This window comes from Lolium rigidum, chromosome 6 (genome assembly GCF_022539505.1).
Source record: "Lolium rigidum isolate FL_2022 chromosome 6, APGP_CSIRO_Lrig_0.1, whole genome shotgun sequence".
Taxonomy (NCBI): domain Eukaryota; kingdom Viridiplantae; phylum Streptophyta; class Magnoliopsida; order Poales; family Poaceae; genus Lolium; species Lolium rigidum.
In genome coordinates this window covers 280,375,699-280,447,787 of record NC_061513.1, presented here as the reverse complement: position 1 = coordinate 280,447,787, position 72,089 = coordinate 280,375,699, and the positions used below count along the sequence as shown (strand labels likewise).

Sequence of the window (72,089 nt, the reverse complement as noted above, 5' to 3'; positions counted from 1 at the left end):
GTGGTCAGTCGGGAGACTTGCGTGCGTTTCAGGAGAGTGAGCTGTGACTGCGCTTAATTTGTGTTAAGTCCGAAGCGACGCATGCGTATCTCTCTCCTTGATTACCGAGACGTATTGATGATGGGTAATCAATCAATCAACCTATTAAGCTGCCCTCCACCGTGCGTGGCATTCGATTAGCCGATCCAATCTTCTTTTAATTTGGTGTGCATCTTTCCCGCGTACTACCCAGTGAGCACAATTCTTTTCCCTTCACCAAGGTTAGTAATGCATGATTTTATCTCTGCCCACCAGGACTTCACAACAATGACCTACTATCAATGGTTGATAGGTAGTATAGCTTTCTACGTACTATACTTGTAAAAATGTGGAGCAAAAATCGATCGGAGATGAGAGGCACCATCTGCAAGCGTGGATACGATGACAAGATTTCGCAACTAGTTGCGCCCGCATCCCATTATCGGATGTCGCAGTTTCAAGTTTTCAAAAAATGAGAAATAATATTTCATTCTATAATATGATGATATGTCATCTTTGGAGATAAAGACAAGACCAAAATGAATAGTATTCCGTCAATATCCACATATCATTTGTCTTTTCTTCTTCTTTTTGTGCAGGCCATACATTTTCATTTTTTTTATTAAACTTCGCATATGCATAATACACAATATAATATATGCCCCGGATTTTTTGCGGGTGCAACTAATTGCAAATAAGAGTCTCCTCCGCAAGGTTGCGTATGCATGAATATAATTTCACACGCACCGTAGTCGTATTTCACACACGCGTGTCTACCTAGCTATATTCACCTGAAACCTAAAAAATAAAGTCGGTTAAAGCTATAATTCTATAATCAAACTTTAAATATTAATATAGTATAATAATTAATAAGATTAAAATGGTTTCAATTAAAAAACTACCATGACGAAGGATCTAACCGATACAAAATATGGAATTTAGGTATAATTTGGCCAACTTAATTTGGAAGGATTGAAAATACACAAAGAGGGAGAGATAGAGTGGCGGTGAAGTGATCTCAAAGTGTGGCGGGGTATGAGGGGGTGGTGCCGGCGATGGCATGATGAAAGGGCGATGGTATTGCTTCGTGAGAGGGCGAAGAATCCGACCTCACAGCGATCCCTTCGATCATGTCGATGTCGTCAATGACGATAATTTCATCGTCGTGGAGAAACTATTTGTTTGCTTTCCAACCCTCTCTTCGGCGTCTATGTTTTCCAACCCTTTTTCTCCCAACCCTTTTTGCCATTTTTTTCTCACACCACTCTTTCTTCCTCTTATTCTCCGGAGCTTCCTCTCGCCCATACTATTGCACCGTTATTCTCACACCACTAGGAGCTATACTAACACTTTGAAGCTACCGACCATCCTCATGTACTTGGACTGGGGGTTTTCGTGTTCGTAGGATACACTAACACAAACAAAGTGAATGGTAACATGGAATCCCCAATTCGAAAAGGAAAGTTAGGTGGTAGAAGCTACAGGGCCCACAAAAAATTCGCATGTATTTGTTCATAAGTGTGGTGTGAAGAGAAAAACCAATATACAACTCCCAAAGAACCTCATTCGCAAACATGACTACTCTTGAGGAAGATATATGACTTATAGTGCAAAGATTTCAGAAGAAGATTTCAAACTTATAGTGTGAAACTACCACTTGCACCAACCTAACTTTTCTAAGTACTTGGACTCTTTTGAGTTTTTCGTGTTCTTAGCACATACACTAACACATACAAAGAGAAGAGTCACAATGAATTTCCACTTTCGAAGGAAAGCTAGGGGTAGATGTTGCGGAGCCAAGGGAATAGGATTTTGCTTTAAATTGGGATAGGAAGCTAGGGTCGAACACCACCCCGTCTTGCATGCAGTACTAATACGGCTACATAAGTATGAGGTGAACAGTAAAAACTAATATACAACTCCAAGGTAAAAACTACAACCTTGGAGGAAGATCTCGGACTTATAGGCACTTTTGATCTCTTTTGAGGGTGAAGGACCCAGCTCTTATAAGAACTTGTTTTCTTTTGGGATTTTTCATGTTCCTATGATCTACGTGTTGACACAAACAAAGAGAAGAGTCACATGTAATAACCACTTAGGAAGGAAACACAAAACACGTTTTTCACGTGAAACCAACAAATTAAGGGTCGAAAACCACCCCCTCTTGAATGGGAGTCGGAATATGGGTTTATAAGTGTGGTTTGAAGAGTGGGGGGACTCCATATGCTTAGAGTTCTGGTATATACTTTAGATCTAGGGGTATGCATAGGGTTTAGGTCTATTGTTTAGATTTAGGTTTATGTATAGAGTTTAGATCTAATGGTATGTGAATGGTTCAAGTCTAGGTTAGGTATAAGGTTCAATCTATGAATAAAAAAGAGCTTTGCCGAGTGTTTAAGATTCTACACTTGACAAAGGGCTTAAGGTGAGGCAAAAATCCCACCCGTGTCTCGCCTTCCCCAATGCCCTAGATCGAGCCCCCTAATTCTACCCCCGCGAGACTTTGATTTTCGCTAGGTAGTGTAATCTATCATATGACTTCCGATTGTGTGGAAAAACGCTCTCGGTGTCTAACCAATCCCACTATGTTCTTCATCAGGTGGTCTTCCCCATCTTCGAGGTATCGAGGTTCTCGGTCGAGCATGCATCTAGAGCTTACTATTTAGACTTTAGGAATCATCTCACTTTTCTGAGACTTGTACCTTTTTATGGATCTCATCTGTTCGCCCTCTACTTGTCGGAGGTCGTAGCTAATGCCGGCGATTCGGACCCCTTACGACCCTCCCTATACATAGCCATGTAGTGTAAGTTGATGCATGTTCTTTGTGAAAGAGAAACATGGGTATACACACACACACGTGAGAGGCCATATATTGTTTTCTTTTGAGATTAGGGATGCATGCTTGTATGTATAATAAAGTGACCAAATTTGGGAAGTAACTAAGCGATGGAAAAAATATTTTGTAGCTGAAATTTGGGACTAGGGCCCAATAAGAAGATTAGGGTCGTCCAAACCGATGGCTATCATCAAAATTAACAAAAGGGGTGCGGTAAACAAGGAGGTGCGGCACAAATTCCGTGGTGAATTTTCACTAGTTATGACGTTCCTTTAATTAACCACAGGCGTGTTTTGGGGTTAATCCCGTGATAGTTTCCAATTGACACTGACTCACATCTCTCTACCCAACACAACCAACACCGCCCGAGACCGCCGCCGCCTCCTGGCGAGCGGGGAGCGGGGATCGCCGGAGCATCCACGCCGCTCGCCCCTGCTATGGCCACCGCGAGCTAGCCCAGCAAGGGGGCCAAGCGGGCCGAGGGCAGGGAGGGGCGGAGTTGCATCCGTCGTCCCCGTGGACGGTGGGGATCCGCCACCGCAGGCGATGCGGTTTTTGCCCATGCGCCGCTCCCGACCTCGCCGGGCCGCCGCCTCCGTGGCCTGCATCTTCGACTTTCGGCCAGGGCACATCCGCTTGTCCGCGACTTGCATGAGATCGAGCTGCTCGGCACCAGGGTCCATCCCGGCGACCACGACACTCGAAAGGTTCATTTTTTCCCCCTTGGATGCAGACTCTGTTCGCTTTCGCTTTGGTCGTCAGTTTAGCAACTCTGTTTAGCAGCAGCGGCATAATTACAAAGTTGAATCCGCTTGCGAGATTAGGAGGATGAGCATGCAGAGACACACAACCCCATGTCTTCTTCTTCCTTGGTATTTTGCTCTTCTGCTGCGTGCTGGGGGTTCAGATTGCAATGATGCGCTGCAAACTGCAATAGTACTACAGTATTTATCTCCAGAAATCTCGTTGCTAAAGTGAAGTGAGTGATCGTGTTGGTCATTAATTTCTCTTCTACACAGGCAACGGTGAAGCTCCGGGACGGCCATTGTTGGCAGGAGGAGCACATCTGTCAGAAGCTCGCTGCAGCGCAAGACTGTCGGCAGGGAGGCGTCGAGTGAGGACAAGCAGGTGGATGCCTTCGCGAGGTGCTGCTGTTGGCCTTCATGGGGAGCCGCCGCCGCCGACCTCCCTGACCACCTCCGTGACATGCCGCTGCCGACCACCATTCTGCTCGCAGCGAGGTTGGCTTGCCTGATGGTGCGCCGCCTCCATGGAACCATTCTTCTGGTTTACTGTTCTTTTTGTTACTGGCAAACTGTGAACTGACATAAAATAATTTTGCATAGATATGGTCTGCTGCCAGTTGCTGGTCCGCCATGCTTGTGCTCCCTACTGTGGCTGCCCGAGCGGGCCAAGGGCAGGGAAGGCCTGAGCTGCAGCCATATTCCGGGTGGCTGGTCGGCGCGAGCAACGGGGGCAACGGCCGTGTTAGGCTGGAGGAGCGGGGCTGACAGAAGCTCGTTGTGGCGCAAGACTGGCAGCAGGGAGGTGTGGAGGATAGCTAGTGGTGGCCTTCGCGAGGTGCTGCTGCCGGCCTCCTTGGGGAGCCGCCGGCGGCGATCTCCTGTTGCCGGCCACCATTCCGTATCGTAACAGGACGCCACCCCAACTGGCTTCTCCCGGTGAGCTCTCTTTCCTCCTCCATGTAGCCTTGCTAAAATTTCTTTCTCTCGTGTTAAATTGAGCACCTCGGTAGTAAATAAAAGCTTGCGTGTATAAAACCCCACAAGGTTCATTTCAGGTGTGATCGGCAGATATATCTCATCAGCGCCGTATGTGTGTGTGTGTTTGGGTGTGTCTTGGTTAGAGGAGTGAACAAGCCTTGGGTAATCCTCAACTTCTCAAGGATGCTCCCTGTTTTCTGTGGAATTGTTATTGTCAATGAAATCCATGTGCAGCAGCGACTTGCCTTGGGTAATTTTGCAGAGAGATATGGTTTCGTGATACTAAAGTGTTACTTATTTTTTGCATTGCATTGGTAATTTTGCCATCTGACCATTGGCCTGAGATTAAAGGTGAATTTTCTTTGTTGGTGCCTGTTGTGTATGATTGATACTTTTCTATGTTTGTGAAAATAAAGGTGCCTGTCAAATCTTTAATAGGTTGTTTCTGCCACAAACGTTCAAGTTTTTTGTGTATTAAATTTGGTCGTTGGTACTTCATTGATGTTGCAAAATTGTATGCAGTGTAGCTATTTGGTCGCTGCTGCTTATGGATGTTTCATGTCTAGGTCTATGTCGGAATTTGCACTGGGTTATGGGTTTCCTGCTATCCTTTTGCGCTTGCTGAAACATTTGGAAAAAAATGGATTGTTAGTGCTCTAATTATTGGTATTCATTGTTGTGTAGAATTTTGTATTGGTCCACTGTATGGCAAGTGTGATTTGCGAATGCTGATATAAATGTAGCATTGTAGTGTTAAATAATCCAGTATTGTTGATTCACATGTTAGATAGTCTGTACAAAGATTGAAACTTTATTCATAAATTCAAAATTGGAGCTTATACATAATCTGAATTCCTGGTTTGTTTGTTCAGCTTCAGGTTTCCAAAGAATCTGGATGCTTGCTCTATTTCGGACATCCATTTCTCTGCTTCTGGTGTAGTCTGATTGATCGTTATTGATTCCATATGGTTTATTCACATGTTAGATATTCTATTAAAAGATCCCATTTTTGATTTCTAGAGAAGCTATGATTCCTTTACTAATAAACATAATATGGAATATGGAAGTAATGAAAGTCGCGATGAACTTTCTATTTGAGATTATCAAATTAGAGCATATGTTAGTATATTCTCAGAAAGTGCTCACTTCGGATGCTTAACGAAAAGATATGCTAATTTTTGTTTGCATCTAGTTGCAGTTGTTGCATCGGCGGGCTGATGTGGGAGGCGGAGAGGTTGAGCAGGAGGACCTGCATAGCTCGGCTAGCTGTGGAGACCACATGCAGCAACGATATCTTTGCCGGCGATGACAACTAATGATGCCGCCACACCGTGCACAATCCTGCTCGGGCCTTCCCGCCACCTGAACTGAGAGGACCCCTGCCCTGTTCTAGCTGCAGGACGATGCGAGGCTGCTTCTGGTGCTTCATGTTTGTTCCTTTGTCGACGTGTTTGTGCCAGTTTCAGGTATAAGTGTTCTCTTTTTTTGTGGTATTCAGATTCTGTGCTTGACAAAAATAATTAGGTTGAATGTATGTGGGCTGCTATAGCTGGGTTCAGCCGAATTGAGCCGGCCATGGTTGTATTTTTTAGGAAGGCACGAATGTATGTTTGGAACCATGTTGTGTGAATTGTTGCAATGTTCATGCATCAATCTTTTTACCTGGGATAGTAGCTTGTGTGCCACTATATTTGTGCCTTGTGAACTGTTGCAGCTCCTCAAGTGAAACACCAAGTATATTGTCCTGGTTTATTTGCTCTTATCTGTTATAAGCATTCCTCGGGGATATTTTTGCTAGTGCTGATATTCTTGCTAGTTATACTGAAACTTTATTTTCTTTGGTATGTCGATATCTACAAGTTAATTTTTCCTTTAGCAAAGAATATACTATTAGGCTCGCATAGTTTCTTTGAAAACTGCTACCGGACAGGTTGGTGTCTTATTATTATTTTATCTAAGAACGTTCTTCTATCTTGCTATTGTGTGAGAAAAAAAGCTTGTTCTTACCAAAAATTGCTTACACTCTTGATTTGTGCAAGAATTGCATATCTAAGTAATTTTGGAAATAGAACTCCTGATATGATAGGATGTGTTCAGGATGTAATGAGAATCGATATGTACATAGAATTTAAGGTAACCATTGATCGTCATGTGCAATATTTTTGTGATCATCGCTGGTTGTACATTGATCCATACGTGCAACTCGTCCCCTTAAACAACTCCCATTCTATTGGCTACTAGCGCTCCATTTAGCCATTAATAATTCAGCAGGTTTGATTTCGGTTTCTTGTGTGGTTTGATTCAAATTGGAAGAATGCATACACTCTAGTGTAGCTAAGTGTGAGTACTTTTCAAGCTGGCATTATTGTCCTGTTTTTTTTTTCTTTTGCTTCCTTCATTAAATGTGATTCGTCTTAAACTCCTTATCTAAGAACAATTCGTTGGTTCATTTTTCATTCTCATGAGTTGTACTGCACATGTTGAATATATGTTGAGCTGCTAATAGTAAGTATATAGCTGATGCTGAAACATACCTTTTGTTGGCCAATGCAGCGGCTGATCAAGAGTTCTCCCGTTGCGGCGATGTAGATGATGCCATTCATGACATTGTCTACTAGGCACCCAAAGGTACCTCCTTGTCTATGCTCGAGTCGATTGGTGCATTTGTTTTCAGATAGTGGAAATACTTTGTTCTTGATGAATGTCAAGCTTAAACCTGCATTGTTTTCAGGTAGTGCAAATATTTGTTCTTGATTATTTTGTTTAACTTGTGGGGTCAGTTAGGTTTGACTCGATGAATGTCAAGCTTAAACCTGACTTGTATTGAATGTGGTTTGAACTGGAGTGTTTTGGAGCTGATATGGGCTATTAGAATTCCTTTGTTTAATAAGAATTTAAGAATTGGACCAGTTCCTGACCACTTCCTTTTTCTACGTGTTTTTGTATCTCAAGTGGATAAGTGGAGGTGGAGGTGGCTAGAAGGTAGCCATGGCCAACCGGATGTAGCCAGTTTGACCAAGTAAGTAGTAGAGATGATGCATGGTGACCAAGTATTCAGACTTCGATTCTTGTTTCTCATGTGTAGTTACTTGATAGTTGTTTTGTTTGTTGCATCGGAGCTTTGTCTAGTTAGGTGTCAATTTACGTAGCGATTATCCTGTGGTCGTGGGTTGGTGAGCAGTTGCAAAGCAATCTTCATTCTGCTGTTGCCGTAGTGTTGTATCTGCATGCTTTTGTGGTGACCATTTCCAGGCTTACCTATTTGTACATGCATGATATGCAAATGTATCAGATGTCTGCCTAGTTCTTTTCATGTATCTGACCAGTAATGTTCTATTTGGATGTACAAGAATATATTAAGGTTGTTGTTTTCGGTTAGTTGGTATGTAGAGCATAGAAAAGAACCACACTTTGTCTTGCTTGGTTGTGAACTCCTCAAGTAGTTTGCTAGTGTTATTTTGTTGCCAACTTTAATACTTGATGCTGATCAGCTAGGCCTACCACACGGTCTTGCTTGAATGTTTATTTTTCTGTCAAACAGTAGCTTTTATGGCTTAAAAAGAAATCCTCCTGCCATTCATTTTGTGGCAGCAACTAAGCTAACCTTCACATTTTGATCTCTGCAGCTAATGTTCTTATCAGCCATTGTCTGCGGCTGGAGCAAGGACGTGCCGTGCACAGGGGAGTTCCACGATGAACCCTTACTACTGAACAAAGGTATAACCATCCAATCAACACTTTTTCTCTGTTGCATTGTCAATGATTGATTTTGCGCAGCTGGTTACTAACGATATTGAAGAAATCTGATCTGCAGCTCGTCATTGAGCGCTTGGACCCTTTGGAAGATCATACTGCTCATGTATTTCAACCCGGTCGACGCTCACCCAAGTGGGCGCAAATTGGTGAAAACCCCCTTTGGAAACCCAAACAACCTGATGTCGTATGTCCAGCAATAAGTTGCCTGGAGGTGGCATGTGTGTTCCCATGAGAGAAAGGTGAGGCTATTTCTGACAATCTTGCTTTTTATTATGTTTTGTGGTGTTGCATGCATAGAAAAGATTGTTGGATACGCTTTAAACGTTAAGAGTTTGAGATGCATAGAAAAAGCTGCTTGGACTCTGTATCAAGCCATGCTGTTTGATACCTAAAGAAAGTATAGATTTGACCATACTTGATTCTGGAGGATGCTAGATATCTTTTTGCTATGAGGAATCTGTCCACCAAATGACTCAGAATCTGCAACTTATATGTTGTGCTGGAAGATGATGTCTTATCTTGTTTTGCCTTTGCCATTTGACACAGTAACAATCGGATCTCATGATTCTCGAGCTAGTAAATATTATTGTGCTTGATAAAATATATTATGCTTCTCTTAGTAGGAATTAACTCCTATGAAAGGATGGAACAATCTAGCTCCTTACTCATTATGCTTATGTGTGTTCTGATGCCTTCTCTTAGCTGTATATCCTTTGCCTAGCTTAAAAATGGCATATACATGTACTCGGTATGTCTAGCTTGGAAATTGTTGTCTGACTATAATGTTTTCTAGCATTAGGAATTCCTTTTTAATAACATAAGGATTGTACTAGTTCCTGACCACTTCATTTTTCTGTGTGTTTTTGTATCAGGGGATTTCCAGTTGGTGGAGCTTGCTAGGAGGTAGCGATGGCTACCGGATCTATCCGATTGGCAGGGGTGGTCTTCGTCCTTGACTTTGTTGGGGTTTAGGTGAGTGCCAGGTTCCTCTATTGTCTCTTCTCATTTAGGACTCTGGTGGTGTGGTTGTATTGGAATGATCTTGGCGTTGCTTTGGTTTAGTATTATGTGATGTTCTTTAGTGGAAGCTATATTGTGTAGCTAGGAAATTTGACGGCCTGTGGTGTTTTTATGGCTGGTCTATGTCTGCAGAGCTTGCTTGTGCTAATTAATATTTTGTATTGGCACTGCTTTTGTTTAGTATCCTTAGCTGATCTCTGATGAAAAATACATTGTGTAGATATGAAATTATTTAGGATTGGCTGGCTCAATCGATGGTCTTAGTTATCTAGTTGTAACTACTGAACATGGTAAGAAGAGAGTGATCAGTGAACTATGTAGCAGTTAGGTACTTATTATCACTCGGCTTGTTATGTGCCAAATGCATGCATGCGTGCGTGCATGTTGTTATTTGGCTTGTTAAATTTGAGCAGTTTAGTGGCATGTCATGCATCAGGTTAGGCTGTTGGAGTTGTTGCATCAGAGCAGGGATGGATAAAAAAGAAGCTTTGGTCTTAGCACATATTTGAAAATTCTTGGTGTTGAGTACTACTAGCGAGGCACATATAGCCTGGCACATCAGGCTTTGAGTGAACCGTGCTGAGCTCTTGATTATTAATATGCTCCATGGATTATTTTTGTTCACTAGCACAACTAGATTGGTCTAAGTTAGCAGCGGCCTTCTTTCTGCTAACTTGTTGCTTGCTGTGAGATTTAGACTCATGCAGTCTTCCCGAATTTGAAATTTACACTACATGTTATGCATTGTGTTTGCCTAGTTTATTCTCCAAATTATTGTTGAAACCGTCCTCATGAATTTATTGTTGCTACTAAATCAGCTCTGGAGCTGACCATCAAGTTTCTGTTCAAGATATCCTGGAGGACTGCTAGATGGCAGCGAGGAACCTGCATCTGGATGTAAGCTGGGAGAGCAAGGAAGGATCCGCCTGTATACACGCCTTGCATCGTGCAACATCTTTCTTTATTTACTCTGGTTGTAATGCAACGTAGCGGAGATTTCAGATTCGAAAGAATCTCGTATTGCATCATGTCGGTGTTCTATGTAACCGTCATACGATGGGATTGCGGAAACTTGTGCTGACGTGCGTGCATCAGCTTTGCTTTGATGCTGACTGTTGGGCAGTTACCCCGTTGATGATTAGAGTTGTGGTTGAGTTTGTATGTCGCATGGGCTACTTATTGCCTTGAATTTTAGTGTGCTAGTTGCTGTGCAGGTTTGGATGTCCAAAAACATGGCATGGTCATGCCAAAATTTTGAGTATGCATTCCCTGCAATTTTAGTATTTCAAAATAAGAAGATTGATTTGGCACCAGTAGGTACTTGAGGTGATCAAGGACAGACGACTGGTGGATTGTTCTGGATTGTTTAGTCATCTTGGCTGTATCTTGAAACAACATCATGAAATGACAAAGCAGCTAAGTAATGGATCTGCAGGAGATAGTTTCGTAAGTGCAAAAAACAAAAGCTAGAATCTTCCCTGTTGTACGTTGTGATGAGTCATGAGTACGTGAGCCAGGAAGGTGTGTAGCTGCCTTCAAAATCCACGTCTTGCTCGTACAATCGATCGATTATGTTGGTGGTTCTGACCACTTAAACCGAACGATGAAGGGAGATGAAGGGAGGTCGTGGAGTCGGCAAACCGGCATGCTTTTGTTCAAACCGATGTTGCGCATGTATGCTTTTTTGTTGAAATCGATGGCCGCATCACTCCGTCCTTGTTTCGCTTCTGGTGTTTCGAGTAGAGAAAAAAAGGGGAAGCAAACTAACGAATTAACAATGTGCACCCGGCCGCGTGGTAGTTCTCTGGCTCGCTGCAACAGCTAGCAAAATAAATCACTGAAACGCCTGGGATTTTTCGTGTGAGATTAAATAAATCCATGATTGATCAATTAACAACCTCGATTCAGCTAGCTGCTCTCTGGTTCTTTGACTATCGGTTAATGAAGGCAGTACTAGCTAGGGAGAGAGAATGTGAGTGAATCCCCTGGTCCGTTTTCGATATTGCGCTGAGTCGCCGGAGGCTAGGCTGGAGTGAGTGTCCATCCTGAGCTATGTTCCAGGTTGTGCAGGACCCTGGCCTCGTAGAGTCAGTCACCGGCCATGTAGCTAGGTAGACAGGGCAGGCGTGTGTAGGTCGAGTCCATCCGGAGGCGTGTGTCGGCCATGGAGCCTCTCGGCTGCCCAAGCGATCTGGAGTGGCATTGCCTCTGATTTGGTCTGGTCCGGTCGCCATGGAGGTAGGCAGGGTAGGTGTCCTAGAGAGCCGACGGTGCTTGCCTCTTCATGGCCACCGAAGTGGCATGCGCTCTAGCTCGTCGCCTCGCCGACGCCAAATTTATGTCGCACAAGTCACGCGGTCGGGGAAGGAGCTCGCCGTAACGTCGCGCTCACGTCCGGCCGCCGACGGTGGTTGCGCCGCCCAAACAACCCGGAATATCTTAGCGAGTTTCTCAAGCGACCCGGAGTATAGCATTGCATCTCCTCTCCTCTCCTCTCCTCTCCTCTGCTCTGCGGACTCGCGGCTAGGGTGGCCATGGCCTTGTACTTATAGGCAGCGGCGGGAGATTTGAGATTTCGGGGAAGGCGTTGGCATCGGCGTGCACGCGGGAAGAAGGAGATAGCCGAGGCGTCGGCACGCGGTTGAGCTAGAGAGTCCACGCCAATGAAAGAAAAGAAATGAAAACCGAGCCAAAGCTGAGGAAAACATTAACCATGTGCAGCATCTCCATGTGCTAACTAGCTCTTATTCGGCTCTAGGAAAACAGAGACGGACAGAGAGAAATATAGCGATGCAAAAAGAAAGGTGAGCTTCTAACTAATTTCGCACTCGATCGAGTAAGGTAGCTAGCGAGGCCGCCGCCGCGTCCATCCGTGGTGCGCATGCACCGGTGAGGTAGCTAGCGAAATAAATCAATGAAACGCCTGGGATTTTCCGTGTGAGATTAAATAAATCCATGATTTTAAAGATCAATTAACAGCCTTGATTCAGCTAGCTGCTCTCTGGTTCTTTGACTATCGATCGATGAAGGCAGTACTAGCTAGGGAGAGAGAATGTGAGTGAATCCCCATATCCGTTTTCGATATTGCGGTGAGTCGCCGGAGGCTACGCTGGAGTGAGTGTCTATCCTGAGCTATGTTCCAGGTTGTGCAGGACCCTGGCCTCGTAGAGTCAGTCACCGGCCATGGAGCTAGGTAGACAGGGCAGGCGTGTGTAGGTCGAGTCCATCCGGAGGCGTGTGTCGGCCATGGAGCCTCTTGGCCGCCCAAGCGATCCGGAGTGGCATTTTCTCTGGTTTGGTCTGGTCTGGTCGCCATGGAGGTAGGCAGGGTAGGTGTCCTAGAGAGCCGATGGTGCTTGCCTCTCCATGGCCACCGAAGTGGCATGCGCTCTAGGTCGTCGCCTCGCCGGCGCCAAATATGTGTCGCAGAAGTCACGTGGTTGGGAAAGGAGCTCGTTGTAACGTCGCGCTCACGTCCGGCCGCCCAAGCGACCCGGAATGTTCTAGCGAGTTGCTCAAGCGACCCAGAGTATAGCATTGCCTCTCCTCTCCTCTTCTCTGCTCTGCGTCGCCAAAGTCCAAAGTCACAAGTCACATAGAAAACCTGGGCCACATCCTTGGCTAGGACGAATGGTTCGTCTCTATACCCAAGATTGTTGAGATCCACTGTTGTCATTCCATACAACTTGTCTACCTGAACCCCGCCTCCTGTTTTGTTGACCCATTTGCACCTAAACAAAGGGACCTTAAAAGAAGGTCCATACTCAAGTTCCCGAGATATCCTCTATGTAACCATAATATGTGTCATTTGGGCCTTCATTCATTATTGCATCAAAGCGGACACCACTGTTTTGGTTGGTGCTCTTTTTATCTTGGGCGATCGTGTAAAATGTATTCCCATTTATCTCGTACCCTTGGAAAGTCACTACGATCGAAGATGGTGTCCGGGCCGGCAAGTACAGCTGATCTTCAATATCTTCGTTATTCAGGAGATGTTTTTGCAACCAACCGCCGAAAGTCGACATGTGTTCACGTCTAATCCAATCGTTCGACCGCCCGGGTTCCGGGAGCGTAGAAAGTTCTTGTGGTCACCGATATACGGAGCCACCATGGTGGAACTTTGTAGAACTGTGTAGTGTGCTTGAGTCAAAGAAATCCCGTCCCTACATATCATTGATTTCCTTCCTAGCGTGCCTTTTCCACTTAGTCTCCCTTCATGCCGCGATTCGGGAACACCAATCGGCTTAAGGTCGGGAATAAAGTCAACACGAGAATTCAATGACCTCCTCTCGTTCCATAGCCCTTGGAGATGCTTCCTTCTCGGCCTAGCACGGTTATGAACATATTTCTTCAAGACTCCCATGAACCTCTCGAAGGGGAACATATTGTGTAGAAACACAGGACCGAGAATGGAAATCTCATCGACCAGGTGAACGAGGAGATGTGTCATAATATTGAAGAAGGATGGTGGGAACACCAGCTCAAAACTAACGAGACATTGGACCACATCATTCTGCAACCTCGGTAGAATTTCTGGGTTTATTACCTTTTGAGAAATTGCATTGAGGAATGCACATAGCTTCACAATGGGCGAGTCGAACATTTTCCGGTAGAAGCCCCCTCAATGCAATCGGAAGCAACTGTGTCATTATCACGTGACGGTCATGAGACTTCAGTGTTACTGGAATGTTTTCTTCTCCATATTTATTATTCCCTTTATATTGGAGGAGAAGCCGGACGGGACCTTGATACTCGCTAAGACATTCAAAAAATATCTCCTTCTCTCGCTTTTGTAAGAGCGTAGCTGGATAAATGACGTCCTTTAACTCTCTCATGCAGATTTTTGGGGTCTTTCCAACGTTGCTGGTCCTCCCGTGCTTCCGGTGTATCTTTTGTCTTCCCGTACACGCCCGTAAAGCCTAGCGAGGTTCACGCAAAGATTCTTCGTCACGTGCATCACATCGATTGAAGAGCGGACTTCTAAGACTTTCCAATATTCTAGCTCCCAAAAAATAGATTTCTTCTTCCACATGGGCGCGTGTCCGGCAGCGTCATTCGGAACGGACCGTCCGCCAGGACCCTTTCCAAATATTACATCTAGATCCTTGACCATACCAAATATATCAACACCATCACGATGGGGAGGCTTCCTCCGGTGATCAGCCTCACCGTCGTAATGCTTTCCTTTCTTTCTTACGGGATGGGTAATCCTAAGAAATCGACGATGCCCTGTGTACACGACCTTCCGACCTTTTTCCAAATAATCACCTTCGAGCTCATGTAAACAAGTGTGTGCATGCATTGTATCCCTTGTTTGATCGTCCCGAAATGTTACCAAGAGCAGGCCAGTCATTGATGGTTACGAAAAGCATCGCTCTTAGGTCAAATTCCTCCTCGCTTGTGCTCGTCCCACACACGTACACCTGCTAGGGACCACAGCTGTAGAAGTTCTTCGACTAATGGCTTCGGTACACATCAATGTCGTTCCCGGGTTGCTTCGGGCCTTGTATGAGCACCGGCATCATAATGAACTTCCGCTTCATGCACAACCAAGGAGGAAGGTTATATATACAAAGAGTCACGAGCCGGGTGCTATGGCTGCAGCTCTGCTCTCCAAAAGGATTCATGCCATCCGTACTTAGACCAAACCTTAAGTTCCTTGCATCCTGTGCAAAGTTTGGGAACTCTCTATCGATTTTTCTCCATTGGGATCCATCAGCAGGGTGCCCGAACATCACGTCTTTCTTACGGTCTTCTTTGTGCCATCGCAACAACCTAGCGTGCTCTTTATTCCCGAACAAGCGTTTCAGCCGTGGTATTATAGGAGCATACCACATAACCTTGGCAGGAACCCTCTTCTTGGGGCGCTCGCCCTCAACATCACCAGGGTCATCTCGTCCGATCTTATACCGCAATGCGGTGCACACCGGACATGCATCCAAATTCTCGTACTCACCGCGGTAGAGGATGCAGATCATTAATGCATGCATGTATCTTTTGCACATCTAATCCTAGAGGGCAGACAATCTTCTTCGCTTCGTACGTACTGGCGGGCAATTCGTTACCCCTTGGAAGCTTCCTCTTAATTATTGTCAGCAACTTTCCAGATCCTGAGTTCGTGACACCATTCTCTGCCTTCCACTGCAACAATTCCAGTGTGCTGCCTAGCTTTTTATGGCCATCTTCGCAAGTTGGGTATAACAATTTGTTGTGATCTTCTATCATCTTGTCGAAGGCCAACCTTTCCTTTTCAGTTTCACATTCTCTCCTTGCATCAGCAATGGCCCGGCCAAGATCATCATCGGCGAGGCTCATCCGGTGCCTCTTGATCTTCTACTTCATTGTCTTCATTGCCTTCGCAGTATCATCGTATTCAGGGAAATTGGGATAACCGTCATCATCCTCTTCCTCTTCTTCATTGTCTTCCATCATAACCCCTCTTTCTCCGTGCTTGGTCCAACAATAGTAGCTCGGGCATGAAACCGGATCGCGGAAGGTGGCTGTGAATGAGACTCGAGCGAGCGTAATTTACGGTATTCTTGCAGTCCACACATGGACAATACATGAAGCCACCATGTTTGTTTGCCTCCGCCACGGCCATAAAATTATCCGGGCCCGCGAGTGAACTCGTCAAACCGTCGGTCAATGTACATCCATTGCCGATTCATCTGCATGATATAATTAAGCTGGTCAAAACCATTACAGAACATCACGATGTATATATACACATGCATTTTATCAATTGCAGATGAAAAGGATAAAGTTGTTAACCTCGATGAAGAAGAAAAAAGCAAGTTAAGTGTGGCTTGATTTGTGTAAACTCAAGTGGCAAATCCTCTTAAGCATTTCATCGAACACCTCTTGTGCATGTGAAGAAGAGAGGAGAGCAATACACCCTCTTGTGAAGATAGTGAAAAAATGGCTAAGTGTGGCTCACACTTGGGCAGGGGCAAGGTTATATAGCCGGAGGGGGCCTTTGGACCCGGTTTGTCATACAAACCGGGACTAAAGGGTTCCCCGGGCCGACACGGCCTGCCGCGGCCTGCGGGTGGACCCTTTGGACCCGGTTTATATGACAAACCGGGTCCAAAGGCCGCTACGAGACAGGCGCCAGCGGGTGGGGTCGTCCTGGGCAGAAACGAACCGGGTCCAATGGGGGCATTGGACCCGGTTTGGTTCAGCAGTGGGTCATTTGCTTGGGACCAAAGGCCTCTTCTCCACTAGTGATCGAACGCCGCCAGAGCCAGGCGAAAACAACAACGAGCAGCTAATGCTCGGTGATGGGGCCAGAGGGTCTGGCTCCGCCGCAAAGAAAGGAGACGGGGCAAATGGCGGCCACAGTGGAGGCCATGACAAAGGTCGTGTTGATCATGGCCAGAACAATGGAAAGGGGAAGCAGAAAAAACAGCGTAAGTTCGAAAGTAAAGTGTTTCGACTGCAATGAGAAATGGCATTTTTCTTCTGACTGGCTGGAGCCGAAGCGTGGCGTGAGAGGCCTAATATTCTGTCGGCCATCTCCTTGGCCTGCGCCCTGGTGAAGGGTGGCGGCAACTTTCACGCATGGAAAAAAAATAGCGCTATTTCGGCGCTAATAGCACGCTACAACGTTTCTAGACAGTCTACACTACATTATTCCGGCGCTATAGCGCGCTAATAGCGTATTTTTCGGCCGACGGTATTTTGTTATAGTGCGCTATTTTTTTCCTTGCTTTCACGGATAAGAGTCGTGCCTCTTCTTGGAGTTCGTCATACACTTGGGTTGCTGGCCCTTGGCGCTATAGCGGCATGCATAGGCACGAAAATGAGGTAAAACTGACGCCCTCAAGTTTTGGCCTGATTTTGTCATTTGCGCTGGTGGAGCAATGGATCATCTAGTTATGAGAAATAAGTTGGATTTGCTTCTCTCCTTATATTATTCACCAAGTTTTGTAAATTTGCTCGTCAAGGCCGAGCAGCATGCGCCTTCTCCATCTTCCGAATGTTTCTTAGCAACTCCTCCTCTTTGTCGGCCATCTCCTTTGCCCGAGCCGTGGTGAAGGGTGGCGGCAGCGTGCACGGATCAGAGTCGGCGGCTCGCCTCTCCGTGGAATCCATCATGCGGGGCCGGTGCTGGTCGTCGGCAGGGCATGCCAGGGAGTGGGTGCAGATCTCGACGGCTTTCTCCGGGACGGTGGGCTTGTACCGGAGCAGCTTGGCGTACTCGGTGAGCAGGTGGAGCATGTAGTCGTAGACGTAGTCCATGCTCATCTCCTCTCTGGCGAACCGGCTGCCTTGCTCGCCGATGAGCTGCGCCTCGACGAGGTGCTCGGTTGCCCCGGCCGACGGCAAACTTGATGGACTCGCATATGCGGTTCCGGTCAATGGGCCGGTAGTGCTTGCCGGCGACGAGACCTCTCGACATGATGTCCTGGAAGGGCGTCACCACGAACAACACCGGGGAGTCGCACGCTAGGATGTACTTCTCGCTTACTGACCATGCATTCCCCTCGATATATATCTTGTACCTGAATGTATTAACAAAGCATCGGTCGATCATAAAAATTTGAAACAGTACTGTAGGCATGGGCAGGCGTTGTCCAGAACGAAATATATACCTGTATAAGCATTGCTTGGGAATGCTGGAATCTTTGAGACCGTTTTGTCTCTCTTTCCCCCAGTCCTAAAGCCAGGTGAAGGTAAAAAGTGTTAAGTTGTGGATTCAGTAACCGGTGACTTTCTTTGTCGCTATTGACAGATTTTAGAGCACTCTTGTTGACTACTGAAAGCAGTACGTACGTACCTGGTTGAAGAGTCGGGCGTTCCATTCCTTGCCGTTGGAGACATTGCATTTCATCATGTCGTGGCGTATGCGGTATCTGTCGGGGTTGCCCTTCCAGAACGCGAGCGGCTCCCTGTGCGGCCACGGCACGCGTTTGTTCTCGCGCTCAATCTCCGCCGAGCATGGGCGTCCACGGCCGGATGCCCACCTCCGGCCAACCCCAGAAGGACCAGTCCGGGAACACGATGTCCAGCGTCGACTTGTCCTTGCAGTAGCGGAACACCGGCGGCGCGTCGGACGGCGTCGCGAACTCGGCGGCGCGCACCTGGCCCGGGTCGTCGCAGGCGAACATGATGTCCAGGTCGGGGACGCGGCCGGGGTAGCGGCGCATGAGCTGCAGGATGCCCCACTGCGTGAAGACGTCCCGCATCTGGAAGGCGGTTTGGTACGTCTCCACGTACGCGCGGCCGCCTACCACAACCAGCCGGAAGTAGGCGTACTTGCGAGCGCGCTCCATGGCGTCGCGTGTGATCCCGGCACCCCGCCAGGGCTGCAGGTCGTCGTGGATGTACCGGAAGTAGTCCGGGCACGACGGCGTGGTGCTGGCAGCGGCAGGCCAACGCCATGGCGGCGGTGCTGCTGCTGCGGGGCATGTCGTTGATGTGCCGTTGCTGCAGGTGAACGGAGTCGTATATAGTTGGAGAGGCTGTGGAATTTTTAGGCTCGGGTCGGCCAAGTCCAAGGTCCGCGCGCGCTGGCCTTCCGTGTGAACGCGTACGTCCACGTACGCCCGCCCGCCACAATTAACCAGCCGGAGGTCCGAGCGCGCTCTCAAGTCGATCCGGTCCCCGCACCCTATTGGCCCGCGCGCAAGAAGAAGGACTGCACGCCCTCTTTTCTGAAGAAGGTGCGCGCGTTCGGTAGGTTCGACGCGCGCGTCCGGGTTATTCTGGTGCCGCTGGCCTTCCGTGTGAACACGTCCCTGCTGGCCCACCATCGGTCGGGTTTGACACCTGGCGGATCAATCGATACCATCGTCCGGACTCCGGAGACAGCATCCATCGCGCGCGCACGCACGCACCACTCCGCCAGTTGCCTAATTAATTCCATCCATCCACTCCCCCACTTTGCACATTTACATCACCAATCCTGTGGCGTTTCTCATTCTTGCTTCATACTACTACTACTAGTATCTACTACTTTCCCTGTCAAGGTCACCACGTCCTTGGAGGTAAAATTTTGACTAACAATTTAAACAATGGGATTTGCTCGTGCTCAGTCAAGTCGTACACCGTTTAATTGCATCGTGATTTATATGCATATGAGTTGCAACTGAGCTTTTTTGGATTTTCTTTTTCAGTAGCAAGTGGAGTTGCAACCAAGAAAAAAACTATCTAGCCCATTAGATTTGTTTCGTCATTCGTGCTACTCATCACTTGCAACTTAGATTCGCTGACATCACCCGGCTAAGAACGAAGTTAATTCCCAGTTGACCGACAAATTGACATACCCTTAATACAATTTTGGTGACATATAACTTTCTATGGTTCGACATGACTGAGCCGCCGGGAGGAGCGGGTTCAGAGGAAGGTGAGACTCGGAACCGTGGCGGCGCGCGCCAGTTCTCGTTGCTACGTATCCGTCGTAAAAAAATAAGTGTTCACATATGCTCCTTTGCATGGCTGCCCTCTGGAGTTTGGAGCACGCTCGCTCGGTGACGTATGTACGCCCGTTGTAGGTATGTACTCTAGGCCCGAATTAAAAAGGGCAGGAAATAAGACCAACTTGATTGTCTCACGGAGACACGGTCAGGCACGCCTCTTGGTTCTAGTTTGACACGAGCGAGAGCGGGCTGGGTCGGCTGCCTTTGTCTCGTGTGTTCCTCCAAAACCAAACCAATCAATCGCGCACGCACGGTTGCTTAATTTGATGCATCCATTCCATATACTACGTACATAGGAGAGACGCCGCTAGCTAGCTATGGATCACGTTGTTTTCCCTTTTCCTTCTATGTATCAGAGGTTCTTGCTTCCTACTACCTCCGTTACTTTCTAATAAGACGTCCTCGTTTTACGTGCTTTTGTTTGACTAAGTAATTACTTCAAATACGTAAAGATTGTTTGTATGAAACTAAATCATTAAAAAGTGCTTTTCAATACGAATCCAACGGTGCTAATTACATATAATATAATTAAGATTTTGTTGCTTAATTTATATAGTCAAAGTTCATCTTGAAATACGTGTGCGCCTTATTCTTTGAAAGGGAGGTAGTATCTAGCACATATCAACAATTTCTTCTTCCTACCTGAAGCTGGGATGCCAATCTACTTCATCAATTGTTTTGTCAAAACATACATGAACACATGCAAAGTGCAAACCATGCGTGAGACGAGCTAGGAAGCATGCATCGGCTACTAATTACCATCTTTCCTAAATCACATCATTAACCGTCACCGGCCATCAGACTCCTTAATTAATAACTGCATGTCCTCGAGTAGTACTAATCACGCGAAACATCACGAAATGTATGCACCACGATTGTGTGGCACAATTCATCACGAAAAAGGATACTCGCTACAAAATCCCGCCATGCCTTGTGCGCGCCCTCTTCCTGAGCATTCACAGCACATAATCAAGTGGCATATACATACAACCCAACTCACCTACAAGCGCAGAGTTAATTAGGACCACCAAACGGCGCGGCAAAGGGATACAACAGTTACCACTACTCTATTACACAGATCCTGAACCTGGAGCATCACAACAAGAATAATGTTGCTACCATGCATGTCGGACGACTACTCGACACCGCAACAACCGGAACATTACACAGGCCTTCACCCAAGTGCTGAACTACCGGACACCCAAGTGGCCAGAGGCATAGACGGTTAGCAAGGGAGTTTATGTCCAGTACTTGCTGCTGCTTAAATCTTCGCAACCATCTCAGACTCCAAAGCACAACCCTGATCCAAGAACCTGGAACACAATAGGATAGCAGATCAAATTTCGCAAGCATGGATGGAAGCGCTTTAGCAACGCAATGAAGACAATCTGGAACACAACAGCATATCAGATCAAATCATTTTCAAGCTGAAGTTACAGGAACCTGTAACTTTGGTCCATCTGCGCGATACGCCTCCTTCAAAGCATCAACACTATCTACCTGCCCTATTGTTGTAAACAACAACAATATCAATATGCTGCTGTAAACAACAACAAAAAAAGCTACCAACTTGTTCAAAATGGAAAACTATACAACTGGCATGAACATATCAAAAAAAAAAAGCATGAAACTTTGATTCTACCGTCCCGGATATAATACAAGTCAGGTTTAAGCTACTTTGTTGAACTAGTGGTCCAGATCAGCTCCAAAGAGCTCCAGGTTTTGCCCACATTGAATACAAGTCTGGTTTAAGCTTCACATTTATCAAATCGACCAGACAATAAGTTCAATAAAAACTCAAGTATAATCATAAACTAGAACTACAAATGGTCTAATTCTCAATTTCTTTCTTGTAAAAAAGGAAGTTCAGCTTCAAAAAGCTTCAGGTACAGCCCACATTGAATACAAGTCAGGGTTAAGCTTGGCATTCATCAAGTCAACCAAACCAAGCCCACATGTTCAATAAAAACTCAAGGATAATCGAAAGCTATAACATAATACCTTGCATGATTAATATACTCAAATGAAGCACATCATACCAACTCAATAGCCTTTGTAAACCAGATTGTGTAATTATACACATGGTCACATATCAGATTCTTGCGCCTGTACAACACTTGGAACTATTCCAAACAAAATTACAAGCATGTTGATTAGCTATTTAAACATTTTATATCAAGAAAACAACGCTACCCAAAACAAAATAAATATGATCAACTACACGACACAAATCATGATGAATCAAAAAGCTTGTGGCTGCTGTACTACTCCATCAACACTTGGGTGAACCAACACTTGCTTTGCAAAAGAAAAGAAAAGCATCTAACAAATATCACACATAATAGCACTTGAAACAGACCTAAGAGACGACACACATAATAACACTTGACCCAGCTGACGGATAGTCATTTTGATGCCTGAACCGTGGCAACGACACCTTATGGAAGCACCAGACATGGAGCCCTTCCTGAAATAAACAAAGGAGTATGTTCAAGAACAATATTGTGAAAATATATGGCCAGCTAGGTTAGTTGGAATGGACAAACAAGACACAAAATTTCTAGTAAACAATACAACACAGAATTTCTAGAAAGAAATCAGGTTAGGAAACTACCATTAAGTATTTTAGTTTAATCAAGCAATTAGCTGCAGATATGGACAACTCTCTTAACACAAAAAATTGCATGATTAATAAATTCAAATGAAGCAAACCATAGCAACTAAATAGCCTTTGTATGCCAGACCTTGTAATTAAAAGAACGGTCACAAATCAGATTCTTGCATCTGTACTACACATGGAACTACTCCGAAAAAAATATTAGCAGGTTGATCAGCTATTTAAACATCTTAAATCAAGAAAACAACACTACTCCAAACAAAATACAAGAAAACTGCATCAGGACATGATCAACTACACAAAACAAATCATTATGAATCAAATACTTGTGGCGGCTATACTACTCCATCAACACTTTGGTGAATAACACTTGCTTTGCAGGACAAAAGAAAAACATCTCACCAGCACACAAATAAGATACAAATACTATAAACAGAACCAGGTGAAGTGGTTCTATTACCTCCACATCACCAAATCATAAACAGCAAAATTTCCTCAACTTCGAAAAAATAATCCAGGAAACAAAACAAGCTCAGAAATAGGACAACAGCTACAGCTAGATAGCACTGCTAACAACACAGTTCACCAACCGCAGTAACCATACCAAACAACAAGGGCATGGCTAGCACAACACAACACGCTGGAGAGAATGAGATTACCTCGACGCCATACATCCCGGACATCTAATGCTCCAGGAAGTCCTGGTCATAGCCATGGAACAGCTGGGCGCCGTCAGCAACCTCTCTAGCAACATGAGCAGTTGCCACATCCGCCGCTGCGGAACTCATGTGACAGATGGTGTGATATACCCATTAGCGTCTGGCCACGAAAAAAATTAGACAAGTCAAAACGTGCTCATTACATAAAACATACAGAATTCGTGGCCAAAGAATTTTAGGCAAGCTCCAAAGTAAAAGATATGCATGTTCAATACCAGAATAAATAATCAAGATACTACAATGTTAAATCACACACACCAACACACTACCTTTCTCAATATCATATATGCTAAGACTAAATTGCGCTCATAACACCACTGATTTCAGCCAAGCAGATTTGCACACACATAAACAGTAAGATTCATTTCAAAGTTCGCTCTCCAGCATGCTAATTTTCTTTAACTAAACAGTGTCAAACCAACTACAACAGGCGGATTAACTCTAACCATGCATATCCATCAAGTTTGAACATACCAAAACCTACACGATCATTATACTAATCAGAACAGACGACTGTCCTTTTCAAAACATTCTCAAACTATACATGTAAAGAAGGTTCACAGAACTGATTTGCATCGATATGCAACCAAACGTGCCAACAATTTCTCAAACTAGGCATGTAAATAAGATTCCGATAGCACTGATTTGCATCGATGTGCAACAAAACGTGACAAGCAATTGAATTTCTTCACCCCAATTTTTTCCCCGCAGCTACAAATCTAAATTCGCATGATTATAATATACTAATTAGCATCAGACGATATATAGCAACTAAACTTCCATCCTCTATTGCTCAAATGTATACATGTACCGTATGTTTACACAATAGCATTGATTCTAATCTATAATATGCAACCAAAACGTCCTTCAGTTACAAATCTGTGCAGCAGATCGACTCACCTGCATCGTGCTAGCACTGCATCCCGGGGACTGCGGTGACCATCAGCAGCACATCCCACCTCGCTCCTCCAGCTGCCTGCACAAGAAAGAAGCGATTTTTTTTCTTCTTTTTCAGAATGGGCAGAAGAGGATTGGGGGCTAGCTAGGGGATTGTTGGTTGGGGTACGACTCATACATCCAGCAGCAACTGCGTCTGGACGGCTCCACAGCCTCCAGAAGCGCGAGGTCCCGACGGTGAAGGGCGCGCGCGTAGGGGGACGGAGTGGCGATGCGAGGGTGGGGGCCGGGGTAGAGGTCCCGCGCGTGGCCTGGCCAGCGGCGTCCTCGACGCCGGCCGGCCGGGGACCACTCAGGGTTTGATGTCGGCGCCTGACGGTGAGGAGGTCGTGTGGCCTGCATCCGGCGAGGCTGGAGCGGCGGAGCTGGGGCGAAGTTGCCGAGACAGAGGGCTGCGGCGGCATCCATCTAGTGATCGAGGAGGGGAGGGACCGGTGGGCGGGTGAGATGGAGAAGGGGCGCGCGGTGGCCGGCGAGACGGAGGAGGTGGTCAGTCGGGAGACTTGCGTGCGTTTCAGGAGAGTGAGCTGTGACTGCGCTTAATTTGTGTTAAGTCCGAAGCGACGCATGCGTATCTCTCTACTTGATTACCGAGACGTATTGATGATGGGTAATCAATCAATCAACCTATTAAGCTGCCCTCCACCGTGCGTGGCATTCGATTAGCCGATCCAATTCTTTTAATTTGGTGTGCATCTTTCCCAGTGAGCACAATTCTTTTCCTTTCAAGGTTAGTATAATGCATGATTTTATCTCTGCCCACCACGACTTCACAACAATGACCTACTATCAATGGTTGATAGGTAGTATAGCTTTCTACGTACTACTTGTAAAAATGGGGAGCAAAAATCGATCGGAGGTGAGAGGGACCATCTGCAACGTGCGTGGATACGATGACAAGATTTCGCAACTAGTTGCGCCCGCATCCCATTATCGGAAGTGGGGATTCATGACGCCGATTATCGGAAGTGGGGATTCATGTCGAAGGATCTAACCGATACAAAATATGGAATTTAGGTATAATTTGGCCAACTTAATTTGGAAGGATTGAAAATACACAAAGAGGGAGAGATAGAGTGGCGGTGAAGTGATCTCAAAGTGTGGCGGGTATGAGGGGGTGGTTCTGGCGATGGCATGATGAAAGGGCGATGGTATTGCTTCGTGAGAGGGCGGAGAATCCGACCTCACAGCGATCCCTTCGATCATGTCGCTGTCGTCAATGACGATAATTTCATCGTCGTGGAGAAACTATTTGTTTGCTTTCCCACCCTCTCTTCGCGTCTATGTTTTCCAACCCTTTTTCTCCCAACCCTTTTTGCCATTTTTTTCTCACACCACTCTTTCTTCCTCTTATTCTCCGGAGCTTCCTCTCACCCATACTATTGCACCGTTATTCTCACACCGCTAGGAGCTATACTAACACTTTGAAGCTACCGACCATCCTCATGTACTTGGACTGGGGGTTTTCGTGTTCGTAGGATACACTAACACAAACAAAGTGAATGGTAACATGGAATCCCCAATTCGAAAAGGAAAGTTAGGTGGTAGAAGCTACAAGGCCCACAAAAAATTCGCATGTATTTGTTCATAAGTGTGGTGTGAAGAGAAAAACCAATATACAACTCCCAAAGAACCTCATTCGCAAACATGACTACTCTTGAGGAAGATATATGACTTATAGTGCAAAGATTTCAGAGGAAGATTTCAAACTTATAGTGTGAAACTACCACTCGCACCAACCTAACTTTTCTAAGTACTTGGACTCTTTTGAGTTTTTCGTGTTCTTAGGATATACACTAACACATACAAAGAGAAGAGTCACAATGAATTTCCACTTTCGAAGGAAAGCTAGGGGTAGATGTTGCGGAGCCAAGGAAATAGGATTTTGCTTTAAATTGGGATAGGAAGCTAGGGTCGAACACCACCCCATCTTGCATGCAGTACGAATACGGCTACATAAGTATGAGGTGAAAAGTAAAAACTAATATACAACTCCGAAGCGCCTCATTCGTAAACATGACTACAACCTTGGAGGAAGATCTCGGACTTATAGGCACTTTTGATCTCTTTTGAGGGTGAAGGACCCAGCTCTTATAAGAACTTGTTTTCTTTTTGGGATTTTTCATGTTCCTATGATCTACGTGTTGACACAAACAAAGAGAAGAGTCACATGTAATAACCACTTAGGAAGGAAACACAAAACACGTTTTTCACGTGAAACCAACAAATTAAGGGTCGAAAACCACCCCCTCTTGAATGGGAGTCGGAATATGGGTTTATAAGTGTGGTTTGAAGAGTGGGGGGGGGGGGGACTCCATATGCTTAGAGTTCTGGTATATACTTTAGATCTAGGGGTATGCATAGGGTTTAGGTCTATTGTTTAGATTTAGGTTTATGTATAGAGTTTAGATCTAATGGTATGTGAATGGTTCAAGTCTAGGTTAGGTATAAGGTTCAATCTATGAATAAAAAAGAGCTTTGCCGAGTGTTTAAGATTCTACACTTGACAAAGGGCTTAAGGTGAGGCAAAAATCCCACCCGTGTCTCGCCTTCCCCAATGCCCTAGATCGAGCCCCCTAATTCTACCCCCGCGAGACTTTGATTTTCGCTAGGTAGTGTAATCTATCATATGACTTCCGATTGTGTGGAAAAACGCTCTCGGTGTCCAACCAATCCCACTATGTTCTTCATCAGGTGGTCTTCCCCATCTTCGAGGTATCGAGGTTCTCGGTCGAGCATGCATCTAGAGCTTACTATTTAGACTTTAGGAATCATCTCACTTTTCTGAGACTTGTACCTTTTTATGGATCTCATCTGTTCGCCCTCTACTTGTCGGAGGTCGTAGCTAATGCCGGCGATTCGGACCCCTTACGACCCTCCCTATACATAGCCATGTAGTGTAAGTTGATGCATGTTCTTTGTGAAAGAGAAACATGGGTATACACACACACACACGTGAGAGGCCATATATTGTTTTCTTTTGAGATTAGGGATGCATGCTTGTATGTATAATAAAGTGACCAAATTTGGGAAGTAACTAAGCGATGGAAAAAATATTTTGTAGCTGAAATTTGGGACTAGGGCCCAATAAGAAGATTAGGGTCGTCCAAACCGATGGCTATCATCAAAATTAACAAAAGGGGTGCGGTAAACAAGGAGGTGCGGCACAAATTCCGTGGGATCACATTACTAGTTATGACGTTTAATTTAATTAACCACGGGCATGTTTTGGGGTTAATCCCGTGAGAGTTTCCAATTGACACTCACATCTCTCTACCCAACACAACCAACACCGGTGTTCCGCCCGAGACCGCCGCCGCCTCCTTTTCGGGGGAGCGGGGAGCGGGGATCGCCGGAGCATCCACGCCGCCCGCCCCTGCTGTGGCCACCGCGAGCTAGCCCAGCACCCCCGAGGGCAGGGAGGGACGGAGTTGCATCCGTCGTCCCCGTGGACGGTGGGGATCCCCCACCGCAGGCGATGCGGTTTCTGCCCATGCGCCGCTCCCGACCTCGCCGGGCCGCCGCCTCCGTGGCCTGCATCTTCGACTTTCGGCCACGGCACATCCGCTTGTCCGCGACTTGCAGGAGATCGAGCTGCTCGGCACCAGGGTCCATCCCGGCGACCACGACACTTGAAAGGTTCATTTTTTCCCCCCTTGGATGCAGACTCTGTTCGCTTTCGCTTTGGTCATCAGTTTAGCAACTCTGTTTAGCAGCAGCGGCATAATTACAAAGGTGAATCCGCTCGCGAGATTAGGAGGATGAGCATGCAGAGACACACAACCCCATGTCTTCTTCTTCCTTGGTATTTTGCTCCTCTGCTGCGTGCTGGGGGTTCAGATTGCAATGATGCGCTGCAAACTGCAATAGTACTACAGTATTTATCTCCAGAAATCTCGTTGCTGAAGTGAAGTGAGTGATCGTGTTGGTCATTTCTCTTCTACACAGGCAACGGTGAAGCTCCACGACGGCCATTGTTGGCAGGAGGAGCACATCTGTCAGAAGCTCGCTGCGGCGCAAGACTGTCGGCAGGGAGGCGTCGAGCGAGGACAAGCAGGTGGATGCCTTCGCGAGGTGCTCCTGTTGGCCTTCATGGGGAGCCGCCGCCGACCTCCCTGACCACCTCCGTGAGATGCCGGCCGACCACCATTCTGCTCGCAGCAAGGTTGGCTTGCCTGATGGTGCGCCGCCTCCGTGGCTTACAAGCATGTGTTTCTTTTAAAAGAAATTCTCCATGCAACCGTTCTTCTGGTTTACTGTTCTTTTTGTTACTGGCAAACTGTAAACTGACATAAAAAAATTCTGCGGAGATATGGCCTGCTGCCTGTTGCTGGTCCGCCATGCTCGTGCTTCCTGCTGTGGCTGCCCGAGCGGGCCAAGGGCAGGGAAGGCCCGAGCTGCAGCCATATTCCCGGTGGCTGGTCGGCGCGAGCAACGGGGGCAACGGCCGTGTGTTAGGCTGGAGGAGCGGGGCTGACAGAAGCTCGTTGTGGCGCAAGACTGGCGGCAGGGAGGTGTGGAGGATAGCTAGGGGTGGCCTTCGCGAGGTGCTACTGCCGGCCTCCTTGGGGAGCCGCCGCCGGCGATCTCCTGTTGCTGGCCACCATTCCGTGTCGTAACAGGACGCCACCCCAACAAGCTTCTCCCGGTGAGCTCTCTTTCCTCCTCCATGTAGCCTTGCTAAATTTTCTTTCTCTCGTGTTAAATTGAGCACCTCGGTAGTAAATAAAAGCTTGCCTGTATAAACCCCACAAGGTTCATTTCAGGTGTGATCGACAGATATATCTCATCAGCACCGTATGTGTGTGTGTGTTTGGGTGTATCTTGGTTAGAGGAGTGAACAAGCCTTGGGTAATCCTCAACTTCTCAAGGATGCTCCCTGTTTTCTGTGGAATTGTTATTGTCAATTAAATCCATGTGCAGCAGCGACTTGCCTTGGGTAATTTTGCAGAGAGATATGGTATCGTGATACTAAAGTGTTACTTATTGTTTGCATGGCATTGGTAGTTTTGCCATCTGACCATTGGCCTGAGAGTAAAGGTGAATTTTCTTTGTTGGTGCCTGTTGTGTATGGTTGATACTTTTCTATGTTTGTGAAAATAAAGGTGTTCATTAGGCTCTGTCAAATCTTTAATAGGTTGTTTCTGCCACAAACGTTCAAGTTTTTTGTGTATTAAATTTGGTCGTTGGTACTTCATTGATGTTGCAAAAATGTATGCAGTGTAGCTATTTGGTTGCTGCTGCTTATGGATGCTTCATGTCTAGGTCTATGTCGGAATTTGCACTTGGTTATGGGTTTCCTGCTATCCTTTTGCGCTTGCTGAAACTTTGGAAAAAAATGGATTGTTAGTGCTCTAATTATTGGTACTCATTGCTGTGTAGAATTTTGTATTGGTCCACAGTATGGCAAGTGTGATTTACCAATGCTGATATAAATGTAGCATTGTAGTGTTAAATAATCTAATATTGTTGATTCACATGTTAGATATTCTGTACAAAGATTGAAACTTTATTCATAAATTCAAAATTGGAGCTTATCCATAATCTGAATTCCAGGTTTGTTTGTTCAGCTTCAGGTTTCCAAAGAATCTGGATGCTTGCTCTATTTTGGACATCCATTTATCTTCTTCTGCTGTAGTCTGATTGATCGTTATTGATTCCATATGGTTTATTCTCATGTTAGATATTCTATTAAAAGATCCCATTTCTGATTTCTAGAGAAGAAGCTATGATTCCTTTACTAATAAACATAATATGGAAGTAATGAAAGTCAGGATGAACTTTCTATTTGAGATTGTCAAATTAGAGCATATGTTAGTATATTCTCAAAAAGTGCTCAGTTCGGATGCTTAACGAAAAGATATGCTAATTTTTGTTTGCTTCTAGTTGCAGCTGTTGCATCGGCGGGCTGATGTGGGAGGCGGAGAGGTTGAGCAGGAGGAGCTGCATAGCTCGGCTAGCTGTGGCGACCACATGCAGCAACGATATCTTTGCCGGCGATGACAGCTAATGATGCCGCCACACCGTGCACAATCCTGCTCGGGCCTTCCCGCCACCTGAACTGAGAGGACACCCCTGCCCTGTTCTAGCTGCAGGATGATACGAGGCTGCTTCTGGTGCTTCATCTTTGTTCCTTTATCGACGTGTTTGTGCCAGTTTCAGGTATAAGTGTTCTCTTTCTTTTGTGGTATTCAAATTCTGTGCTTGATAAAAATAATTAGGTTGAATGTATGTGGGCTGCTATAGCTGGGTTCAGCCGAATTCAGCCGGCCATGGTTGTATTTTTTAGGAGAGGCATGAATGTATGTTTGGAAGCATGTTGTGTGAATTGTTGCAATGTTCATGCATCAATCTTTTTACCTGGGATAGTAGCTTGTGTGCCACTATATTTGTGCCTTGTGAACTGTTGCAGCTCCTCAAGTGAAACACCAAGTATATTGTCCTGGTTTATTTGCTCTTATCTGTTATAAGCATTCCTCGGGGATGTTTTTGCTAGTGCTGATATTCTTGTTAGTTATACTGGAACTTTATTTCCTTTGGTATGTCGATATCTACAAGTTAATTTTTCGTTTAGCAAAGAATATACTATTAAGCTGGCATAGTTTCTTTCAAAACTGCTACCGCACAGGTTGGTGTCTTATTATTTTTTTATCTAAGAACGTTCTTCTATCTTGCTATTGTGTGAGAAAAAAAGCTTGTTCTTACCAAAAATTGCTTACACTCTTGATTTGTGCAAGAATTGCATATCTAAGTAATTTTGGAAATAGAACTCCTGTTATGATAGGATGTGTTCAGGATGTAATGAGAATCAATATGTACATAGAATTTAAGGTAACCATTGATCGTCATGTGCAATATCTTTGTGATCGTCGCTGGTTGTACATCGATCCATACGTGCAACTCGTCCCCTTAAACAAGTCCCATTCTATTGGCTACTAGCGCTCCATTTAGCCATTAATAATTCAGCAGGTTTGATTTCGCTTTCCTATGTGGTTTGATTCAAATTGGAAGAATACATACACTCTAGTGTAGCTAAGTGTGAGTACTTTTCAAGCTGGCATTATTGTCCTGTTTTTTTTCTTTTGCTTCCTTCATTAAATGTGATTCGCCGTAAACTCCTTATCTAAGAACAATTCGTTGGTTCATTTTTCATTCTCATGAGTTGTACTGCACATGTTGAATATATGTTGAGCTGCTAATAGTAAGTATATAGCTGATGCTGAAACATACCTTTTGTTGGCCAATGCAGCGGCTGATCAAGAGTTCTCCCGCTGCGGTGTTGTAGATGATGCCATTCAGGACATTGTCTACTAGGCACCCAAAGGTACCTCCTTGTCTGTGCTCGTGTCGATTGGTGCATTTGTTTTCAGATAGTGCACATACTTTGTTCTTGATGAATGTCAAGCTTAAACCTGCATTTTTTTCAAGTAGTGCAAATATTTGGTCTTGATTATTTTGTTTAACTTGTGGGGTCAGTTAGGTTTGACTCGATGAATGTCAAGCTTAAACCTGACTTGTATTGAATGTGGTTTGAACTGGAGTGTTTTGGAGCTGATATGGGCTATTAGAATTCCTTTGTTTACTAAGAATTTAAGAATTGGACCAGTTCCTGACCACTTCCTTTTTCTACTTGTTTTTGTATCTCAGTGGATAAGTGGAGGTGGAGGTGGCTAGAAGGTAGCCATGGCCAACCGGATGTAGCCAGTTTGACCAAGTAAGTAGTAGAGATGATGCATGGTGACCAAGTATTCAGACTTCGATTCTTGTTTCTCATGTGTCGTTACTTGATAGTTGTTTTGTTTGTTGCATCAGAGCTTTGTCTAGTTAGGACTTAGGTGTCAATTTACGTAGCGATTATCCTGTGGTCGTGGGTTGGTGAGCAGTTGCAAAGCAATCTTTATTCTGCTGTTGCCGTAGTGTTGTATCTGCATGCTTTTGTGGTGACCATTTCCAGGCCTACCTATTTATACATGCATGATATGCAAATGTATCAGAGGTCTGCCTAGTTCTTTTCATGTATCTGACCAGTAATGTTTTATTTGGATGTACAAGAATATATTAAGGTTGTTGTGTTGTTTTTGGTTAGTTGGTATGTAGAGCATAGAAAAGAACCACACTTTGTCTTGCTTGGTTGTGAACTCCTCAAGTAGTTTGCTAGTGTTATTTTGTTGCCAACTTTAATACTTGATGCTGATCAGCTAGGCCTACCACACGGTCTTGCTTGAATGCTTATTTTCTGTCAAACAGTAGCTTTTATGGCTTAAAAAGAAATCCTCCTGCCATTCATTTTGTGGCAGCAACTAAGCTAACCTTCACATTTTGATCTCTGCAGCTAATGTTCTTATCAGCCATTGTCTGCGCCTCTGCGGCTGGAGCAAGGAGTGCTGTGCACAGGGGAGTTCCACGATGAACCCTTACTACTGAACAAAGGTATAACCAGCAAGTCAACACTTTTTCTCTGTTGCATTGTCAACGATTGATTTTGCGCAGCTGGTTACTAACGATATTGAAGAAATCTGATCTGCAGCTCGTCATTGAGCGCTTGGACCCTTTGGAAGATCATACTGCTCATGTATTTCAATCCGGTCGACGCTCACCCAAGTGGGCGCAAATTGGTGAAAACCCCCTTTGGAAACCCAAACAACCTGATGTCATATGTCCAGCAATAAGTTGCCTGGAGGTGGCATGTGTGTTCCCATGAGAGAAAGGTGAGGCTATTTCTGATAATCTTGCTTTTTATTATGTTTTGTGGTGTTGCATGCATAGAAAAGATTGTTGGGATACTCTTTAAACGTTAAGAGTTTGAGATGCATAGAAAAAGCTGCTTGGACTCTGTATCAAGCCATGCTGTTTGATACCTAAAGAAAGTTTAGATTTGACCATACTTGATTCTGGCGAATGCTAGATATATTTTTGCTATGAGGAATCTGTCCACCAAATGACTCAGAATCTGCAACTTATATGTTGTGCTGGAAGATGATGTCTTATCTCGTTTTGCCTTTGCCATTTGACACAGTAACAATCGAATCTCATGATTCTCGAGCTAGTAAATATTATTGTGCTTGATAAAATATATTATGCTTCTCTTAGTAGGAATCAACTCCTATGAAAGGATGGAACAATCTAGCTCCTTACTCATTATGCTTATGTGTGTTCTGATGCCTTCTCTTAGCTGTATATCCTTTGCCTAGCTTAAAAATGACATATACATGTACTCGGTATGTCTAGCTTGGAAATTGTTGTCTGACTATAATGTTTTGTAGCTTTAGGAATTCCTTTTTTAATAACATAAGGATTGTACTAGTTCCTGACCACTTCATTTTTCAGCGTGTTTTTGTATCAGGGGATTTCCAGTTGGTGGAGCTTGCTAGGAGGTAGCGATGGCTGCCGGATCTATCCGATTGGCAGCGGTGGTCTTCGTCCTCGACTTTGTTGGGGTTTGGGTGAGTGCCATGTTCCTCTATTGTCTCTTCTCATTTAGGACTCTGGTGGTGTGGTTGTATTGGAATGATCTTGGCGTTGCTTTGGTTTAGTATTATGTGATGTTCTACAGTGGAAGCTATATTGTGTATCTAGGAAATTTGACGGCCTGTGGTGTTTTTATGGCTGGTCTATGTCTGCAGAGCTTGCTTGTGCTGATTAATATTTTGTATTGGCACTGCTTTTGTTTAGTATCCTTAGCTGATCTCTGATGAAAAATACATTGTGTAGATATGAAATTATTTAGGATTGGCTGGCTCACTCGATGGTCTTAGTTATCTAGTTGTAGCTACTGAACATGGTAAGAAGAGAGTGATCAGTGAACTATCTAGCAGTTAGGTACTTATTATCACTCGGCTTATTATGTGCCAAATGCATGTGTGCATGCATGTTGTTATTTCGCTTGTTAAATTTGAGCAGTTTAGTGGCATGTCATGCATCAGGTTAGGCTGTTGGAGTTGTTGCATCAGAGCAGGGATGGATAAAAAAGAAGCTTTGGTCTTAGCACATATTTGAAAGTTCTTAGTGTTGAGTACTACTAGCGAGGCACATATAGCCTGGCACATCCGGCCTTGAGTGAACCGTGCTGAGCTCTTGATTATTAATATGCTCCATGGATTATTTTTGTTCACTAGCACAACTAGTATGACAGTATGTGCAGAAGTACTTTACTAATGTTCGTTGGACTCCTTACTATATTATTTGAATCATGTATGCCTTGCATATCACATCGGTCTCATGTTGTCTCTGGATTTCCTTCCAAATATTTCTAGAAGTGTGCCGCCTTTCTAATCAAGTTTGATTTTGCCTTGATTGAAACATATGTACGTCGTATTATGAGTGATATGGCATTTTGATTGAAAATTCGCAAGTCTTTGTTTGCTGTCATGTTATGGTGTAGCTTCCAAGTTAGAATATACCTGATTGTCAGTTATGAAGTTGTGTATGTTTTACCTTTTTAGATGTCTCTTATTCGTTAACCATGTGGTATAAATATCTCAGGTCTTAGTCTGGATAAGTAGATTGGTCAATGTTCTCCTCTAAGTTAGCAGCGGCCTTCTTTTTGCTAACTTGTTGCTTACTGTGAGGTTTAGACTCATGCACTCTTCCCGAATTTGAAATTTACAGTACATGATATGCATTGTGTTTGCCTAGTTTATTCTCCAAATTATTGTTGAAACGTCCTCATGAATTTATTGTTGCTACTAAATCAGCTCTGGAGCTGACCATCAAGGTTCTGTTCAAGGATATCCTGGAGGACGGCTAGATGCATCGAGGAACCTGCATCTGGATGCATCATCTGGATGTAAGCTGGGAGAGCAAGGAAGGATCCGTCTGTAACTCTGTATACACGCCTTGCGTCGTGCAACGGCTTTTTTTATTTACTCTGGTTGTAATGCAACGCAGCAGAGCTTTCAGATTTGAAAGAATCTCGTATTGCATCATGTCGGTGTTGTATGTAACCGTCATAGGATGGGATTGCGGAAACTTGTGCTGACGTGCGTGCATCAGCTTTGCTTTGATGCTGACTGTTGGGCAGTTACCCCGTTGATGATTAGAGTTGTGGTTGAGTTTGTATGTCGCATGGGCTACTTATTGCCTTGAATTTTAGTATGCTAGTTGCTGTGCAGGTTTGGATGTCCAAAAACATGGCATGGTCATGCCAAAATTTTGAGTATGCACTCCCTGGGATTTTCTTCACGTAGCTAGCTAGGTATTTCAAAATAAGAAGTTTGATTTGACACCAGTAGGTACTTGAGGTGATCAAGGACAGATGACTGGTGGATTGTTCTGGAATGTTTAGTCATCTTGGCTGTATCATGAAACAACATCATGAAACGACAAAGCAGCTAAGTAATCGATCTGCAGGAGATAGTTTCGTAAGTGCAAAAAACCAAAGCTACAATCTTCCCTGTTGTACGTTGTGATGAGTCATCAGTACGTGATCCAGGAAGGTTTGTAGCTGTCTTGCTCGTACAATCGATCGAGTATGTTGGTGGTTCTGACCACTTAAACCGAACGATGAAGGGAGGTCGTGGAGTCGGCAAACCGGCATGCTTTTGTTCAAACCGATGTTGCGCATGTATGCTTTTTGTTGAAATCGATGGCCGCATCACTCCGTCCTTGTTTCGCTTCTGGTGTTTCGAGTAGAGAAAAAATGAGAAGCAAACTAACTAATTAACGATGTGCACCCGGCCGCGTGGTATCCCAATCTTTTTAGATTGTTATAGTACTACTAGAGGATGGATCCATCCATCAAGCTAGCTCGTTACGCTAGATGTATGCTAGATTACTGATACTGAATGTACACTTGTTTCGTGGCAAAACTTTTATCCTTTCGTGGATCAACAAGTACTCAGTACACTAGTTTGGTGCAGAAGAAATTTTGTGCAAGTTTATTGTATTGTATTCTTAGAAACAAGAAGAGGAAACCGAGCCAAAGCTGAGGAAAACATTAAACATGTGAGCATCTCCATGTGCTAACTAGCTCTTTTTCGGCTCTAGGAAAACAAAGACGAACAGAGAGAAATATCGCGATGCAAAAAGAAAGGTGAGCTACTAACTAATTTCGCACTCGATCGAGTAAGGTAGCTAGCGAGGCTGCCGCCGCGTCCATCCGTGGTGCGCATCGCATGTCTGTCGATCTCCCAGGCAGTACCATGCACCAGTGAGGTAGCTTCTCCAGTTCTCTGGCTCGCTGCAACAGGTAGCAAAATAAATCATTGAAACGCCTGGGATTTTCCGTGTGAGATTAAATAAATCCATGATTGATCAATTAACAACCTCGATTCAACTAGCTGCTCTCTGGTTCTTTGACTATCGGTCGATGAAGGCAGTACTAGCTAGGGAGAGAGAATGTGAGTGAATCCCCAGGTCCGTTTTCGATATTGCACCGAGTCGCTGGAGGCTAGGCTGGAGTGAGTGTCCATCCTGAGCTATGTTCCAGGTTGTGCAGGACCCTGGCCTCGTAGAGTCGGTCACCGGCCACGGAGCTAGGTAGACAGGGCAGGCGTGTGTAGGTCGAGTCCATCTGGAGGAGTGTGTCGGCCATGGAGCCTCTCGGCCGCCCAAGCGATCCGGAGTGGCATTGCCTCTGATTTGGTCTGGTCCGGTCGCCATGGAGGTAGGCAGGGTAGGTGTCCTAGAGAGCCGACGATGCTTGCCTTTTCATGGCCACCGAAGTGGCATGCGCTCTAGCTCGTCGCCTCGCCGATGCCAAATTCGTGTCGCACAAGTCACGCGGTCGGGGAAGGAGCTCGCCGTAACGTCGCGCTCACGTCCGGCCGCCGATGGTGGTTGCGCCGCCCAAACGACCCGTAATGTCTTAGCGAGTTGCTCAAGCGACCCGGAATATAGCATTGCCTCTCCTCTCCTCTCACAAGTCACGCGATAGCCGACGCGTGGCTAGGGTGGCCATGGCCTTGTACTTATAGGCAGCGGCGGGAGATTTGACATTTCGGGGCAGGCGTCGGCGTCGGCGCGCACGCGGGAAGAAGGAGATAGCCGAGGCGTCGGCACGCGGTTGAGCTAGAGAGTCCGCGCCAATGAAAGAAAAGAAATGAAACCGAGCCAAAGCCGAGGAAAACATTAAACATGTGCAGCATCTCCATGTGCTAACTAGCTCTTTTTCGGCTCTAGAAAACAGAGACGGACAGAGAGAAATATCGCGATGCAAAAAGAAAGGTTAGCTTCTAACTAATTTCACACTCGATCGAGTAAGGTAGCTAGCGAGGCCGCCGCCGCGTCCATCCGTGGTGCGCATGCACCGGTGAGGTAGCTAGCGAAATAAATCAATGAAACGCCTGGGATTTTCCGTGTGAGATTAAATAAATCCATGATTTTAAAGATCAATTAACAGCCTCGATTCAACTAGCTGCTCTATGGTTCTTTGACTATCGGTCCATGAAGGCAGTACTAGCTAGGGAGAGAGAATGTGAGTGAATCCCCATGTCCGTTTTCGATGTTGCGCTGAGTCGCCGGAGGCTAGGCTGGAGTGAGTGTCCATCCTGAGCTATGTTCCAGGTTGTGCAGGACCCTGGCCTCGTAGAGTCAGTCACCTGCCATGGAGCTAGGTAGACAGGGCAGGCGTGTGTAGGTCGAGTCCATCCGGAGGCGTGTGTGGTGTGTCGGCCATGGAGCCTCTTGGCCGCCCAAGCGATCCAGAGTGGCATTTCCTCTGGTTTGGTCTGGTCTTATCGCCATGGAGGCAGGGTAGGTGTCCTAGAGAGCCGATGGTGCTTACCTCTCCATGGCCACCGAAGTGGCATGCGCTCTAGCTCATCGCTTCGCCGGCGTCAAATATGTGTCGCACAACTCACGCGGTCGGGAAAGGAGCTCGCTGTGACGTCGCGCTCACGTCCGGCCGCCCAAGCGACCCGGAATGTTCTAGCGAGTTGCTCAAGCGACCCAGAGTATAGCATTGCCTCTCCTCTCCTATCCTCTGCTCTGCAAGTCACGCGATAGCCGACGCGCGGCTAGGGTGGCCATGGCCTTGTACTTATAGACAGCGCCGGGAGGTTTGAGATTTCAGGGGAGGCGTCAGCGTCGGCGCGCGCGGGAAGAAGGAGATAGCCGAGGCGTCGGCACGCAGTTGAGCTAGAGAGTCCGCGCCAATGAATGAAATGAATAGAGATGGAGAGATAACCGAGGCGTTCCTTGCGCTAGCTTCGATCGATGGTGTGCATGCGCGTCCTGCGACCGGATCCAGCTCCCCTTTGTTTCTTTCTTTCTTGTGATTCAACGCAAGCAAGCGTCGGCATGATCAATAGATCCATATGTAAATGTGAAGCTGATCTCGCTGCATGCATGTGCACAAAATATTTTGAGCTTGTTTTTTTGATACATATTATCAAGTGTATTTTCATATACATGGAAAATGCATGCATAGTTTGGGATTTGAGATTTCCATCTTTTGTGGCAGATGGAGATGTAGAGTATAGAGTACAATTTGTAGCACAGCTGGATATGATATTGTGAGAAAAATGTATTGTGTGGTACTTGGTATTATATTGTAGTTGGTTGCAACTATCAAGGTGCATAACAATCTTTTACGAAGATCGTCATTTAGCGCTACTTAGCTGAAGCTCTGAACTTGAAGAGACATAGCAGGCTGACACTGTTGCCCACACTATCCTCACTTCAGCAAAAAGCATAATCTGAACAACTTGACACGTCTGTGAGAAAAAAAAAACGCTTTGACAATTTAATTCTTTCTCCGTTGCCATCTTTTGTTTGAACTTGAAGATCCTGTGAGAGCATCATGCATGTCTAGGTTGCTCACACGAAAAGAATGATCTCAAACAAGAAATGGAAAGTTGATGTTAGTTTTCGTAAAGAGTACTACTAGTTTACAAAAGATCCTTTTCATGTGACCAAACAACTGAAGTATCTGCTAGAACAAAATGGTCAGATGGATATATACTTCACTCTGCATACTCTGGTGTACTTCTTAGGCTATAGAAAACGGAATAAATTGTACAGCAGGTTCTTCCAATTAATTTCACTCGGATCAAATACAGACAAGCAGTTGCATTACTGATTGGTACTACAATATTTGTCCAGAAGAAAGAGTGAAGAACCTCGCGCGTACTGAACCAAACAAAATCAATCATCCATCCGTAGCTGAATTAATCCCTTGCATAGCTGCATTACTACTGAAGTTAACAATCAGAAGCCAGAACGGGATAACCCATCTAGCTTAACAAGCCTCCAGAAGTCAGTCTAATCATCCACAAGTTCAAACTGAGACTTCACTGCATCCTCCCCGGTGTCCTCGCTCGCGGTGTTGCGGACTTGTGGGCGGAGGCGGCGGCAGGTCGGAGCTGATCAATGCGGACGCTGAGGCAATTGAATTATATGCCGAAAGGTGGTCACGCCACAGAAGGGCGTCCTCCTTTTGGGACTGAATTTTAAACTGGTACAGCCTATCTTGGGAACTAATAAACTCTCTGCTTGATATATTTTTCTGACTACCCTTCTCGTCACAGAACTGTGCTTCTAGCTGAAGGAGGAGGGGTCAAGCGCGGCAAACCCTGCAAGATGCAGCTCGAGTGACATGCAATGCCCTTTGGCCGGGTATCCCAGCTCCTCCGTTTGGAGAGGCCTTATGCGTGTGAAGCAAGATATCTTTAGTAGAGGATATTTTAAAAAGCAAATGTGCGTTTTTTGGGAGGTTGTTTGGATGGGGATTTGCATTTAGCACAACAGTATCTTTCTCTTTACAATATTGTGCATCATAAAAATGTTTTGGTCTCCACTATATTTGCTAGAACGCCTCTTAACATTTCTCTTCAAAGGAGTCTAAATGATACCAAGTACGGTGAATGACTGCATTTGTGTCAGAGGCTAATTTTAGTCAATCTAACTACGGAGTCTGATAAGTTTGTTTGGAAACTTACAGACTCAGGGCGTTTTACAGTTAAGTCTATGTATCTCGATTTAATGAATGATCATACTAGATTTCTCCGTAAATACTTATGAAAATTGAAGATTCTATTGATTTTTTTTAGAAAATTGTGGTTTCTTAGCAATAAAGTGTTGTTAACTAAGGATAATTTGGCTAAAAGGAAGTGAAATTGTTGTCAAAATTGTTATTTTTGTGATTCTACTGAAACTGTTAACCATTTGTTCCTTACTTGCCCTTTTGCAAAACTCATATGGCGTATTGTCTATCTTCCTTTCAATTTACCGTCTCCATCTAATATTACTAATATGTTCAGTAATTAGTTAAATAGAATGCGAAGGATCAATAAAGATAGAATTCGTATTAGCGTTTATGCTCTTTGTTGGTCCATTTGAAGAACTAGGAATGATATTGTTTTTAACAAACAAAATGGCACTACTTTTCTGCAGTTTATCCGGCGTGCTGCCCATTGGGTCCAGCTTTAGGTCTTACTTCTCCCGAAGGATCAGCGGGAGGATATGGCTACTGGCTGCAACCGAATGCTGATGGTTGCTCTGGATTTCTTTTTCCAAGCTACTGAATGACGGCATATTAATATACTAGGAATGGATAGTCGATTTTTGTGCCTCATTTTCATGTTCGATCTTATCTGATCCTTGATTGTAAACTCTGAATATGTTTTTACCCGTACTTTGAAATAAATGAGAAGTCATATGCAATTGTTTGCAGAGGCTGGGGCTAGGTCTCCATTTCGGAAAAAAAATCCCAGCTCCTCTCGATGGGAAGATGATACTGAACCACGTGCGTGAAGACCCCACCTGAGTGGATGTTCTGAAGCGCGAGTCGGCTGTTAGCTGGGTGCCAGAAGACACTAGTATTGGCCTTCTCCAATTATAAGGAATTTGCTTTTAAAGACGTCGGCTCCGGCTTCTCATTTATCCATGTTTCTAATATCCCCAAGCTGATGGACGACGCACAGACACATGCCGAGGCTGTAATCGATAACATAGTCCTGGTGGGAAACAATTAGGAGTAGATGTGTCAAACTGAAGAAGATACTTAGGGGAAACTGAGTAGTACTGAGTAAATGTGTGATGGTTGCTCGCATTGCACTGTCTACTCAGAACATATCTTCGCACTTGTCTTGTACCATTTGGTATATTGTACCATGTATATTATCACTGGTGGAGCTATGCACACATCAAGGAGGGTGCCGCTGCGCATAGCTCCGCGAATTACAAACAGCTGAGGAGCCTTTTTCTTCCTAGAGAATAAATGTAAGTTTGATACTGTAGGAAAATGCCAAGCATATTTATGTTGCAAACATTGTAGGTGATTGTTGGTTGAACTACTCTTGATTTTCACGCTGCTTCAAGTTAAATGTCACAATATATTTTGAGCTTGTTTTTTTTATACATATTATCAAGTGTATTTTCATATACATGGAAAATGCATACATAGTTCGGGATTTGAGATTTCCATCTTTTGTCGCAGATAGAGATGTAGAGTATAGAGTACAATTTGTAGCACAGCTGGATATGATATTGTGAGAAAAATGTATTGTGTGGTACTTGGTATTATATTGTAGTTGGTTCACATACAAATTTGCAACTATCAAGGTGCACAACATTCTTTTACGAGGATCGTCATTTAGCGCTACTTAGCTGAAGCTCTGAACTTGAAGAGACATAGCAGGCTGACACTGTTGCCCACACTATCCTCACTTGAGCAAAAAGCATAATCTGAACAACTTGACACGTTTGTGAGAAAAAAAAAACGCTTTGACAATTTAATTCTTTCTCCGTTGCCATCTTTTGTGTGAACTTGAAGATCTTGTGAGAGCATGATGCATGTCTAGGTTGCTCACACGAAAAGAATGATCTCAAACAAGAAATGGAAAGTTGATGTTAGTTTTCGTAGAGAGTACTACTAGTTTACAAAAGATCCTTTTCATGTGACCAAACAACTGAAGTATCTGCTAGAACAAAATGGTCAGATGAATATATACTTCACTCTGCATACTCTGGTGTACTTAGGCTATAGAAAACGGAATAAATTGTACAGCAGGTTCTTCCAATTAATTTCACTCGGATCAAATACAGACAAGCAGCTGCATTACTGATTGGCACAATATTGTCCAGAAGAAAGAGTGAAGAGCGCGTGCGTAACTAAATCAATCATCCGTAGCTGAATTAACCCCTTGCGTAGCTGCATTATTCCTACTGAATCAAACAAGTTAATAATCAGAAGAAGCCAGAACAGAATAACTCATCTAATAGCATAACAAGCCTCCTCGTACAACTCAGTCTAATCATCCGTAACATCCAGAAGATGAAACTCGGACTTTCACTGCATCCACCCAGATGTCCGTAGCTGAATTAATCCCTTGCATAGCTGCATTAATACTGATTCAAACAAGTTAACAATCTAGCTTAACAAGCCTCCACAAGTCAGTCTAATCATCCAGAAGTTCAAACTGAGACTTCACTGCATCCTCCCCGGTGTCCTCGCTCGCGGTGTTGCAGACTTGTTGGCGGCGGCGGCAGGTCGGAGCTGATCAATGCGGACGCTGAGCGGGAGCACGTCGCCGGAGAGCAGCTCCTGGGGCACGGCCAAGAACATCCCCTGGCCCGGCGCTGGCATGCCGCCGGTGAGCGCGCTGCTGCCCACGGTGGAGGTCATGAGGACGAGCTTGTCCTTGTCGTCGCCCGGAAGCTCCACAGAGAGCTTGCACCAGAACTGGGGCGCTGGGGCGGCGTCGGCCCTGACGCACACCAGCGACACGGCGGTGGCCGCGCCGAGCGAGCCCAGGGACACGAGGAAGACGCTCCTGTCCTCCTCCCCGACGAGGACGTGCCAGCGCTGGGACAGGGCGAAGCTGAGGTTCCAGGACCGGCCGTAGCGGACCGTGACGGCGAGGCGCGAGTGGGCGGCGGCGAAATGGTCCAGGAGCATGCCGCGCGAGCCGACGAAGTGGCAGCCGGAGTCGGGGCAGGAGCACGGCGCGCACTGGCACTCGCCGCGCTGGTGGTCCGCGACGGCGTGGTAGACGACGTACCGGTCGCAGCCGAACGCCCTGTAGGGGCAGGGCACCTTGGCGGCGGCGACGACGGCGTCCAGCTCGGCGCAGTGGGTGACGGCGCGGCTGCAGATGCCGCCGTGGCCGGCGCGGCAGCAGAAGCACACGATGTGCCCAGCGGCCTCGCACTGCGACAGAAAGTCACATGGCCGGGCGACACAAAGTCAGATTCTCTTTAGAAAAAAAAACCCATCTTCCATGGCCGTGGCCGGCAAGAACAAAGCTTGAAGAGGGTTTTTCTTTTCTTTCTTTCTCATGATTGCAGCCAAATTCGTGATGTCGGCGGACAAACCTTGAAGACAGGAGGTCTGAGGGGGAGGAGGCATGTCTGGCAGTGGAGCAGCGCGACGTCCATCCTGATGTCCATCTGCGGCGGCTCCGGCATGGCGTCCACCGCCACCAGTGCACTCCCTCCGTCCTGCGTCACCTCTCCTTCCTCTAGCTTCACGTCTGCCTCTGTCACGTTCCTACAGCTGTGATCCCCGAGCTCCATTGCTCGGGGTCGGGGAGATATCAATTTACCGAAGAGGAAGGAGAGGCAGCTTTTTTGGATGTGAAAAATAATGGGAGTGGGGGAAGGAACGCCAAAGAGGACGGAGGGCCAGCGGAGGATAGCCAAAAATGCAAAGAGGATAGCCAAATATCATGTGGGTGTGCAGATATAAAACGCACAGTCTTAATCATCCGTCAGAACACTATTATGACTTGTGAGCGTGTATATTTCCTACGATGGAGAAAGATAACACCATCCCTCAAAAAACGTCCGATGATTTGAGACATATTTAAAAACAGCACCAGAAAAAAAAAATCAAAAATCTGTATAAAAAAGATGCCCTTCTCACCTGTGTCACTCAAACAGGTACGATGCATGCATTTATTAGAGGAGATCACCCCATGTGAAAAAGTAAGTGAGATAAAGTGTGAGAAAAAAGAATGGTATGTGAGGACCAGGGCTACATAAATGCGTTTAGACGTTGTTTCTGTGTTTAACTTTGGACGACGTGAATGGAAAGCATTTTTCTCCATTTTTTATCCGCGGTTGGAGATGCTCTAATTGTTGCTTATCTCATTGCAAAATATGCAAATTTTCAAAAGAAAATTTTTCCCCCACGAGCTACCAACTAATATCCGCCTATATATCAGTCGATGTTAATTTTACAAATCTATTCATTTTTTCATCGTGTTATAATACTTTTACATTTCATGCATCGATATGTGGTGTCAGTTATTAGAGTACAATACCAACAGCCTTAATAGTAGACCCAACTGTTTACTAGAAAGAACATAAAAAAAACCATGTTGAATTGGTCGCGATCACAACCTTCTAATGCCTATAAGGGCATCTCCAACGGCTCTACAATTTAGTCCGTTTGGATCCGGTGACGGGCACACATTTGTTCGTTTGGATCCGGTGACGGGCGCACATTTGTTCGTTTGGCCCGACACAAATGTTGATAAATTATATTTGATAGATAAATATGAGTAATTTACAGAAACCAGTTTAGAGAAACATCATTTTTGGTGTTGCGCTCCTATTTGATGAAACATATGACTCATTTAAGTGGTCTTTTGAGACTTTTCTAGCTACACATAATGGGAGGCAGCCTAGTACTATTTATACGGATCAAGATGCAGCCATGGGGAAAGCAATAGGGAAAGTCTTCACGGAATCCTATCATGGATTAAGCACCTTCCATATAATGCAAAATGTTGTCATACATTTATCTCCAATGAAGGGTGAAGAAAAAGATTAAGGAAAAGATGAACGGGAAGATGAAGATGACGAGGGAAGAGTCTCATATTCTCATGATTTTAGTGAGTGTATGTATGGCTATGAGGCAAAGTAGAATTTCAAGAAGCATTTGACAATATGAGACATAAAGTGCATAAGAAAACTTGGTTCGATAATATCTAAAAGTTGAAATAAAAGTGGGCTGAATGTTATACGAGAGATGTGTTGAGTTTGGGAGTGAGAAGTACAAAACTTAGTGAGAGCTTCAACAATTCATTGAAAAACCATATGAAGTTAGATTTTCATATTTTTCGGTTCTTGATGCATTTTGAGAGGACAATGGAGGTAAAAAGAAGAAATGAATTGCAATCTGAGTTTGAGACAAGGAAGAAGTTACCGAGAATCAAGATGCACACACCTATGCTGGTGCTAGCAAGCCAAGAGTACACTCCAATTATTTTTGAATCTTTTCAAAGTAAATATGAATGATCCATGGCTGCTTGCACTAGAGTCTTGGATGAGGATAACAAATTTGCGGTTGCTATTGCGAGTTTGCATGGTGATTTAAAATTTGAGGAGGAGCACATAGTGATTGGTGATCCTTTGACCAACACAGTTTCATGTAGTTGTGAAATGTTCAGTAGGACTGGAGTATTGTGTGGACATGGTCTCAAAGTTTCTAGATTTGATGAACATAAAGATATTTCCAACACATTATATGTTGAAGAGATGGACTAGGGAAGCACGCAATGGAAGCATACAATATAGACAAGGAAGGAATGTGGTTGAGAATCCAAAGTTGGAAGCCCAACTTCGATACAAGAATTTGTCTCACAAATTTCACATTTTGGCACACAAAGTAGCCAACTCTCTAGAGTGTTGTTTGATGTTAGAGAATGCAATTGATTGTGTTAGTCCACAAATAGATGATAAACTCAATGCAACTATCAATGCTACAACTAAGCCATGTGAGGACCAAGGAAATAGTGACCCAAATGTGCATCCAACAAGTGAGTTTCTTAGTGCCGTTAAGCTCAAGAAAAAGGAGGTTCAATCAAAAAATTTGAGGATGAAGGAAACTTGGCCTATAAGTTACTCAAGGGGGAAGCGCAAGCCAACTAAAGTTGCCGCATCCAAAAACAAAGGAGCAAATGTATGTTGCAATTTATACAAGATAAGTTGTTACCATTCTTCCTAAACTAATTACTATGGCTTTTATTTGCAGCAACCAAAAAGACAAGATGGTGTAGAGCTCCAAGAAGGAGTGGAGAAGGATGGCCATGATAAAGGAGCAGGTATGGAGTTTCAGGACTGCAATGCAACCATCACTTACACGCAGCTATTGACATCAAATATTTATGATGAAAATCTGTTCTAAGCTTGTTAGGTAGTCTTTGGACAGTGTTGGGTACACTACTAGGAAAACCCTTACTGCCGGCGCACCTATTTGGGCTTCTGCCGGCGCACTGGAGCCCGCCGGTGCAAACAGGCCGGTGATAACTGGCTATTGCCGGCGCACCAGCCTGTGCGCCGGCGGTAGCTCAGTTATTGCCGGCGCACTTGTCTGTGTTCGCCGGCAATGAGGTGTAGCTCTGGCGCACGTGGTGCTGCGCCGGCAGTAGATGTTGTCAGCAGTAGCGCGTCGCCGTGCGCCGGCAGAAGGGGGTAGAGGTGCGCCGGCAGTATAATCCGAAATTTCAAATTTTACAACATTTTCCAGCATATTACAATACATTCACAATCCATCAAATACAATTGATATTTATACAGCAGTACATGCAATATGAGAAGCACATAGAGAGCCAAGTTTCATTTCGGTATCAATATACAAATACGCAAGTCTCGTTTCGGAATGTTGATTCATACAACACATGTGCATATGCAACACCGAACGACGAAGTTTCACAAAGTTAGAAGTCTCGGTACATAGTCGTCACAAGTATCGTCATACACCTCACAATGTAGGTCCTAACCTAAACTACAATCACATACAACATGACCAACATGGTCATGATGACCATCATCACGAAGGCCGTGGTCTTCATCCGGTTCCTCCTCATGTCCCTCATCTCTCCCGCTAGATAACGGGCGTATCTTCCTTCCGCCTCCACCCTAGTGGGGTATCCCTTGTAGCTGTTGCCGCTGAAACGGTGCACCTGTCTCCGACAGTCCTCCCGGTCGTCGTAGACTCCAGGAACCCTCCCCTTGTACACGACATATGTCGTCGGCATCTCCATTCACAAGACAAGTAAAACGTTAGTACCAATGCAATGAACAAGTGCCAACTCAAATAAGAGACAAGTAGTATGAACTAAATAGCATGTGCCTCATACTTTGTTGGTCGAAATAAATAATAACATACAGGGATGTGGTCAGCGAGGCTAGGTAGGATGCACAATAGATTGATATTTGTGGCCATCACACCAAGCCTCACTGGCCCCACCCCGAAGTGTACAAGTGACCAAACATTTTAATCATCGTCCAATGCAATTAAAAAGTGCGAACTCAAATAAAAGACAAGTAGTACGAATTAAATAGCGTGCCTCATACTTTGTCGGTCGAAACACATATTAAAAAGGGATGGAGTCAGTGAGGCTAGGTAGGATGCACAATAGATTGATACTTGTGGCCATCGCACCAAGGATCACTGGCTCCACCCCCGAGTGTACGAGTGACCAAACATTCTAATCATCGGCAAACTCCAAATACGAGGCAAGTAGGGGTCGAGTAAATGCAAATAATTATTAAGGTATCTACGACATAATCTTGAAATATATAGCAAAGTAAATGAAACTATAGACACATGTTCACATGCACATCCATACAACTAAATAAAAGCAACAAGTCGATTCTATGGAAATATGTAGCAATTATTAAAATACGGAAGTTCAAGGATATATCGTTCAAGCTTTAGCAAGTGTTCCCGTCGTAGGATCAGGTTGTACGCCTAGGGGGAATGGACGGCAGCCCTCAAGCGAGTTGAACGGCCTCTCATCACGCGACATCTCCAAGCGGAGTTCTATCTCGTCATTAGGTGGTAGACCGTAGCCGTAGAAGAACTCGCCAGACCTACCGTTGACATCCTGCAGGATTATCGTGCAAATGAACTGCTGGATGCGACCCCAGTTCTTTCTAATCTCTCTATCAGGGGCATCCGCCCTGTTTGCAAACCTGTTTCTGAGATTCTCTGGCAGCAACATGTCATCTGCGTACTTTATGTACTCCTGCATCTAAAGGATGGCGTACCACGCGTCCATCCCATTGTCTTGCGTCGACTGCCTGAGGCAGGGGAAGTTGGTTGTGTGGGTTAAGACCAAGCCTCCTCGGGATTTCCTCTCTACTTTGAGGGGGCCTGCCTTGTTGGCGAAACCGGTGAGAGCATCATTGAGAAGGGCCCTGATGTGGGTGTAGTCTTTCTTGTGGTCCCTACCCGAGTCGAGATAGATCGCATGCGAGTGTTGCGGGTGCACGACGATGAGGGTGCAGAACTTGTCTCTGCGGAAAACACACGGATTAACCTTTGGAAATGCAAATGGAGATATAGGAAAGAATGGTGATGGGGACTAGCGAGTGATTACATACGCCTCGTCCTCCTTCGCCCAATAGGGCTCCTTTCCCTCGTACCCACGGCTCCCAAGGTTGTGGTTGCCGATGTTAAGCTCCCGCATTTCCTTCCCCCACAACTTGCGATTCTTCGTCGCTTGTAGCTCTTCATTGGCCACAAAAGCATCAAAGTCCGCCTGGGAGACATGCAGAAAGGCGGAGTGGACCACTTCGAAACCTTTGCCGTCGGCAATCGGCTTCCGCACCATGTACTTATAGCTGCTGAGGTGTTTGGTGAACTTCGGGAGGGCTTGTGAGTTCACAATGTTCTTGGTTTCATGAGTGGAGGCGTAGTCGCCTAGGAACTTGTATCGTGAGTGCAACCTCGCAATGAGCTGGGCTCGCAAATGCGCTTTGTTCTCAGCTCGGAGATCCGTCTCGTTGAGATTGATGACCTCTCGGAGGATATATGCCAATTGGTTGCCGTACCCCTTGGCAACATCCTTAGGCTCCACCGGCAAACCACTGGCGGGGTCCACCTCTTTGATTGTGTCTCTGCCGGTGGCGACCGTGTTTTGGCGCCTTGCCTTCCGCGGCCTCTTGGAACCACTTGTCCCGGTGCTACGATGAGGGTGCAGAACTTGTCTCTGCGGAAAACACACGGATTAACCTTTGGAAATGCAAATGGAGATATAGGAAAGAATGGTGATGGGGACTAGCGAGTGATTACATACGCCTCGTCCTCCTTCGCCCAATAGGGCTCCTTTCCCTCGTACCCACGGCTCCCAAGGTTGTGGTTGCCGATGTTAAGCTCCCGCATTTCCTTCCCCCACAACTTGCGATTCTTCGTCGCTTGTAGCTCTTCATTGGCCACAAAAGCATCAAAGTCCGCCTGGGAGACATGCGGAAAGGCAGAGTGGACCACTTCGAAACCTTTGCCGTCAGCAATCAGCTTCCGCACCATGTACTTATAGCTGCTGAGGTGTTTGGTGAACTTCAGGAGGGCTTGTGAGTTCACAATGTTCTTGGTTTCATGAGTGGAGGCGTAGTCGCCTAGGAACTTGTATCGTGAGTGCAACCTCGCAATGAGCTGGGCTCGCAAATGCGCTTTGTTCTCAGCTCGGAGATCCGTCTCGTTGAGATTGATGACCTCTCGGAGGATATATGCCAATTGGTTGCCGTACCCCTTGGCAACATCCTTAGGCTCCACCGGCAAACCACTGGCGGGGTCCACCTCTTTGATTGTGTCTCTGCCGGTGGCGACCGTGTTTTGGCGCCTTGCCTTCCGCGGCCTCTTGGAACCACTTGTCCCGGTGCTACGATGAGGGTGCAGAACTTGTCTCTGCGGAAAACACACGGATTAACCTTTGGAAATGCAAATGGAGATATAGGAAAGAATGGTGATGGGGACTAGCGAGTGATTACATACGCCTCGTCCTCCTTCGCCCAATAGGGCTCCTTTCCCTCGTACCCACGGCTCCCAAGGTTGTGGTTGCCGATGTTAAGCTCCCGCATTTCCTTCCCCCACAACTTGCGATTCTTCGTCGCTTGTAGCTCTTCATTGGCCACAAAAGCATCAAAGTCCGCCTGGGAGACATGCGGAAAGGCAGAGTGGACCACTTCGAAACCTTTGCCGTCAGCAATCAGCTTCCGCACCATGTACTTATAGCTGCTGAGGTGTTTGGTGAACTTCGGGAGGGCTTGTGAGTTCACAATGTTCTTGGTTTCATGAGTGGAGGCGTAGTCGCCTAGGAACTTGTATCGTGAGTGCAACCTCGCAATGAGCTGGGCTCGCAAATGCGCTTTGTTCTCAGCTCGGAGATCCGTCTCGTTGAGATTGATGACCTCTCGGAGGATATATGCCAATTGGTTGCCGTACCCCTTGCCAACATCCTTAGGCTCCACCGGCAAACCACTGGCGGGGTCCACCTCTTTGATTGTGTCTCTGCCGGTGGCGACCGTGTTTTGGCGCCTTGCCTTCCGCGGCCTCTTGGAACCACTTGTCCCGGTGCTAGTACTCCCGGCGGCGCCGCTAGGATCGTCGCCGCTTGTCTCGCCGCCACCCCCGGCGGCGCCGGTTGCCTCATCGCCGCTAGGCTCGTAGGTACTACCCCCGGCGGCGCCGCTTGCCTCGTTGCCGCTTGGCTCGTCGGCACTACCCCCGGCGGCATCCTCCATCTCATGGTCCTCGTCGCCGCCAACACCAGCGGCCTCGGCATCCTCCTCCGTCCTAAAGAAGTGCCTATTGTAGTGCTCCTCTAACTGTTCTTGAGACGCCATGGTGGCTTGCACTAATAGAAGATGAAAAAGAGTTAGAATTCACGGAAAAATTCGGCATGACCTTTGCTAAAAATTGGTCATGCCGAGTGCTAGAATTGCCGGAACAGAAATGAATCGACATTCCGGCACTCAATAGCAACTCAATCCCTGCAAATGTACAGAAATGCAAAAAGAAGACCATATACTTTAGCACCATTTCATTCTTGATCATTTAGTGTGGAGAGCAGCACCATTGCATCAGCATGCACAACACCATATACATCAGCATGCACAGCACCATATACATCAACATGCACTTAATCATTTGATATACATCAGCATGCACTTAACATCAGCAGCACCATGCCAGTAGCATGCATTTAATTTTCAAACCAGAGAACAAATTCAGTAGCATGCATTTAACCAGAGATACAAAATCATTTGATATGCATACTGAATTCCTGACACAAAATCATTTCATAGCACTTACAGTAGCATGAAATAGCACTTGTTCTTTTTTTGCGAATAAGGGAAGCTAGATTAACTCTGGTAGTGAATGTGTGAGTGCAGAAATAAGAAGTAAGCAGATAAAAATAACAGTGTACAACACAGAACACATCTATGTTTAACAGTGTACATCAGTTGACAGCATCCATTTAAAACTAGAGAATGAACATATCACTTGTTCTTAAATGAACCAGAGAATGAATATATCACTTGTTCTTTTTAAATAAAGTAAACCTACTGCTAGTGAATAAATGTGAGGTATGCCTAACCCTAACACTTGCTACTGGTGGCATTTGATGCTTAATTAATTTTTATGTATTCAAAAATAAGAAGCAAATACCAATGAAATTTTGCATATCAACTAATGAATTTTATATATCAACCAATTCTTGGCAGTAGGCATTTAAATGAAGAACCACTACTGCATATATAGCAGCATTAGCAACTACTGCATTTTGCATTTCATATAAACAAATGTACTGCATGCATTTCATTTTCTATTTTCAAACCAGAGAACAAATTCAAACCAGAGAAATAGCATGTGCACCATAGAAATTAAAATAGCACAAACTGAACCAGAGAATGCAAAATCTCAACTTGAGATACCAAGCATTTTGATTAACCAACTAAATCAACCAGTAGGAGTAGCATGACCATTTTTTCATCATTTTTTTAAATGAACCATGCATATCACAATCAATTTGAACCAGTAGCAATTTATGGCAAGCATGAGCATGAGCAAGCATTTTTGCATGTATGGCAAGCTTGATAATTGCATATATAGCATTTTTTACATCCAGAGAATGAATTCATTTTAGTGCTCTCTCAAAATTTCAAACCAGAGAATGAATATGAGTGCATTTCATCATTTTCTACTGCATTTCATCATTTGCTACTGCATTTCATCATTTTATTTCAAACCAGAAAATTTCAAATTGATGATTTTAGTGCTATTGGTCAGTATGATGGTTGGTATTGGAAAAGCCTGATTGCTGTTTGTTCATTCTGTATGAACCCTAACATTGAAAAAGCCTAAATCATCAATTTTGCTGTAGAAAAAGCCTAACATTGAGTAAAACTAACTAATCAACCTAAGTACTTAACTCATATAGACAATGATGTGCTTAATTCTTCAAATTTGAACTTCAAAATTGACTCTTTCACCTGCTATTGCATTTATTTAATTCTTTAACATGAATATGTTCTAATCCTACGGTACAGGGCATCAAATTCAAAAATAAGAAGCAAATACCACTGAATTTTTGCATATCAACCAATGAATTTTATATAGCAAATTGAGCATGAGCAGTAGTATCTCAACCAATGAATTTTATATAGAAAATTGAGCATGAGCAGTAGCATGGTGAACTAATTCATCAAATTCAATTTGCAAGGGTACAGGGCATCAAATTCAATTTGCAAGGGTACAGGGCCAACCAGGGCATCAAATTTGCAAGGGTACAGGGCATCAAATTCAATTTTCTATGAGTAATACAAGAATCGGCGCAAGAATTCAACTACTGCAAGAACAAAAGCAAGAATCGGCGCAAGAATTAGGATGCAGAGAGAGGGAAGGAAGAGGGGGATGGAGAGGGGAAGGAAGAGGGGAAGGGAGAGAGGTTCTTACCAATGGCGATGGTGGCGACGCCCTGCTGCTCCTCTCCGCGACGGTGGCTGGCGCGCAACGGCCTCCTCCTCCTCTCGTCGACGGTGGCGACGGTGGCCGGCGCGTGACGCCCTCCCCCTCCTCTCTGCGGCGACGCCCTGCTCCTCCTTGCGCGGCGGCTCCGGCGTGCTGCGAGGTCGACGACGGCGCAGGGGCGTGCAGAGAGGTCGATGACGGCGCGGCGGTGCTAGGGTTCGGCGTGTGCTAGGGCGCGTGAAGAGAATGTGACTGGAAGAGGATCGACACACGCGTGCAGTTAAGTCCCCACTATAGCCGGACCCCTTACTGCCGGCGCACTACCCCTTTGGTTCGCCGGGGACAAGTGTAACCCCCGACGCACTAAGGCCCTAGTGCGCCGGCAATAACCTTGGCACGGCTATACCTGGGACTTGTCCCTGTGCCAAATCAGGCCTGGCCATTTCCATTTCCTTTTTTATTTTCTTTTTCTTCATTTCCTTATTTCCTTTCTCTTTCTTTTATGTTTGTTTTCTATTCCCCCAAATCCTATACTATTTTATTTCCTTCTCTTTTCAAGATAATAACCAAGCAATATGAGTTAATTATGCATTACAAAAAAATATGAGTTATATATACATACACAAAATATTGACCAACACAATATTAATTAGTCATACATAAAATATTGGCCATGACCATATGAGTAGTTATGAATTACACAAAATATGAGTTATAGATAGCAAATAAAGTTTTACATCATCGATTGAGAAGAGTGTTTCACTTTCTTCTTACTTTTCTTGCTCGTCGTTGAATAATTTAGCCCCGTGTCGTGACTTCTTCTTTTGAAGGGTCGACCTGACCTCGGTAGCGTGGTCCTGCTTCTTCTTGTGGTGTATGTTGTGTCTTCGTCCTCGGATTCTTCCATCATTGGGTCTCCGACTTGTCCTTCGAAGTCTTCCTCGTTGGCGACTCCATCCATTCCGACGATGGTCCTCTTGCCTCTCCTCACGATAACACGACTAGGCCTGGATGGGTCGGTTATGAAGAAGCATTGGTGCACGTGTTCTGCCAGTACCCATGGCTCATTCTGCGCGGTGGCGTTCGTGGACTTTGATTTGTTGGCTTCGGGTAGAAACAATGGTGGTGAAATACCGGTCTTCTTTTGTGACGCTCTTAGCCCATCTGATACGGAACATCGGCACTTTCTCCCCAGCGTAGCTAAGCTCCCGGATTTCCTCGATTCTTCCGCGAGTATCTAGTCTTTACGTCACCCGTCCAGGAATCCATCGTTACCCCCGAGTTCCGGTAAACACTCGTTCTTGTCTTTTTCTTCCGTGTAGAATGTGTACCCGTTGATATCGTACGCTTGGTAAGTCATGATGTTGGGTGCGGGGCCATGTGACAAGGCCAATACTAGTTTATCCTTGTCGAATCCATTGGTGGGGGATTAGCATCAATGTGGTCTTTGAACCAGCGCGCGAAAGAGGAGTTGTGCTCTCTGTATATTTCGCTTCCATCATCATCGGCTTGCCACTTGTTCTCTATCATGGTTTTGTGCTCTTTCAACCAAGGATCGATCAAGTCAATGTGTTGTAGCGCTACTAAGTTGGCCCTGTCAAAGTCGGAAGTCCGACCAGACATGTGCACGTGCAGTTCCTTCCTTCCATTTTTGTGGCCTACTCCCTCGAACCTGCGGAGGTGCTTGTTTTGAGGCAAACCAACAGGGTCCTCGATGTTTAGATAATTCGTGCGTAAAGAGATGCACTCTTCGGTGAGCCAGCCACGGACGATGCTTCCATCCGGATGTGACCAGTTACGAACGTATCCTTTAATGACACCATTCATTCTTTCAAACGACATCATGTTGTGTAAGAATGCCGGCCCTAGACTGATGATATCATCCATGATATGGACCAACAGATGGACCATCACATCAAAGAATGTAGGCGGGAAGTACATCTCAAGCTCACATAGGATCACCACGATCTCTTCCTGGAGCCTTGCGAGTTTCTTCACGCTTATCGACTTCCGAGTTATGACGTCGAAGAAGTTACAAAGCCCAGTCAGCGTTGCACGGACATGGTCATCCATTATACCTCGGATTGAAACCGGAAGAATATGCGTCATCATCACGTGACAGTCATGAGACTTCATGCCGCTGAAGTTTCGTTTCTTGGGGTCCATGTATCTGCTTATTATCCCGGAGTAACCGAAGGGCACTTTGACTCCTAGAAGGCAATTGAAAAATTGATCGACCTCAGCCGGACTAAAAGTGAAGCAGGAGGGGGGACAGTAATAGTCTGGCTGCTTAATCCTTTTGCGCTTCTGACCGCCGTCCGCCTCCTCCTCCGACTGTCCCTCTTGGGCCGCCCGGATCTGAAGCTCTTCCCTGATGCCCAAAACTTTCAGGTCGTGTCTTGCTTTCGGCCCATCTTTGGTCCGGTCCGGTGATGGCGTGTATTTCACACGTTCGTTGGGAACCCCAAGAGGAAGGTATGATGCGCACAGCAGCAAGTTTTCCCTCAGAAAGAAACCAAGGTTTATCGAACCAGGAGGAGCCAAGAAGCACGTTGAAGGTTGATGGCGGCGGGATGTAGTGCGGCGCAACACCAGGGATTCCGGCGCCAACGTGGAACCCGCACAACACAACCAAAGTACTTTGCCCCAACGAAACGAGTGAGGTTGTCAATCTCACCGGCTTGCTCGTAACAAAGGATTAACCGTATTGTGTGGAAGATGATTGTTTGCGGAGAAAACGAGTAAAAACAAGTATTGCAGCAGATTTGTATTTCAGTATTAAAGAATGGACCGGGGTCCACAGTTCACTAGAGGTGTCTCTCCCATAAGATAAAAGCATGTTGGGTGAACAAATTACAGTCGGGCAATTGACAAATAGAGAGGGCATAACAATGCACATACATGTCATGATAAGTATAGTGAGATTTAATTGGGCATTACGACAAAGTACATAGACCGCCATCCAACCGCATCTATGCCTAAAAAGTCCACCTTCGGAGTTATCGTCCGAACCCCCTCCAGTATTAAGTTGCAAAGCAACGAGACAATTGCATTAAGTATGGTGCGTAATGTAATCAACAACTACATCCTCGGACATAGCGCCAATGTTTTATCCCTAGTGGCAACAAGCACAACACAACCTTAGAACTTTCTCGTCATCGTCCCAGGTGTCAATGCGGGCATGAACCCACTATCGAGCATAAATACTCCCTCTTGGAGTTAAGAGCAAAAACTTGGCCGAGCCTCTACTAATAACGGAGAGCATGCAAGATCATAAACAACACATATGTAATAACTTGATAATTAACATAACATGGTATTCTCTATCCATCGGATCCCGACAAACACAACATAGAGTATTACGGATAGATGATCTTGATCATGTTAGGCAGCTCACAAGATCCAACAATGAAGCACAATGAGGAGAAGACAACCATCTAGCTACTACTATGGACCCATAGTCCAGGGGTGAACTACTCACTCATCACTCCGGAGGCGACCATGGCGGTGTAGAGTCCTCCGGGAGATGAATCCCCTCTCCGGCGGGGTGCCGGAGGAGATCTCCGGAATCCCCGAGATGGGATTGGCGGCGGCGGCGTCTCCGGAAGGTTTTCCGTATCGTGGTTTTTCGCATCGGGGGTTTCGCGACGGAGGCTTTAAGTAGGCGGAAGGGCGGAGTCGGAGGGCCGACGAGGGGCCCACACCATAGGGCGGCGCGGGCCCCCTCCGGCCGCGCGGCCCTATGGTGGCGGCGCCTCGTCGCCCCACTTCGTATCCCTTTCGGTCTTCCGGAAGGTTCGTGGCAAAATAGGACCCTGGGTCTTGATTTCGTCCAGCTTCCGAGAATATTTCGTTATTAGGATTTCGAAACCAAAAACAGCTAGAAAACGAAGAATCGGCACTTCGGCATCTTGTTAATAGGTTAGTTCCAGAAAATGCACGAATATGACATAAAGTGTGCATAAAACATGTAGGTATCATCAATAATATGGCATGGATCATAAGAAATTATCGATACGTCGGAGACGTATCATCCGGCATGTTGAGAAGAGTGCCAAGCAAGCTCTCGCACACGTTCTTTGTAATATGCATGACATCAAGGCAGTGAGGTGTATCGAGAATTTTCCAGTACGGCAAGTCCCAAAACACGGACCTCCTTTTCCATACACCAATGAGCGGCGTCATTTCCTTTTTCTTCTTCTCTCCAGGCTTTTGACGAATCTTTCCCGGCGCAGGGCACTCCTTCCAAACTTTCAGTAATGTATCGATCTCTTCGCCGCTCTTCTTACGTGGAGGTCCTCGGGGTTCATTTGTACCATCGAACAAATCTCCACGCTTTCTCCACGGGTCAGTCTTGTGTAGCCACCTTCAATGCCCCATGTAAACTGTTTTCGAAGAGCCGGGATCCTTACCAAGCTGCAAAAACATCGTCTCTTCCATGCACCTAACACATGCCTTGTGTCCATGGCACACCTGGCACGAAATGTAACCGTATCCGAGGTAGTCCTGCACCGTCGTGATCAACGCGGCTCTCAAAGGGAAATATTCTTCCGCGACGGTGTCCCATGTATCTACCCCTTCCTCCGCCAACAACGTTTCAAGCTCCTCCTTTAATAGTTCGAGATACATGTTGATATCGTTTCCTGGCTGTGTCGGCCTTTGAATTAGCATACTCATCTGTATGTACTTCCTCTTCATGCACAGCTAGGGCGGGAGGTTGTAGATCCATACAAACACGAGCCATGTGCTATGTGTGCTGCTCTGGTTTCCGAACGTATTGAATCCGTCTGTGCTCGCACCCAACCTGATGTTTCTGGGATCTGCCCCAAAACTTCCGAATTCATTGTCTAATGCTTTCCACTGACTTGCATCCGAAGGGTGCGTCAGCACTGGGTGCTCAATCCGGTCTTCATCATTCAACACTGCCTCCTTTCTTTCAGCGTGCCAGCGCATGAGCTTTGCTTCCTTGCGGTCCGCGTAGAACCGTTGAAGCCGGGGGGCGAGCGGGAAGTGATGGCGTGTATTTCACACGTTCGTTGGGGAACCCCAAGAGGAAGGTATGATGCGCACAGCAGCAAGTTTTCCCTCAGAAAGAAACCAAGGTTTATCGAACCAGGAGGAGCCAAGAAGCACGTTGAAGGTTGATGGCGGCGGGATGTAGTGCGGCGCAACACCAGGGATTCCGGCGCCAACGTGGAACCTGCACAACAAAACCAAAGTACTTTGCCCCAACGAAAAAGTGAGGTTGTCAATCTCACCGGCTTGCTGTAACAAAGGATTAACCGTATTGTGTGGAAGATGATTGTTTGCAGAGAAAACAGAGTAGAAACAAGTATTGCAGCAGATTTGTATTTCAGTATTAAAAGATTGGACCGGGGTCCACGGCTCACTAGAGGTGTCTCTCCCATAAGATAAAAGCATGTTGGGTGAACAAATTACGGTCGGGCAATTGACAAATAGAGAGAGCATAACAATGCACATACATGGCATGATAAGTATAGTGAGATTTAATTGGGCATTACGACAAAGTACATAGACCGCCATCCAACCGCATCTATGCCTAAAAAGTCCACCTTCGAGGTTATCGTCCGAACCCCCTCCAGTATTAAGTTGCAAAGCAACGAGACAATTGCATTAAGTATGGTGCGTAATGTAATCAATAACTACATCCTCGGACATAGCATCAATGTTTTATCCCTAGTGGCAACAAGCACAACACAACCTTAGAACTTTACGTCACCTGTCCCAGTGTCAATGCGGGCATGAACCCACTATCGAGCATAAATACTCCCTCTTGGAGTTACTAGCATCAACTTGGCCAGAGCCTCTACTAATAACGGAGAGCATGCAAGATCATAAACAACACATATGCAATAACTTGATAATTAACATAACATGGTATTCTCTATCCATCGGATCCCGACAAACACAACATAGAGTATTACGGATAGATGATCTTGATCATGTTAGGCAGCTCACAAGATCCAACAATGAAGCACAATGAGGAGAAGACAACCATCTAGCTACCGCTATGGACCCATAGTCCAGGGGTGAACTACTCACTCATCACTCCGGAGGCGACCATGGCGGTGTAGAGTCCTCCGGGAGATGAATCCCCTCCCGGCAGGGTGCCGGAGGAGATCTCCGAATCCCCCGAGATGGGATTGGCGGCGGCGGCGTCTCTGGAAGGTTTTCCGTATCGTGGTTTTTTCGCATCAGGGGTTTCGCGACGGAGGCTTTAAGTAGGCGGAAGGGCGGAGTCGGAGGGCTGACGAGGGGCCCACACCATAGGGCGGCGCGGGCCCCTCCTTGGCTGCGCCGCCTTGTGGTGTCGCCACCTCGTGACCCCACTTCGTATGCTCTTCGGTCTTCTGGAAGGTTCGTGGCAAAATAGGCCCATGGGTCTTGATTTCGTCCAATTCCGAGAATATTTCGTTACTAGGATTTCTGAAACCAAAAACAGCAGAAAACAGCAACTGGCACTTCGACATCTTGTTAATAGGTTAGTTCCAGAATATGCACGAATATGACATAAAGTGTGCATAAAACATGTAGGTATCATCAATATATGGCATGGATCATAAGAAATTATCGATACGTCGGAGACGTATCAAGCATCCCAAAGCTTAGTTCTGCTCGTCCCGAGCAGGTAAAACGATAACAAAGATAATTTCTGAAGTGACATGCCATCATAACCTTGATCATACTATTTGTAAACATATGTAATGAATGCAGCGATCAAAACAATGGTAATGACATGAGTAAACAAGTGAATCATAAAGCAAAGACTTTTCATGAATAGTACTTCAAGACAAGCATCAATAAGTCTTGCATAAGACTTAACTCATAAAGCAATAAATCAAAGTAAAGGTATTGAAGCAACACAAAGGAAGATTAAGTTTCAGCGGTTGCTTTCAACTTGTAACATGTATATCTCATGGATAATTGTCAACATAGAGTAATATAACAAATACAATATGCAAGTATGTAGGAATCAATGCACAGTTCACACAAGTGTTTGCTTCTTGAGGTGGAGAGAGATAGGTGAACCGACTCAACATAAAAGTAAAAGAATGGTCCTTCAAAGAGGAAAGCATCGATTGCTATATTTGTGCTAGAGCTTTTATTTTGAAAACATGAAACAATTTTGTCAACGGTAGTAATAAAGCATATGAGTTATGTAAATTATATCTTACAATTTGCAAGTCTCATGCATAGTATACTAATAGTGCCCGCACCTTGTCCTAATTAGCTTGGACTACCGGATCTTTGCAATGCACATGTTTTAACCAAGTGTCACAATGGGGTACCTCCATGCCGCCTGTACAAAGGTCTAAGGAGAAAGCTCGCATTTCGGATTTCTCGCTTTTGATTATTCTCAACTTAGACATCCATACCGGGACAACATGGACAACAGATAATGGACTCCTCTTTAATGCATAAGCATGTGGCAACAATTATTATTCTCATATGAGATTGAGGATATATGTCCAAAACTGAAACTTCCACCATGAATCATGGCTTTAGTTAGCGGCCCAATGTTCTTCTCTAACAATATGCATGCTCCAACCATTAAGGTGGTAGATCTCTCTTACTTCAGACAAGACGGACATGCATAGCAACTCACATGATATTCAACAAAGAATAGTTGATGGCGTCCCCAGAAAACATGGTTATCGCACAACAAGCAACTTAGTAAGAGATAAAGTGCATAAGTACATATTCAATACCACAATAGTTTTTAAGCTATTTGTCCCATGAGCTATATATTGCAAAGGTGAATGATGGAATTTTAAAGGTAGCACTCAAGCAATTTACTTTGGAATGGCGGATAAATACCATGTAGTAGGTAGGTATGGTGGACACAAATGGCATAGTGGTTGGCTCAAATATTTTGGATGCATGAGAAGTATTCCCTCTCGATACAAGGTTTAGGCTAGCAAGGTTATTTGAAACAAACACAAGGATGAACGGTGCAGCAAAACTCACATAAAAGATATATTGTAAACATTATAAGACACTACACCGTCTTCCTTGTTGTTCAAAACTCAATACTAGATGTTATCTAGACTCTAGAGAAACCAAATATGCAAACCAAATTAGTAAGCTCTAAGTGTTTCTTCATTAATGGGTGCAAAGTATATGATGCAAGAGCTTAAACATGAGCACAACAATTGCCAAGTATCAAATTATCCAAGACATTTTAGAGTTACTACATGTAGCATTTTCCAATTCCAACCATATAACAATTTAACGAAGAAGAAACTTCGCCATGAATACTATGAGTAGAGCCTAAGGACATACTTGTCCATATGCTACGAGAGGAGCGTGTCTCTCTCCCATAAAGTGAATGCTAGGATCCATTTTATTCAAACAAAACAAAAAACAAAAACAAAAACAAACCGACGCTCCAAGCAAAGTGCATAAGATGTGACGGAATAAAAATATAGTTTCGGGGAGGAACCTCGATAATGTTGTCGATGAAGAAGGGGATGCCTTGGGCATCCCCAAGCTTACACGCTTGAGTCTTCTTAGAATATGCAGGGGTGAACCACCGGGGCATCCCCAAGCTTAGAGCTTTCACTCTCCTTGATCATATTGCATCATACTCCTCTCTTGATCCTTGAAAACTTCCTCCACACCAAACTCGAAACAACTCATTAGAGGGTTAGTGCACAATAAAAATTCACATGTTCAGAGGTGACACAATCATTCTTAACACTTCTGGAAATTGCATAAAGCTACTGGACATTAATGGATCAAAGAAATTCGCCAACATAGCAAAAGAGGCAATGCGAAATAAAAGGCAGAATCTGTCAAAACAGAACAGTCCGTAAATATGGATTTTATTAGGCCACCAGACTTGCTCAAATGAAAATGCTCAAATTGAATGAAAGTTGCGTACATATCTGATGATCATGCACGTAAATTGGCTTAATTTTATGAGCTACCTACAGGGAGGTAGACCCAGATACGTGACAGCAAATAAATCTGGAACTGCGCAGTAATCCAAATCTAGTACTTACTTTACTATCAAAGACTTTACTTGGCACAACAAAACTCAAAACTAAGATAAGGAGAGGTTGCTACAGTAGTAAACAACTTCCAAGACTCAAATATAAAACAAAAATACTGTAGTAAAAACATGGGTTGTCTCCCATAAGCGCTTTTCTTTAACGCCTTTCAGCTAGGCGCAGAAAGTGTAACTCAAGTATTATCGGAGAGTGGTGCATCATCCTTACCTTGGGCTTTACCCTTACCTTTCTTGTTGTTTTTCTTTCTCTTTGATTTAGTAAATGTATGATTCCCCCCCGGTATAGAGGTGAAATCCAGGATGCCTTCTCCCACATCTATGACTTGCTCCCAATAGTTTTAGCGAGGGATCTTCCGAGTGTGATTTTTCCTGTCCCTACACATTCAATAACAAGATAATCAATGGATATTGTTCTTCCAAGAATGGTTGTATGCACACCTGCGGCTATTCCCTTAGGAATTATAACAGAGTTATCAATGAGAGTTATTTCTTCTCCTCCTTCATCAACTCCCCAAAGTTTCAAAGATTTATAAATGCTCTCCGGTATAAGGCAAAATTCAGACATAATATCACAGTTGGCACGAAGAGTTTGATCACCGATAACAATTTTAACGAGTAGGATCCCATAATGAAGGTTTAGAGTTCACTAAAACTTGTTCAAGACGATTACGAACATGGTGATAGTTGTCATCCAGGCGAGATGTACTTATCTCGAGATTGTTTAATCTATTATAAATGCTAATAAGGGCTGAATCAAAGTTATTAGCTGAATCATGTGATGCAACCAACTTCTTTATGGCATTAAAAGCTTGATCCCCATTGCAATGAAGGAAATCTCCTCCCACTAAAGTATCCAAAGCATATCTATAGCGAATCATAAGACCAAAATAAAAAATACTAAGGAGCAAACTTAGAGTCATTTGAGGTTCAGTTTTACGATAAGAAGTAAAAATTCTAGACCAAGCATCCTTAAAACTCTCCTCATCCCCTTGTTTAAAAGTGAAGACTAATTCTTCAGGCGAAGAAGTAACAGGTTCAGAGCTAGACATGGTAACAAAAGTAACTAATTTTTTTTGTATTTTTAATATAGAGTGCAAGACAGTAAATAAAGCAAACTAGATAAAGTAAATGCAAGTAAACTAATTTTTTTTTGTTTTTGATATAGCAAACAAGACAGTAAATAAAGTAAAACTAGCAACTAATTTTTTTGTGTTTTGATATAAGTGCAGCAAATAAAGTAGTAAATAATATAAAGCAAGACAAAAACAAAGTAAAGATATTGGGAAGTGGAGACTCCCCTTGCAGCGTGTCTTGATCTCCCCGGCAACGGCGCCAGAAAATATGCTTGATGGCGTGTATTTCACACGTTCGTTGGGGAACCCCAAGAGGAAGGTATGATGCGCACAGCGAGCAAGTTTTCCCTCGGAAAGAAACCAAGGTTTATCGAACCAGGAGGAGCCAAGAAGCACGTTGAAGGTTGATGGCGGCGGGATGTAGTGCGGCGCAACACCGGGGATTCCGGCGCCAACGTGGAACCTGCACAACACAACCAAAGTACTTTGCCCCAACGAAACGAGTGAGGTTGTCAATCTCACCGGCTTGTCTGTAACAAAGGATTAACCGTATTGTGTGGAAGATGATTGTTTGCGAGAGAAAACAGTAGAAACAAGTATTGCAGCAGATTTGTATTTCAGTATTAAAAGAATGGACCGGGGTCCACAGTTCACTAGAGGTGTCTCGCCCATAAGATAAAAGCATGTTGGGTGAACAAATTACGGTCGGGCAATTGACAAATAGAGAGAGCATAACAATGCACATACATGGCATGATAAGTATAGTGAGATTTAATTGGGCATTACGACAAAGTACATAGACCGCCATCCAACCGCATCTATGCCTAAAAAGTCCACCTTCAGAGTTATCGTCCGAACCCCCTCCAGTATTAAGTTGCAAAGCAACGAGACAATTGCATTAAGTATGGTGCGTAATGTAATCAATAACTACATCCTCGGACATAGCATCAATGTTTTATCCCTAGTGGCAACAAGCACAACACAACCTTAGAACTTTCGTCACTCGTCCTGGTGTCAATGCGGCATGAACCCACTATCGAGTATAAATACTCCCTCTTGGAGTTACTAGCATCAACTTGGCCAGAGCCTCTACTAATAACGGAGAGCATGCAAGATCATAAACAACACATATGCAATAACTTGATAATTAAAATAACATGGTATTCTCTATCCATCGGATCCCGACAAACACAACATAGAGTATTACAGATAGATGATCTTGATCATGTTAGGCAGCTCACAAGATCCAACAATGAAGCACAATGAGGAGAAGACAACCATCTAGCTACCGCTATGGACCCATAGTCCAGGGGTGAACTACTCACTCATCACTCCGGAGGCGACCATGGCGGTGTAGAGTCCTCCGGGAGATGAATCCCCTCTCCGGCAGGGTGCCGGAGGAGATCTCCAGAATCCCCCGAGATGGGATTGGCGGCGGCGGCATCTCTGGAAGGTTTTCCGTATCTTGGTTTTTTCGCATCAGGGGTTTCGCGACGGAGGCTTTAAGTAGGCGGAAGGGCGGAGTCGGAGGGCTGACGAGGGGCCCACACCATAGGGCGGCGCGGGCCCCTCCTTGGCCGCGCCGCCTTGTGGTGTCGCCACCTCGTGGCCCCACTTCGTATGTTCTTCGGTCTTCTGGAAGGTTCGTGGCAAAATAGGCCCCTGGGTCTTGATTTCGTCCAATTCCGAGAATATTTCGTTACTAGGATTTCGAAACCAAAAACAGCGAGAAAACAGAATCGGCACTTCGGCATCTTGTTAATAGGTTAGTTCCAGAAAATGCACGAATATGACATAAAGTATGCATAAAACATGTAGGTATGATCAATAATATGGCATGGATCATAAGAAATTATTGATACGTCGGAGACGTATCAGGAAGTACCACACAACTTTCCGATGAGCTTTCTTCTTCCCTTTCTTGTACCGTTCAGCGTCACACACGGGACATTTGGTCTTGTCCATGTGCTCCTTGCGATACATGATACAGTCGTTGATGCAGGCGTTATACTTTTCGTGGGGTAAGTCGAGAGGGCACGTGATTCTCTTGGCCTCGGCTAGACTACCAGGACACGTGTTCCCGGCAGGAAGGAGATCTTTCACGTATTCCAGGATGTCGTCGACGCTTGTGTCCATCCATCCGGGTTCGCCTTCATCTGCAGCACATCGAGAGCTACTCTCAAGCGGGACTCCCCCAACCCGCGACCTGAGTCGTACAACGGAGTATTCGAGTCTTTCTCGAGTTGCTCAAGCTTTGATTTCCGCTTGGCGCCTTTCGTCTTTTCGAGAAGCAGATCTTGAAGATGAGCGTCCCGCACGACTGAAGCTAGCGGCACCTCTTCGTCATCGTGAAGGTTATTGTCGTCGTCAAGGTTATCGTCCTGTGCGACAAACTCTTCATCGTCATCAATATCATGATGCCCTCCTTCTTGCCGGCCATTACCACCTGCTGCCTGATACGTCCATTTTGCATCACTATTTTATATCATAATTTGCTGTTATTCATTGATATATTTCATATTTGGAGATGATACTTATGTTATTTCATCAATTTTGCATGTTTCATGATTATTGGAGGATCGCGCACCGGAGTCGGGATTCTCGCTGGAAAAAGCGCCGTCAGAATGCAATATTTCGGAAGATCAACAATTGACGAAAATTATATGAAAAATCCTATTTTTCCAGAAGACGAAGGAAGCCAGAAGGGGGAGCCGAGGAGGGCCGCCGTGGGCCCACCTCATAGGCCGGCGCGGCCCAAGGCCTGGCCGCGCCGCCCTGTGAGGAGGGGGCCCACAGCCCCCTCTAGCCTCCTTTTCTTCGCGTACGTCTTCGTCCCGAAAACCTAAGCTCCGGAGGATAGTCGCGAAGAGTCACGGCCCGCCTCGCGGGGCGGAGAACACCAGAGAGAAAAGAGCTCTCCGGCAGGCTGAAATCTGCCGGGGAAATTCCCTCCCGGAGGGGGAAATCGACGTCATCGTCACCGTCATCGAGCTGGACATCATCTCCATCATCATCACCATCATCATCATCATCATCATCACCGCCATCTCCACCGCTGCACCTCGTCACCGCTGTAACAATTTGGGTTTGATCTTGATTGTTTGATAGGGGAAACTCTCCCAGTGTTGATTTCTACTTGTTATTGATGCTATTGAGTGAAACTATTGAACCAAGGTTTATGTTCAGATTGTTATTCATAATCATATCACCTCTGATCATGTTCCATATGATGTCTCGTGAGTAGTTCGTTTAGTTCTTGAGGACATGGGTGAAGTCTAAATGTTAGTAGTGAATTATGTTGGTTAATATTCAATGTTGTGATATTTAAGTTGTGGTGTTATTCTTCTAGTGGTGTCGTGTGAACGTCGACTACATGACACTTCACCATTTATGGGCCTAGGGGAATGCATCTTGTATTCGTTTGCTAATTGCGGGGTTGCCGGAGTGACAGAAACCTAAACCCCCGTTGGTATATCGATGCAGGAGGGATAGCAGGATCTCAGAGTTTAAGGTTGTGGTTAGATTTATCTTAATTACTTTCTTGTAGTTGCGGATGCTTGCAAGGGGTATAATCACAAGTATGTATTAGTCCTAGGAAGGGCGGTACATTAGCATAGGTTCACCCACACAACACTTATAAAAACAATGAAGATTAATCAGCTATATGAAGCGAAAGCACTAGACAAAATTTCTGTGTGTCCTCAAGAACGTTAGGTCATTATAAGTAAACAAACCGGCTTGTCCTTTGTGCTAAAAAGGATTGGGCCACTCGCTGCAATTATTTCTCTCGCACTTTACTTACTTGTACTTTATTCATCTGCTATATCAAAACCCCCGAATACTTGTCTGTGAGCATTTACAGTGAATCCTTCATCAAAACTGCTTGTCAACACCTTCTGCTCCTCGTTGGGTTCGACACTCTTATTTATCGAAAGTACTACGATACACCCCCTATACTTGTGGGTCATCACTGCTGTCGCCCCATTGACCTCCGCGCGATCATCACTCATCCATTGAGTGTGTCCATGCATGAAACCATTAGTGAGCAGGTGCCCCTGCAATTTGCCTGAATAGGGGTCAAACCATTTCACTCGTTTGCATCTTCGGCATGGACACAATACCTCCATGCGGTTATTTTCATACATGTCGATGATCGCGTGTTTATGATATCTCATCACGACGCTTTCACTCATCTCGATAACCATTATCGCATGCACGGTAAGATTATATAATTGATTAGAACCATGCATCAGTCGGTAGTTTTCACGGAAAATTTCGGCATGACCTTCCTACATGGTAGGACATAGGAGCGCCAGAAATGTGCCGAAACGAAAACTTGAAGAATCAACATTTCGGCGCAACGTTGGCAACTCATTTTCAACGCCAACACACACAAGCACAAGCACAAACACAACACATATATATATATATATATATATATATATATATATATATATATATATATATATATGCCACACACGAGCTTTTGCTTCATGTCCGATATATATCGATTTCATTCCTCAATTTGTTCATTAATCACCTATTTGTTTGATATATTCGTCAACGAGATCGAGACGTCGCGCCGCGACCACGGCGTATGGAAGCCGACTTTCTAGATCTAGATCTAGATTGAGCGGTCAATGCAGGAGAGTAGATCTAGATCTACATAGGGGGATGTGGGAGATGCATGTAGGAAGGGAAGATTTGCTCAAAAAATATGATTTTGTTTGGTCAAATTAGCTAAATTGGGGATAGGAATAGGCAAAAATGAGCTGGGTTGGGAGAAGGCTCGGGTTTGTGTGGAGGGAGTGGAGTAAGGTAGTGGTTGTTGAGCAGAAAAAACTGCCCAGGTTACTGCCGGCGCACCAGGGCATGGGTGCGCCGGCAGCAGATAGCCCATTCGGCTATATCACCCCCGGGCTAGGCCCAAGAATCATTGCCGGCGCACCAGCCCAGGGGCGCGCCGGCAATAGCACATTTCCGCCGGCGCGCCCCTGGGCTGGTGCGCCGGCAATGATTCTTGGGCCTGGCCCGAATCGGCCGAGCCCATGCCAGGAAATAGCGCCGGCGCGTCGACTCCACTGGTGCGCCGACAGTAGGCCCGCATCTCCGACGCGGCTGAAATTTGGTGCGCCGGCAACATTTTCCAACGGCGCACGTCCAGGGTGGTGCGCTGGCACCTATTGCCTCCACCTATAGGCTTTTTCTTAGTAGTGGTAGTCTTTTGGACATAGTTTGACTATAGTATTTTGGATTTTTGGGCTAACTATAGTCTTTTGAGGCCTAATTGTATATAAGTAAAAATGGAATCTGTCACGGTAGTACTACTCTCTCTATTCACAATTACTTCGCGGTTCTCGGTTTAGTCAAAGTCAAAATTTGTAAAACTCAATCAAAATAAAAAATATCAGATACATATAATTTAAAATATACATTTCTAGTACAATAAATTTAATATTATAGATATTGATTTTTTCTGGATTATTGGTAAGACTTACAAAAGTCTAACGTTAACTAGATACAAAATGCGAGGTAATTGTGAATGACTGGAGTACTCTCTTCATTCCAGTGAATAAGACGGCGTTATTATTCGTGTTTTTGTTTGACCAAAAATTACTCTAAATACAGAAAGATTGTTGGTATAAAATTAACATCATTGAAAAGTTTTTTGAATATGAATCAACGACGCTATTTACCTACAACATAATCAATATTTTATTTTCTCAATTTTATAGTTCAATTTTTTAAAATATGTGTGTCTCATTCATTAAAAATGGCTCGGGTAAGGTTAGGCCATCTCTAACGGAGGGCCGCATACTGACAGCTTGTCCATCGGTATCCGTACAGCCTAAATACGATACCCAACTGTGATTCCCAAACAGACAACGGTCCGTTTTTTTGTCCACACAACCACATTCTTGGACCAAATTTGTGACCGATTTGCGGTGGGCGGACTGCACACTCGGGTGCATGCATGTCCACGTGTCGCCACATGCATATGCAGCCCACATGCAGGCAATAATTAAGAGATAGTGTGGCCGTGGTCACTGATTAGTCATTTTTGCCGTCCTTAAATTATAATTAATTTCATATTGTAAACTTGAATGGTAGTAGTGCAAATATTTTTTAAAAAACTTTTTAAACACTTTTTCAACTTTTTATAAAAATAAGGATCACTGTTTGGGACGTAGATCACCCTAATTAGAAAACGGTTCGTTTTTAAACGTGCGGCCACATCATAATGCTCCTCTCCGTTGGAGATGGTGTAGGATAACGTTGCATAGAAAACAAAAAATTTCCTACCGCGAACACGCAATCCAAGCCAAGATGCAATCTAGAAGACGGTAGCAACGAGGGGGTATCGAGTCTCACCCTTGAAGAGATTCCAAAGCCTACAAGATGAGGCTCTTGTTGCTGCGGTAGACGTTCACTTGCCGCTTGCAAAAGCGCGTAGAAGATCTTGATCACGATCGGTTCCGGCGCCACGAACGGGCAGCACCTCCGTACTCGGTCACACGTTCGGTTGTTGATGAAGACGACGTCCACCTCCCCGTTCCAGCGGGCAGCGGAAGTAGTAGCTCCTCTTGAATCCGACAAAGACGACGGCATGGTGTCGGTGGCGATGGAGAATCCCGGCGGAGCTTCGCTAAGCGTGCGGGGAAGAAGGAGGAGTGGGGCGGCTAGGGTTTGGGGAGAGGGGGTGGCCGGCCTCCAAGGGGTGCGGCCAAGGTGGTGGCTTTGGTGTGGCCGGCCCCCTCCCCTATGCCCCTCATTATATAGGTGGAACCCAAGTGTTGGTGTCCAAGTCTTCGAATAAGACCCGAAACCAAAACCTTCCATAGGAGGGGCAATCCTAGCCCAACTAGGACTCCCACCCAAAGGTGGGATTCCCACCTCCCATGTGGGGGTGGCCGGCCCCCTATGGTGGAGTCCACTTGGGACTCCACCCCATCTAGGGCTGGCCGGCCATGGAGGTGGAGTCCCTTGTGGACTCCACCTTCCTTGGTGGTTTCTTCCAGACTTTTCTAGAACCTTCTAGAACCTTCCATAGAACCTTCCGCGACATTTTATTCACATAAAATGACATCCTATATATGAATCTTATTCTCCGGACCATTCCGGAACTCCTCGTGATGTCCGGGATCACATCCGGGACTTCGAACAAATATTCCAACTCCATTCCATATTCAAGTTCTACCATTTCAACATCCAACTTTAAGTGTGTCACCCTACGGTTCGTGAACTATGCGGACATGGTTGAGTACTCACTCCGACCAATAACCAATAGCGGGATCTGGAGATCCATAATGGCTCCCACATATTCAATGATGACTTTAGTGATCGAATGAACCATTCACATATATTACCAATTCCCTTTGTCTCGCGATATTTTACTTGTCCGAGGTTTGATCTTCAGTATCACTCTATACCTTGTTCAACCTCGTCTCCTGACAAGTACTCTTTACTCGTACCGTGGTATGTGGTCTCTTATGAACTCATTCATATGCTTGCAAGACATTAGACGACATTCCACCGAGAGGGCCCGGGGTATATCTATCCGTCATCGGGATGGACAAATCCCACTCGTTGATCCATATGCCTCAACTCATACTTTCCGGATACTTAATCCCACCTTTATAGCCACCCATTTACGCAAAGTGGTGTTTGGTGTAATCAAAGTACCTTTCCGGTATAAGTGATTTATATGATCTCATGGTCATAAGGATTAGGTAACTATGTATCGAAAGCTTATAGCAAATAACTTAATGACGAGATCTTATGCTACGCTTAATTGGGTGTGTCCATTACATCATTCATATAATGATGTAACCTTGTTATTAATAACATCCAATGTTCATGATTATGAAACTAATCATCCATTAATCAACAAGCTAGTTTAAGAGGCATACTAGGGACTTCTTGTTTGTCTACATATCACACATGTACTAATGTTTCGGTTAATACAATTCTAGCATGATATATAAACATTTATCATAAACATAAAGATATAAATAATAACCACTTTTATTATTGCCTCTAGGGCATATCTCCTTCGATCTCCCACTTGCACTAGAGTCAATAATCTAGATTACATTGTAATATACCTAACACCCATGGCATTCTGGTGTTGGTCATGCTTTGCCCTAGGGAGAGCTTTAGTCAACGGATCTGCTACATTCGGATCGGTGTGTACTTTGCAAATCTTTACTTCTCCATCTTCGATGTACTCGCGAATCGAGTGGTAACGCAGCTTGATATGCTTCAGACCTCTTGTGTGACCTTGGCTCTTGTGCATTGGCGATGGCACCCATGTTATCACAATAAATGATTAATGGGTCCAATGCACCGGGAACCACACCGAGCTCTACAATGAACCTCTTCATCCATACCGCTTCGATGAAGCCTCGAAGCCGCTATGTACTCCGATTCCGTTGAAGACTTCGCCACCGTGCACCGCTTCGAGCTTGCCCAGCCTATCGCAAAGCACCATTCAATATAAACACGTACCCGCATTGTGACTTAGAGTCATCGGGATCGGTGTTCCAACTTGCATCGGTGTAACTTGTTACAACGAGCTCTTGGTCACCTCCATAACAAAGAAACATATCCTTAGTTCTTTTCAAGTACTTCAGATATTCTTGACCGCTGTCCAGATGTTCCATTCCTGGATCACTTTGATATCTGCTAGTCAAACTAACAAGCATGCGCTATATCCGGTCTTGTACATAGCATGGCATACATAATAGAGCCTATCGCCGAAGCATAGGGATCCGATTCATCCTTTCTCTTTCTTCGCCGTAGCCGGTCCTTGAGTCTTACTCAAGACCTTGCCCGGTAACATAGGTAAAAACCCTTTCTTACTTTCGTCCATTCTAAACTTCTTTAGAATCTTGTCCAGGTATGTACTCTGTGATAGCCCTATTAGGCGTCTTGATCTATCTCTATAAATCTTGATGCCTAATATATACGATGCTTCACCAAGGTCTTTCATTGAAAAACTGTTATTCAAATAACCTTTTACACTGCTTAATAGTTCTATATCATTTCCGATCAATAATATGTCATCTACATATAATATCAGGAATGCTACGAGCTCCCACTCACTTTCTTGTAAATACAGGCCTCTCCATGACACTGTATAAACCCGAAGTCTTTGATCACCTTATCAAAGCGTCGGTTCCAACTTCTCGATGCTTGCTTCAGTCCATAGATTGAACGCTGAAGTTTGCATACTTTGTCAGCATTTTTAGGATCAACAAAACCTTTG

General features: G+C 45.1%; 1 protein-coding gene, 4 long non-coding RNA genes and 1 pseudogene across 8 annotated transcripts; 3 read left to right on the top strand and 3 right to left on the bottom strand.

Annotated features, from left to right (window-relative positions):
* The first annotated feature begins 4,272 nt into the window (after nt 1-4,272).
* On the top strand, nt 4,273-10,516 carry LOC124667685. 2 transcript variants are annotated; one of them, XR_006991366.1, is made up of 8 exons: nt 4,273-4,537; nt 5,778-6,045; nt 7,133-7,207; nt 7,532-7,598; nt 8,206-8,296; nt 8,394-8,574; nt 9,208-9,307; nt 10,206-10,516. It is a non-coding gene; the product is annotated as an uncharacterized LOC124667685 (long non-coding RNA). The 2 variants fall into 2 exon arrangements; XR_006991365.1 differs by having other exon boundaries at nt 10,174-10,516.
* A 6,780-nt stretch (nt 10,517-17,296) lies between these two features.
* Nucleotides 17,297-19,110, bottom strand: LOC124664226 (annotated as a pseudogene).
* A 1,500-nt stretch (nt 19,111-20,610) lies between these two features.
* On the bottom strand, nt 20,611-24,235 carry LOC124667688. 2 transcript variants are annotated; one of them, XR_006991370.1, is made up of 7 exons: nt 24,188-24,235; nt 24,013-24,088; nt 23,053-23,212; nt 22,136-22,243; nt 21,778-21,899; nt 21,220-21,281; nt 20,611-21,089 (listed from the first exon to the last, which is right to left on the bottom strand). It is a non-coding gene; the product is annotated as an uncharacterized LOC124667688 (long non-coding RNA). The 2 variants fall into 2 exon arrangements; XR_006991369.1 differs by having other exon boundaries at nt 21,778-22,243.
* Nucleotides 24,236-27,583: 3,348 nt separating this feature from the next.
* On the top strand, nt 27,584-28,380 carry LOC124667689. The gene is made up of 3 exons (XR_006991371.1): nt 27,584-27,708; nt 27,786-27,874; nt 28,018-28,380. It is a non-coding gene; the product is annotated as an uncharacterized LOC124667689 (long non-coding RNA).
* A 165-nt stretch (nt 28,381-28,545) lies between these two features.
* Nucleotides 28,546-35,127, top strand: LOC124667686. 2 transcript variants are annotated; one of them, XR_006991368.1, is made up of 8 exons: nt 28,546-28,717; nt 29,962-30,231; nt 31,319-31,393; nt 31,717-31,783; nt 32,402-32,499; nt 32,597-32,777; nt 33,397-33,512; nt 34,764-35,127. It is a non-coding gene; the product is annotated as an uncharacterized LOC124667686 (long non-coding RNA). The 2 variants fall into 2 exon arrangements; XR_006991367.1 differs by having other exon boundaries at nt 29,956-30,231.
* Nucleotides 35,128-42,436: 7,309 nt separating this feature from the next.
* Nucleotides 42,437-43,560, bottom strand: LOC124660441 (putative E3 ubiquitin-protein ligase SINA-like 6). Its single transcript, XM_047198255.1, has 2 exons — nt 43,324-43,560; nt 42,437-43,159 (listed from the first exon to the last, which is right to left on the bottom strand). Exons 1-2 carry the CDS (start codon nt 43,522-43,524, stop codon nt 42,437-42,439), a joined length of 924 nt encoding a protein of 307 aa, XP_047054211.1. The 5' UTR covers nt 43,525-43,560.
* Between the last annotated feature and the right edge of the window lie 28,529 nt (nt 43,561-72,089).

Excerpts from the sequence above, each read along its gene's own strand:
- LOC124660441 (XM_047198255.1), bottom strand. The coding sequence starts at position 43,524 with ATGGAGCTCGGGGATCACAGCTGTAGGAACGTGACAGAGGCAGACGTG. Across the intron at positions 43,160-43,323 it reads TCAGACCTCCTGTCTTCAAG|TGCGAGGCCGCTGGGCACAT; the intron begins GTTTGTCCGCCG and ends TTTCTGTCGCAG.